Here is a 72,089-nt window from a genome sequence, read left to right as displayed (position 1 = left end):
AATACTATTGAGCACCTACCATGTGCCAGGTACTAATCTAGGAATAGAGATGTGCCAGTAAGAAAACTCCCAAATCTTGCTGAAATTGCAGTATTTTCCTCTTGTCTTCAGTTATTTCCTTCTCTCCCCCATCTCCTCGCCTCCCTGCTTCCCCTTCCTCTGTCATTGCTGCATTGTCCAACTGGCCCAAACCTAGTTCAGCTCAAGCATAGTCTTCTCTTCTCTTCCTCTTCTTCCTGTAGCCACTTCACCTTTTCCATATTTCTTCTTTCTTTTTCCCTTTCTTTTTTACCACCTCTTGTTTACACTAGTTTTTAAATTCCTCAAACCAGAACAATCATATTATTCCGTGTATCTCAAGCATATTGCACAGTGAATTTTGACTTATGTGTCTTTAATATATGAAAGACTTTGTATATGTTGATAACCTATGAGGACAAAAATGTGAATTGATATTCCAATAATTACAGCTAGGTATCAGTTTTTGTTTGGTAATTATTTCTCAAAAAGTAAGAAATTTCAGGGGCACTTGAGCAGCTCATTCAGTTCAGTGTCCGACTCTTGGTTTTGGCTCAGATCATGATCTCACAGTTCATGAGTTTGAGCCCTGCTTCATGCTCTGTGCTGACAATAGGAAATACATTTTATTTCACTTGCCACATTCAGTAAATTGGTAATGATTTTCCAGAGTACCAACTTGAGAAGAACCTCAGCTGTGCCCAGCCTCAAAGGGAAGGATTATCATGACTCATTATCTCAGCCTGCTGTGAGCTCCTGAGAAGGGATATTACCATTTCTATCTCCCTTCCCCACCCCTCATTCTCCCTCTTTCTCTCTCTCTCTTTTCCTCTCTCCCTTTCTCTGCTTTCCTCCCCCTCTTCCTTTTCCTCTTTCTTACTCATTTACTTTTTAGGATTTGTATTATTATTATTACAGTAGTAAAAAAGAAAAAAACCCACAATGTTTAGATGATGCAGATTTCCTAATTTCAACGAATTCAACTGAGAAAAAAAATTTTTCCTGGTAGAAAGTTTTAAAAGAAATTTGTATTGTACATTTTTCTTTAATAGATGTAAAATAATGCAGCCACAATTAACTGTAATTTTCTAGAATACACGGACATTTTCACCAATTGACTTTCCTTGGTCTTCTTTTCTCTTATATATTTTCCCTTGGCTTTATTTCAGTAGCTGCCCCTCCCACCCCACAGCCATGCTCTAAACTTTATCATCACTAAAAGCATCTATATCCACCAATTTTGAGCTCTGAGAATCTCAGGCCACAGCCTCCCATCCCTCCACCTCTCTCGCTTTTACATTTTTCTAAACTGCTGGTTTGAGTTCTTCTCTTTTCCAAAAGTCTGCCACTCTCTACTGACTTTATTTCCTTCCTAGTCCACCTAGAAACTGTAACTTCACACTCTGGTCCTTGTCCTCACATTATCTTTGCACATCCTCTCCATTAAAAATGAATGAGCACTGAGTAAATATATTCCAGTGAGTTGAAAGCAATTTCATTCTTACCCTTTCTTTTTCATTTCACATATAACATGATACCAAAGAAACAATCAATGGCAAAAGACAAGTAGATATAAAATGTTTGTAGATTAAAGAAAAAGAAAAATTATGTACAGTTTTAATGAAATCTTGCATGGCATTAATTAACACTACCAACACTCTGTTTTTATTATCATAGATCAGGTCTTCATAAACATGGAGTGTTTTTCGTATTCAACAGTGCCCCAGAATCTATCTTTTTTTTATCTTAATATTTGTCTATCAATATTTCTCAATCTGTTGTCAAGACGATGAAAGATACAGCACAGGTTGATGACTCAGTGTAGCTGATAACATTCATTTGAACTCTAAATATGATAGTTTAGAAACAGATATGATACTCAATCTACAACTTCCCAAGTGCTAGACATTTAACTTCAGTTTTGTAAAATTGAACTAAAATTTCTAAAATTTCATGATCAAGCCCTCATTTTGTTGGTCATGAAAACTTGAGTTCAGGCAAGAATTTCTCCCCACTCTCCTTTTCTTTTAGACCATAATGACAGCCTCACATAATGTAGCAGTCACTGGGGAGGGGTTGGGAATTCCTACCATTGGATCTTTTATGTTGTCCATCATTGAATATCATTTCACCCAGTTCTAAGTGCCGCTTTACACAGTATTTCTCTAGTGCCACATTCTCCTCTGTTGAAAAATGCAAGATCTTTTCAGGATTCTCTCTCTTTGTTGTCCTACCTTCTTAGATAACAAAAGAAAAATATAGTGTTCCCAATCCACTTGGGAGCTGAAGGAAAGAGTGAAGTTGTATAAAGCTCTTCATTACCTTCATGTTAATCTTGCCTACAGTATTATACATTCCATGGCTATTTGCAGCACATTGGAACTTGAATGACTTCTATGACAAGATTTCTCAACCCTTGCCCTATTGACACTTTGGCTAGATAATTCTTTGTGGTCTTTTGTCCTGTAAGGAGACAGTATCCCTGGCCTGTACCCACTAGAATCTTCCCACCCCATCCACCATTACTACTATGGGTCGTTACAATTAGAAAGTCTCCAGTCATTGGCAGTCACCCCAGTTGGGAACCACTGCATTCTAAGTATGTATTTGACTCACCTGCCTCCATTTATTTTCTGCTGCTCCTGACTGGTTCAGTAACAGAAATCTCTGCAACCTCATCAACAACCTGGGTTCTTCTCTGCAAATTAAGAGTACAAATCTTCTCTCATCCTTGACCCACAAATTTATCCTTTACCCCACTCTGTATTTGGCTTGATAGAACCTGAAGTTCACAGGAAGTAGACCCTCACATCCGATACATGTACTCTTATCTAACTTTTCAATTCAGTTTCTTCTTTCCTTCTCTTTTCCTCCCCCTCCCTTCCCTTCCTCCTTTTCCCCTCACATTCTTTTCTCTTTCTTTCTCTTTCTTCCATCCTATTCCATTCCCTTTCCTTCTTTCTTTGTCCTCTCTCTTCTTTTTATATATCAAATCATGTTCTCAATGTTTCACTTTATGTGTTCACATTGGGTTTGAATATCAAAGGTCAAGAATTTTCCTCTTCTGTTTCCCCAGGAGAAATGAACACTATGGTTCAAACTGCCCAATAATGGACAGAAGTAAAGAAGCATAGAATTTCAGTGAAGGAAGTACCCTTAATATCTCAAAATGTAATACCTCTACTGCCTTATGCAGCTTAATTGCCAGCAGGTCTGACATAGTTCAAGTTCTGATTTTATTTAAAATCTGAGAAACACCTGAGTACACAGAGATCAATTTCAACGCATGCATATAGCATGGTATTACATGGCAATTGAAAGTGGGGGTTACTGGCCTGAAAATCACTTCTATCATTCTGGGAGTAATCATACTGCTTTCCCATGGACATTTGTCAGTGTTCCTTAACTATGTTGCCAGGGAGATACCTAAAAATGAACATTAAAAAAATGTTAATCCAAAATTCGTATGTGTATGTACATACATATAATGGTATCAATTCCCTTATTTCTCTAGTTTGAGAAACACATATACATATGTTATTTTGTTTACCCTGCTGAATAACAAACCACCTCAAAACTTAATAGCTGCATACAAGAACCACCTTTTTATCCCTCATGGTTTTGTAGGGTGATCGGATTTGGCCCATGTAATTTTGTGATGGAAGTGATGTCAGTTGAGCTGAGCTGTATCTATCTGGAAGATCAACAGGACTAGGCCATCCAAAATGTTCACTCATATGGCTCCTATGGCTGTTGGCTTGAAGCCCATCTAGAGCTGTTGAAAATAGTGCTTTGGTTATTCTCCATGTGGCCTCTTCATTTGGCTTGGGCTACTCAGAACATGGAGACTAGTTTTGGAGAGATTACAGGAAGTAGAAGCTGCCAGTCCTTTTGAGGCCTGGACTTGGGAGTTCCAGAACATTACTTTCATTGCTTTTATTAATCAAATCCATTCAAGGATTCTAAGAGAGGATGAATTTCTGGGGCATCTTTGAAGACTGGCAACTATGTATTTTAATTGCACCTGTGTTGAAGAGTGGTGGTATTTGTGAAAAATTAAGCTCTGTAACAGTTTATTTTTTATTTTTTATTATTTTTTAACATTTTTTAAACAAATGCATATTTTTTAAAAAGTCATGCAGCATTGCTTAAGTATGAAATTCTTCACATTCATGCCTATTTATGACAATGTAAATATTTGGAGTTAGATATGATGACATGATTTCTGATTACAAGTTAAGATTTGTAATGTTTCTTATACTCTGGGGGATACTGATTCATTTATAATGAAAGGATGGTCTCCGTCTGCTTTCCTCTAATTCAAAATATATTTGGGTTGTTTTCACCTCTAAGGTATCATAAATAAATTCTCAGACATTGCTGTTGGGAGTGTAATTTTACCAAACCACCCAGGAAAAATGGTTGGCAATATCTACCATCGCTAAACATACTAATGTCCTATTACCCAGAATTCCACTCCTGGATACACCCAACAGAAGTGGGATAATTTTTTTTTCACCTTCATAATTTTAAACCATTCAAAAACAAGTCAAAGTGTAACTTTTTGTTTATGAGCTATGGACTTAAGGTAATCTTAGTTAAAAAAAATCTAAAAATGTTTTTAGAAAGGGTGTATCAAATGCTTGTATCATTTTATGTTCTGTTCTTCTCTTTGGGAGATTAATACTTTTTTGTGTGTTACATATAATATAGCTCTGCTTTATATTAAAAGGGAAAAATAGAGATTTAGTCATGACAATGTCAATAACTGAAGGTAATTGTAATTGTAAGTTACTTGCAAGCTCACAAATTAGCCTTCTACAGTTTCACGGATGCTGGCAGAGGTCAAAGACTCCTGGGTCAGAGACAAAGAGAGTTTATTACTAATGGCACAATGAGCATCCTGAGTTTTATGTTTGCATTTGTTCCCCTTGACCTCCAAGTCCCATGTATGACTTGAAGGGGGCCCAGGTGGATGTTGTGCATACAGTAGGTTTACATCATACCCGAATAACCCTGACCTTAGGAAACCCAAATCTTAAAATGGATTTGAAGAAAAACTGCCTAATCTTGGCTCCAGGAGAGACATCCAGGAGATGTCATCATCTTTAGTATTCTGCACAGTCAACAACCTTGCCATCTACTCCAAAGTGGGATTATATAAACAACCCTAAAAGAAAAGCCCAAACAATGGCTGTCAGTGCCTCCGCTGGCCAGATATACAGAAACAAAAGAGACCCATGGGAAATTATGTACCAACAGATAGAAGATTAATTATTTACCTTTTCTCTGTGCTAAAATTATTGAAAAGCTTGATTAATAACTATTTTTACATAGTTATAGCTCCATTTTATAAGACCCTATAGAAAAATTTGTTGTCAATTCATTTTTACTAAATTTTATTGGATTATTTATTTATGGGGTAAACCCATCGATTAATAACCTTTAAAGTTATATGCAGCATTGACAGGGTACTTTTGAAGTATATGGAAGTAGTATCCTGAAATGAGCTGTGCTAATCACAGAAAAATATTGAATATAATTTCAGGCTCATAAACAAGAGCATAAATATTTTTATTAGTTTGACTTGGAGTATTCTGGAATGTATTAAAACAGGTGGAAAACCACTAAATATGGAATCAGTTTTATATACCCTCTCTACCACTAAAGAAGTGGTTTTGCCTTAGGCATATTAGTTTTCTACTCCTTATATTTTATTTTGCAAAACAGAAAGACCAAGGTAGAATAAGGATCCTATATATAGGCTTTGGAGTACGTTGCCAAGGATAGAATCTGATTTAGTCACAACTGCTTACAATTTGGTTTGGATAAGCTTCTTAGCCTCATTTTTGCATTATTTTTAATCTTGTTAAAATCTCACAATGTCTCTAAAAAATATATCCTTAATAAGTATCAGTTTGCTGTTATTTGAAATGTGTATTACAGATCTGCAAGATTTACTGTATGTTTTAAATGAGTTAAAGTATGGGAAAGATGGAAAGTATTTTAGATTACAGAGTAAATGTGTAATACAAGTGGATCAATTTATCTTTCTGAATTAACAGCTAATCAGAACTATATAACTAATAAAATAAAAGTAAATAACCAAGTATAATCTATTTTGGTGATTTTCATATTGTCATACTGTCTTGTATATTTGGACAATCTTAAACTAGAAGAGCGAGTGGTATGAATTCACAGCTAGCAATCTCCATTCTAAAAAATCTGAACCAACTCATAAAGCATTTATTTTATTTTTTTTTTTTTTAATTTTTTTTTTTTCAACGTTTATTTATTTTTGGGACAGAGGGAGACAGAGCATGAACGGGGGAGGGGCAGAGAGAGAGGGAGACACAGAATCGGAAACAGGCTCCAGGCTCTGAGCCATCAGCCCAGAGCCTGACGCGGGGCTCGAACCCACAGACCGCGAGATCGTGACCTGGCTGAAGTCGGACGCTTAACCGACTGCGCCACCCAGGCGCCCCTCATAAAGCATTTAAAATGAATTTCAAGAAATCATTATACAATATTAGTGTATAATTTATGTATTTAAAATTGAAAATGACATGTAATTACGGTGTTATATTGCTCTAGTTTAGTCTGAAATGCTTCAGTATAGAGTCCAATGTGAATGTAAAGTGCTGGCTTTAATCTACCTATCTCAGGGAGGCAATTTAAGACACCCAGAAACACACACTCTAAGAATTGTTACTTGTTACTTAAACAATTGCGATTCAGAATGCAGGCTTTTATTTAGTTTCCGCTCCTTTCTGGAAAAAGGTTAGTGAGAGTGAGGGAGAGGGGATGATAGAAGAGAAGCAGAGTCAGGACTGCGGAAGGGACCGCCTTACCTCTTCTCTTTTGCTTTGTTTTAATTAATACTTTAGGAAGCTAGGACTGGGGCAGTAACAGCAGCCTAGCACAATGCAGGGAAATGGGATAGGAAATGAATTTAGGAAGGGGAGAATCACCGGGCTCAGCCAAAAAGATCCTAAGAGAGGGAAGCGGAAGGTTTTGTCGTACAGCATCCAAGGTCCAAGTGCCTAAGATTGAAGATCCTTATTTATCAAAAAGAAAAAAAGCTGAAGCAAGTCCCACAGCTTTGAGAGAATGATCTGTGGAAGAAGAAAATTTGCCCTCTTTCCATCAATCCTTTTATAAACTTTTTTTCCCCTTCCAGTGAAGTAAAAAGCAAAACAGAAAGAATGAAAACCACAAAGGTGTCACGGCAGCATGAAGAGGATGATGGCATAGACTTTCCACTAGACTGTTCCTTGCCAGGCTGATGCGAGAGCAGATGGGGGACCCTTATCAGACAACTCTTTTAGTCTCCTGGGATTGGCTGCGGGAGCACTAACCCAGAATTTATCCCTAAAAGCAAGAAAAATACTTTACTGTATCCACACATCTTCCTGTGCTAGAGGGTGGTAATTGGTTTATCAAAAATTCACTGTGTTCTTCTCTGACATGCTAAATAAGGATATTAAAGTTTCAAATCAGTTCACAATTTTCTGCCTAAGGGCTGACATTGATGAAGCTAGCTAGCTCTGTGGAATTAGCAATGGTATCAACAACTTCGTGCTTGTTCTTAGAATCACTGTCTTCCTATCTAGCTAGATGCAACTGATCCCGAGGGTTCCACTGTCTCCTAAGCTGCTTCCATGAGCATCAAGTTTAGCTCATCCCTCAGTAATCTGCCACCTCACTAAGACTGGTAAAAGTAACTGTCTTGTAAAATATGCCTTTCCTAGTTTGCCAACCGTTCACTAATGTGAAACAAAACACAGGTAACCAGCTAGCAAGATTATAACTATTTCCCTCTCTTGTGGCTTCAGAAGACCGACACTCGGAAATTGGGCAGTGCTAACACAGAGTGTTTTTTAATTTAACTTAATTTAATTTAAAATTTAATTTAATTTAATTTTTTTTTAAATTTTTTAAGCTTTTCCCCTACCTCCCTGGATCTGAACCATAATTTTATTGGATTGCAACTTCTTAGCGGATGTTGTGCACAAAAAGCCTGAAGAGATGAAAATTTAGGCAAATCTTACAACTTAATCTTTTTTCAAGCAAAATGATAGTCAACATTATTATCATGATCGCTGGGTTGACAGCAAGACTGTATCAGCATAAGAAGTATTAGAGGGGTGCCCGGGTGACTCTGTCGGTTAAGTGCTTGACTTCGGCTCAGGTAATGATCTCACTGAATTGGAGCCCTGCATAGGGTTCTGTGTTGACAGCTCAGAGCCTGGAGCCTGCTTCAGATTCTGAGTCTCCCTCTCTTTCTTTCTCTCCCCTGCTCACGCTCTTTGTCTCTCCCTTAAAAATAAAGATTTTTTAAAAAATTAGTGTTAGAAATACTTCAACTTTGCTGTTCTCCATATATGAATTGGCTCTAAAAATTGCTCAAGAACATTTGCCCTCATATAAACAAAAATATAACAATCTTTAGCCTTTGCTTTTTTTTTTTTTCTTTTTTTTTCTTTTGGCCTCTAATGGATAATTCTGTAATGAGATTTCAACTAAAAGTTAGCTGGCTTTTGCTACTAAAATACCCTTGGCCTATGCCTTGAGTCATGTGCTGAGGAGTGCCTGCCACTTTGCTGAGCTCACAAGAATACATTGTGTGGCAGTTTTTGCCTGCTTGCTGGTGCAGAATTTATTCTGAGGTTTGCTCTCATCTGGTACTCCACTTAGAGAGATTGTGGGGGAGGCGAATTAGAGCCCTCATGTCTAATTTCTGAAGCCTATGAATATGTCTCCAAATCAATATTGTAAGTGGCCAGATTGACTTAGTTTAGTTCACAAAAGCTGAGAGTCATGAAGAAAAGATAACGTACTGACGGACCTAATTGACTGTCTGTCTGACAATGCACCTCTCAACAATGGAGAATACTTTATTGAATTAACCATATTGCAAGAATTTGACTTGATGCTTCTAAACACGAGAACATTTTTCTTCTTTTCTTTGTTTCCCCAAAAGTGGAAATTACAAATGATTCTCAAGAAGAAGAATCCTATTATCTATTTTCACATAGAGTGGTATTATAATCCAGACAGAATTATAATCTAGTCATTTGTACCGAGGAAAAAAAAACATCCAGGAGACTATGATATGAATGATGACATCAGTATCTTCTCTACACAGAAGAGAGCTCCCTGGTCAGAAAAATTATAATCAAAGGCTAAAAATAGAGATAGAACAACAGAAGTTAATGGGCTAAACCAATACAGGCAATGTTTATACCATAACCCAAATAAGAGCCAAAGAATTCATATTTTCAGTTCAGGGTACCTGTCTTAAAAATACGTGAATGAGCACATGAAATCTGTGGAAATTGGATAACCCTTTTCTATGAGACCATGTAACCAACTTCTGGCATAATATTCCCCTAAACAGGGTCAGTATCAATGATTAGATTTTTGATAATTATAGTCACTCTGAAGTACAATAATCACTTCAAATTATAATCCCAGATAGTCGTTCCATACAGCCTGATTGGTATACTAGGAATTTGTAAATGTCTAAGGGAGGCACTTGGGCTATATTGTTGTTTTATTCCCATCATTTGCTTAAAACTGAATAAATACGTTTGATCAGTTTAAGTTTTAAAAACTAGTTTAGTTGTAGTTTTCATGGTCTCTGGGTTCTGTTCTACACAACTAATAGCAATAGTGCACGAGTGGTCAATTTATATCTTTCTGATTCAGGCTTGGTTTCTTCACTCTTGTTTTTCAGTCTATCTTCTTTTCTTCGTATGGTTTCCCCAGTAACCATTTGAAGATAAAGTAGGAATGTACTAATTGGCATGAAATATCATATAATTTATGGGATACAAAGGAGGAAGAAGATACATATTGACATTATTTCCCTTTCTGTGATTCTTCTGGAAACAATGACAGTAGAATTGAACTATTCTTATAATTTTCATGTATGGCTTATTTTAAATACTTTTACCATTTGGGTCATTTAGTAAATATATATTTTCACAAACCAGTTCCAGAATGATTTGACCATGTCTGGAGCTATAAAATCAGGGAAGTGCTCTCATTTTGATTCTCTTAGAATGCCACACACAGCTCAGAGTTTACCACTGTCTTGCTTCCATCCTCATGCTGCCAAGAATGTGTTTAATGTTTTATTAAAGTGTAGGATTCTTCTGATTGTTAAACCTGCATTACAGTAGAGTCTCAGACCAAAATTTCCTGACAGGCCTCCTACAGAGTATGTCACAAATGATGGCAGACACAGTAATGTTCATAGCAATATGGCAGCTGCCAGAGGGAAGCAAATGATAAGCTCTAAAAATGCCAATTTTAACTTAAAAAGAAATCTATAATTCTCACAAGGTAAGAACTCTGCCTCGCCACAGAATTTTCAGAACAATATGCTGAGGAATATGGATTCATGTGCCCTTGAAACTGACTCTGAACAAGTCTGTTTTAGAAACAAAGATCATTTAAAACTCTCTTTTGTTTTGGCCTCTAAGTTCTAATCAGACAGAAAGTGGCACATTTTGGAGAAGTGGTTTGCTTTTGAGCCAATTACCAATATCAATCCTGTGGGGAACTGACCTTTGCAAAGAAATTTTCAAACAACTGATAAAGGTGTCTCAATGGTAATCCCCTGCCAGACAGAACCTTAGTAGAGTACAGGATGTTTAGAATTTTCATGTCTCACATAAAAGAATATCATAATGCAATGGATGACTCTGTCAACTGGAGTTCATTAATTCTGATCACAACTCTATTTTAAAATCCTTAAAGCCCAAAGTGACTACAAAAAATGTAACCAGTTTCGTAGATAAATCTCCCCATGTTTCATGAAGTATAAAGTATTTTGCCCAAATGTTTTAAATTGTGTATCTTTTCTATGTGCCTATCATTTTAATGAATGTTTCATATTTGCCATTTTGTAGTCTTTCAAAGGGACTATACAAACCAGTTTTTAAACATATATGTATGTGCATTTTCTTTAGAAAATGTTCTTAGATATAATTAGGTTTGCTAATGGATCTGCAATGGCCAAAATTGAATAAACACTCCAGGAAAATATTCCTTTTGTACTTAAATACAATTGGTATTTCTGCTGTTGATATTCAATAAAAGCCCTTCCTTCTGATTTTATTTTTATATAATAGTATAATGCAATCATGCTTAACAATATAGTGCCTGGAATCTGATTGTCTGGCTTTGAACTCTGTTTCATCACTTACATCTGTGCAACTTGGACAGAATTACTCACATTTTCAGATCCACAGTTTTCTCATCCATAAGCTGAAGGTAATAGTGCTATGTCTTTATATGTGATATTTTTGAGGATTAGACGAAGTGATGTGTGTAAAGAATTTAGCTCAATTCCTGGCATATAGCAGACGTTGACTATTTAAAGAGTCTGGGGATGAAATTTTACTGAAATATATGCTAGAATTGTAAAATGAAAAAATTAGATTTATCATATTTCTATTACTGTCATTTTTTTCCCTTTAGCATTCTATCTTTGTAAGTTTCCAGTGACCTTTACCACTAAGGTATCTACCACTCATCCCCATAACACCACTGGGGACTTCACCAACACCCAGAATTGCATTGTTATGTAGTCATAAATTCAGCCACTTTACTGCCTGACTTCACCTTAAATTCTTTCCAGCCACCTCACTCATTTATTCCACTGTAACTGCTCCTCAAACTCATAGGACAATCAGCCTTTCTACTCCTTCTCTACATTTCTTTTTTCTTTTTCTTTTTTTCTTTTTTTTTTCATTTCTGACTGTCAACTTTATTGCACTTCTGTTTTACATGTGAGCATAAACCATAAGCAACTTATATTGGACTTTCTTTTTTAAAAAAATTTTTTTAAGTTTATTGATTTATTTTGAGAGAGAGACAGAGAGAGTGAACAGGGGAGGGGAAGAGAGAGAGGGAGGGAGAGAATCCCAAGCAGACTGTGTTGTCAGCATAGAGCCCGGTGCGGGACTGGAACTCACAAACCATGAGATCATGACCTGAGCTGAAACCAAGAACTGGATGCTTAACCAACTGAGCCACTCAGGTGCCCTATGATGAACTTTTTAAATGCCACTATAGAAAAATGAATAAACAAACAACAATTTGCAAATGGGTCAAAAAGTTAATGAAAACTGCCAGAAAGAACATTTTATTAAAACTATTTTATTTGTTTAAATGTTTAGATTTTATTATTCTTTTTATTTTTAGAGAGAGAACACATGAATGGAGGAGAGGGATAGAAGGAGAGAGAGAGAATCTTAAGCAGACTCCAAGCTCAGCTGGACCCTGAGATCATGATCTGAGCCAAAATCAAGAGTTCGACGCTCAACCAACTGAGCCACCCAGGTGGCCCCTAAATACTGTTTTAAAAATTTTGTTTAATATTAGACTACTCACACAACTTCATTTCTTTTTTGTTGTTCTTCTTTAAATGAGACATTGCGGGGTGCCTGGGTGGCTCAGTCAGCTAAGTGTCCAACTTTTGGTTTCGGCTCGGGTCCTGATCTCATCATGGTTGTGAGTTTGAGCCCTGCATCTGGCTCTGCACTGATGGTGTGGAGCCTGCTTGGGATTCTCTCTCCTCTTTCTACCCCTCCTTGGCTCACTCTCTCTGTCTCTCTCTCTCAAAATAAATAAATATTTAAGAACATTTTTTTAACTGAGACCTTGTGTTTTAACTGCTTTGTTTTCTTTTATTCCAGTTTTATTTTAGAATGATTACTGGTTGAATGGAATAATTAATTCATGCACGAGTGCATTTGGGATGCAGGGTAGTAATTTGGACCACCTAAACAGTGATCAAGTTTCATAGAAACCTGATATTTTTCATTTTCTCATTAAAAAAAAAAATTAGTGTTTATTTACTTTTGAGAGAGAGACAGAGAGAGAGAGAACATGAGGGGGAGGGGAAGAAAGAGAGACACACACAGAATCCAAAGCAGGCTGCAGGCTCTGAGTTGTCAGCACAGAGCCCAATGTGGGACTCGAACTCACCAACTGTGAGATCATGACCTGAGCCAAATTCGGACACTCAATCGACTGAACCACCCAGGTGCATCATTGTTTTGTCATTTTCGAGAATATATTCTAGGATATCTGAGCTTTAATATTTATAACAAAGAAAACCTGGGCAAAGATCTATCTATCTATATCTACATCTATCCTCTGTTTTGAGGTCTATTTGATCTTACGCTCATAAAGTAGTCTAAGATTAGTATATAACTTTCATGTATAATTAAGCCCTCCCCAGCTTCTTTGTTGAAAGGTGTAAACTGAGTAATTCTGTGAATTTGAGTCCATATGTTATCTTTATCTCATAATTATTTCTACTGATTTTCTCATAACTATGTGTCTGCTTCATCTTAAAAAAAAATTTAAGCATCAACAGGGGGAAAAAAAAGGCTTTCCCCAAACCAAATAATCCTCCAGTGTAGGGTATTGATGGGAAACAGGTTGTGGAATCAATACAACCGGCAGCACAATAAACGTATTATACAACCAATCTGGTCATTTGGACATCTGAAACATACCTGACATAAATTATTGAGAGATATACTTGGTGGCACTATGTTCTGATTTCCCCTGGTATTGCTAAGATGAAGGGTGCTTACTTTGGATTTCACACTTTTTGTGTCATCTGTCCATTCTGAAACATTTCCTCTGTGTGTCTAAACTCCTTTAAGTATTTCTCACTTATCTTTTATTACTGATTACTGACTGCAGACTTTAGTTTTATTTCTTCGTATTCGAGATTTTCAAAATTATTATTTTTGTTTCTGTATTCATTGTAGACAACTATGAAAACGTCTCAGTGACAAAGACTTTTGAACAATTCATGTTCTATAGGCAATTATTTTCTCATTTGATTTTTTTTAATGTTTATTTATTTTGAGAGAGATGATGATGATGATGAGTGGGGGAGGGGCAGAGAGAGAGAGAGAGAGAGAGAGAAAGAGGGAGAGAGAGAGAACCCCAAGCAGGCTCCACACTGTCAGCGCAGAGCCTGCTGTGGAGCTCAAACTCAAGAACTGTGAGATCATGACCTGAGCCAAAATCAAGGGTCAGACACTTAATTGACAGAGTCACCCAGGAGCCCCATTTTTTCATCTGTTTAATGTGTCATGGAATAATTACATTATCTAAAGGTAGCAATATTAAATCATGACAGTTTTAGTTAATTAGATTTTATAATATTTACGTATTAAAGATCCCTCTTCAAAAATCTTAGTGCAAAAATACAAAGAAAAGCATAGGTATCAGTACAAGTTATGTAAATAAAATGTCTAAATATTCAATGCAATTATAAATACTTCAAATGTCTCCTAATATATTTGCTTATAATTCTTTTCCTGCCATCAGTGCATTAATTTTCAAATTTCTGTCCCATTGGCTAAAACAAGGCTTTCCCTGTAGCACGGATTTGCAGTCTAATATGGAATATCATGCAGCTCTAAACATTGCATGTTGTATTCAGTTTTTTTTTTTTAAACCACATACTTTCTTTGTGATACATGAATGTAATGCCTTTGCAGTACCTCCCAGAAGCTTCAGTCTACTTTTTTTGGTTTGTTTTTTTAAATAATTTTTGTATTTAAAATCCATTTTTCAAGACAAAATAGATAACATTTTTCATGTGGTCAGAAACCAATAAAATTAAAATGAGGGAATATTGGCATAATGGTAGTGCACTCAATTTGAATTTGAATTCAACTGAGAATAATACTGTACTCATTCTGGGTGAGTCATGACTGTTCTTTGTGTCTAGTAAAAAACAAAAAATCAAAGCATAAAATAGTGTTGTCTTTTACTCTCATCACCTGTAAACTGATCCTTGATTTTCAAGTTCTGTAAGTTACAATTGGTTACAAAGATTAATATTATCACTTCATATTAACAGTGATGTAAATGAAACGTGTTTTCTCATCCTAACCTACCACACCCACCTTTGTACAAGACTGATGTCTATATAATTGACCATTCTTGCCAGTACTTTATTTTCCTTTCCTTTCCAATCAATGTCGTAAAATTGTCTTGTATGGCTTGGTGTTGCTTTTCTTGTTGAAATCCAGCATTTCTTTTTTTTCCTAAGAAATCAATTTAACGCTAAGACTTTTCCTGTGGAATTGGTGATTTGGGAAAAATGTCTCTGAGAAGAATAAAAAGAAAAGCAGGGAAGAGTTTCGATGAAACAAAATGTTGAAGGAGTAATAGGCAAACCATAAAGTCAAAGCTTATTTTCCCTGGAATGACCCCTTTCCCTTTCCATCAATGTGAACATGTTTTGGCTTTAAACAACACAATCCTAATGAGAACCAGAGAAGAAAAATGTAAGTTCAAAAAATCAAACCAATGGAAGTTTAGGAATTAAATTAAATGTTAGGGATGAGCAGAATCTTTGAAAAACCTGGTTCTTTCCCTATCGAATATCTGTTTCTCTCTTCACGTGCCTTTCATTCTTTCAGAATGACAGCCTGTTTGCATTTGTAAATAAAGCTCTCAGAAGCCTTTTGATGAATACTTGTCAGCCTTGTCATTGAAGGAAACACAGTATTATTATCTTTAATCTCAAATTTAGTATTCTTACTAAAGAGGGTCAGATTTGGCTAGATGTCCATCCTGGAACTAAGCAGTTGTGACCTAAGTGTAGTGTGGGTCACAAGTGTGTCTGGAGACCAACCATGTGGCCAGGAAAGCAGTGAAAAAGGAAAAAAAATACATTAAAATTTCCATGAGCATGAAATTGTTGAAGTGAGGGGATGTCTATAAATCAGAAAGGAAGGTAGAGTACTAAGCATTAAGTTGTTTAAGGTCTAGCATGACAAACACTTTGTTCGTCAGATTTTTCAAACCTCACTAATTGCTGCTTGCTTCCTTATGCACAATAGAACTTCATTCATAGTCATTTTATGCCTTTACAGAAATTTTCATGAAGCCTTATGTGATCTTAAGTCTCCCCACCGTGTGAGCTACTCAAGTTTGTACCATGTTTTATTTACCAGTGATTATAATAGTTCAGGCACATTCTAGCTGCACACTACACATTTTTAATAAATGAATGAACTATCCCATACAGTTTGATAGAAGTACAATTTATGCATCCTTATTTGTTTCTTTCCCCTTCTCTATCCTGCCAAACTATCGTATTGTTTTAAGTCAAATTTTTTCATAACAATTATCTACACATACTATTATATTCATCTGCATTATTTTCTTCAGTACACTGCCCACTCTCCTAAATTATCTAATTTGTATTCACATTCTTGGTGAATATCTGTTTCTCCTATTAAAGGAATGAAGTCCTTATGATATTGGGGCCTGGTCTTACTTAATACCTAAAACAGTATCACATACGTGGCAGGTGTTTTCAATATGATAAATAACACATAAGAAATCCAGTATAAATCCTAGCCTTTGGAGATTAAAAAGTATAAAAAGCCTGGCAATTAGGGAAATGAAATTTATTGTGAGGACTGAAATGTATATAAAACTATTTCTTAGTAGTGTAACCTAGAAAACTTTGATATAACTGACATTTGAATGAGCCTGAGAAAATGGATTGGATTTGTTGTTTAGGTGGAACTAAGGGTGAAAGAGAATGCCAAACAGAAGCATCAGCATGACTGTGTGGCAGAAGTGAGGCCAGAAGGCACAAGTATTTAAAAAATTTAACAAGGAAGTAGGATACTAGCAGGTGGACACCTGAAAATGAGATTGGAAATCGTTTGAGGCAAAACCTTGGAGAATTTTGAATTACAAGGAAGGAAACTGCATTTCTTTTTGAAATGCTGAAGAAGCATTGGTGATTTTTGATCAGATAACAATGAAATCATTAGAGACTTGCCAGAAGACAATTGTTAGAAACAAGATGAAAGGTTATAAAAGTGTAAACTATGAGAGAAGGAATGGAAACAAATATGTGGTAATGTGTGAAAATATTGTGAAGGAAAGATAAAATACTATTGGCAATACACTGTATTGACAACAAGTAAGGCAGACACACAGGTTTTGAGTCCGGGTCACTCGGTAGATCTGGGTATCATGAGCAGAAATAAGGAAAGTATGAAACTAAGGAAGTTTGAGAGGAAAGATACATCATATTTTGTAGGAAGTCATAGGATATCTGGAGCTACCCAGAAGCAGGAACTGAAAATTCAGGACCGAAAACACACAAGTCAAAGCTAGAAACACAGATTTGACAATCATGCCAAACAGAGGTGAAAGTGAATTCAGATCTGGTGAGATGGTTCAGATTAAATTTATGGAGAAAGATGACAAGAAGACTTAAAACAGATCCATGGGGAATTTCTACTTATTGGTATTCTTTGTAGAGTAATAGATAGTAAGGTAAGGTAAATGTATTTGTAATAAATAAGGTGTTATAATCAGAAAATGATTATTATAAAATAACCCAAATGTCACATAGCAGTAGATGTCAGATTTGACTTTATATTTTCTTCCAAAACAACTTGCCTTTATAAAAAAATTTACAAAATTTTTTTATCGACATAAATTCTTTATTCAGCAATGACAACCAGATAACTCACTTGTGGGTCCTCTGTACTAGGTTTGGCAATTGTCTCCCCCCAGTCCTCCACCTCCCATGATTAAAATAACCTGCTGAGCTGATTGCCAGGCTTCCAAAGGAAGATGCTGGAAATGGATATTTGAATACAATTTAATACACACTTGGAGTTTTTCTTAATTTTTGATGGAAAATTCGTTCATTTATTCATTTAGCAAGTAAGTAATGATTATCTATCATGTGCTTTTTCTCATTGTTGTAGTTTATTTGCTTACCAAACTAGACTCCTACCACTTAGAGGAAATACACACAGTTTATTCTAAAACACTAGGATTTCTTAAAGGTTAATAGTGTCATTCTTAAAGAGAACTAGCCAACTGTAGATTGGGGAAATTTTTGAAAGTGTTTTGAGGGTACAAATGCTGGATAATTTAGCATAAGATTGTGGCACTAATGTGAGAAAATTGCAAGGAAGCTTTAGAGGAAGAAATTTCTATTTCCTTACTTACTCAAAATATTTATCCCCAAAATATGTGGAAATGAATGAATACTTACAGAAATAGAAATTGAAATGTTTATGGTAGGGAATAAAGATAACACTCAACCTTATTTGCATGCAATCATATTTGTATTTAAAAGCATTTTATGCCTGTCCTTTCCTGCCTCCTCCCTGTGTCTTTTGATAGTCACAAGCTTTAAATTTTCAGTTTTAAACTTTTCATTTAAAATATTATTTTATTGCTATGAGTTGCTTTCAGAATAATGCAGTAAATTATTTTATTATATATAGTACTTTCAATTGTGTGAAAGAGTTGCAAGAAATTCGTAAAAAAAAAATTACCAATATTTACCAAGAGTGTGCCATATTAGTAATTTGATTAACAGTTTAAATTAGTTATAAGTTCCTGTTAAGGAAGGTGAATTTTTATTATACCACCGCTCCCTCAACTTCAACTCCCTGCATATTGCTATGTATAGTTATCTGAGTATTTTTTGTTTAAAACAACAACTTTGTGTTTTTTTTTTTTTATATTGACTATACACTTACATTATTTCTGCAACAATATTAAAGCACACTTAGGGTTTTTTTGATATAAAACTTACTGATTTTTCTGGCATTCGTGATTGCCTTGTGTTTTGAATTGTTTGGCTTTCTTTGTATCTTAATTTAATTGCTTCCATATGCTCCATTAGATATACTAGATACCTACCAATGTATTTTTAAAGTGTCTGAACATATTAGATAATCAAAGGTTTTTCTTCCTCTCAGAAGCTCCCTTCTTCCTGAAGGGAAGCTTCCTGGCTATTCTCATAGCTGATGGCGCAGTTATCATTCTAATATTTTTCTTACTTAATTCTATATCATCCTTTGTCTCTTGTCAGCATTTCCTGTTCCCTAGACTTTACATTTTATAGTAGCTTCATATCGAAGGGAGAATGGAAAATAAATATGTATTGTGAATGTTTGCATTACTGAAAATATCTTCTTTTCTTACTCTTAAACTTTACTGATACTTTTTTGGGTAAATAATTTTAAACAAAATTATTTTCCTTCAGAAATTTTAGTCCTATTGTGAAAGAGAAATCTGATATAATTTGCATTTGTTTCCTGATTTGCAATATGACTTCTCTCTGGTGTTCCTCATATTCCTATGTTCTAGGCTTCATAATTAGGTGCCTTAGATAGATATGTATTATGTATCATTTCATGCATTGTGTTGGGCATTTGGGTACACAGTAGGATAGACTTTTCTCTGTGGAGACTTCTTCACTTGGCAATTTTAAAATGTTATCTTTTATAACAATTTACGTGTTTATTTATTATTTGTTCTTACTTTGTTAAACTGTCAAATAAGAGCTTCTGAATTGATTCTGTAAATTATTTTAGCTTGTCTTTTTTCCATTTTGTTCTATTTTTTGTTTGTTCTTTTAGATTTTTTATACATTATCGTCTGATCCTGTTGTTGAATAATTTTGTATGCTATTAAAGTTTTAACTTCCAAGACCTCATTATTTTTTAGTGATTGTTCATTTTTTTTATGTATTCCTATCATTACTTTAAAAATGCTGTATTTGCCTCACTTTATCCTGGATGTACACTGTACATATATTCCTTATGCATGAAGTTTGTTTCATCTGGGTTAGAACCCCTCCCCTCTTTTCCATGATTATGTTTTCTGTTGAAGACTTCTTTTTTAATGGTTTGCATTTATTCGTGGTCCATTCATCATTAACAGTGAGACATTAATGAGGCATTGACAGGTCTGCATGTCTGAGTAGAGAAAATTGACATGTGAACTACACTGTAATAGGAGAAGATAGTAATAATCTAGCTTTTTATTATGGACTCTAAATGTTAGTGTTTTGAATATATTGCTGTGAGACTTTTAGTTTCCTTCAGCAAATAGTCCTTCAATCCCTATCTAAGAGATGTATGCCTGGCTGCAGGCATTTTTGAGACAAAGCAAGACAAAGGCTAAAGTTGGTCTTGCTCTAAAGAGTGCAGACTTCTGTCTTTTCCTCTGGTTTTCATTCTGTGGTGTGTTCTCTTCCTCTCTCTTTTGAGCCATATTTGTTATTCATTATTTGGAGTCCCTCTGGATCCTCCTTGATGGTGGAGTGGAATGCTGAGGGCAGTGACTTTACTGAGAAGAAAAAGAAATAGGATTTGGGCCTTCCCACTAGTCTGTATATAAGACTTATTCTCACCTCAGTACGTTTACAAGTTCTGGTCCCACTATATAGGAAACTCCTTTAAATATTCACATGGTTGGCTTCCTCCCCTATTTCATTTCCATGTTCAGATGTTAGCCTTTCTATGAGAACTTCCCTTAACCACCACATTGAAAATTCACTTTGCCCTCCAACTCTCTACCTTCCCTATACATATTCTCCAGCTTATTTTCCTGAAAAAAATTACTTTTAACTTCTTGAAAATTTGTTTATTCTATTTTTTCTTTTAGGATCTAATTTCGAGGAGCATAAAGATTAACTGCTATAGGGAAACAGCTAGAGGGACCACATGAACACAGTCTGAAACACAGAAGTTAGTCCACAAATAATTATGAAACAAAACTATTTTCTTTATATTTTAATAATCTTTATAGTTTTCCACATAGACTATTGTGTTGTCTGTGAATAAATACAGTTTTATTACTTCTTTTCCAAATGGTATGTCTTTGATTTGTTTGTTTACCTGCCTTATTGCACTGCCTAGAACTTCCTGTATCATGTTGAATAAGAGTGGTGGTTAGAGTGGATACTCTTAATCCTGAAATTAGGGAAAAGCTATTCAGTATATAATATTAAAATATGTTAGCTGTAGGGTTTTTTTCAGAAGCTCTTTATTGCTCCAAGGAAACTCATGGCCATTCTTAGTTTGCTTAGGCTTTTGGTCATGAATGATAAATAGTGACAAAATTCATGATTTTTTAAATCTAGTGAAATTATGATTTTTTTTTCTTTATCTGTTGGTATTTTGATTGACTTTGGGTATTATTGATCCAGCCTTTATGATTGAAATGAACACCACTTTCCAGTGCTGTATTTTGTTTATATATGTTGCTAGATTATATTTGCTTATATTTTCTTGAGAATTTTGTCAATTATAAATAACTGTCTATACATCTTTTTTTTAAATGCCTTTTTCTCATTTTAAATCAAAATGATTTTGGCCTTATAAAATGAGTTAGGAATTATTTCCTTCTCAAATATTTTCTTGAATGGGTTTAACTGGTCTTCTTTCTTTGTTAAATGTATGATTTAATTTATCAGTGAAGTCACTTAGCTTGGATTTTTTGTTTGCTTGTTTTGGAAGGTGGGGATGTTATTAAATACAAATCAGTATCACTAATAGATGTAAGATTATTCTGCATATATTTTTATTTGGTAAGCTTGGTTTGAGGTTTTTAAAGAAATTTTCCCATTTCATTTATTTTTACCTAATTTATAGCTATAAATTTTTAATATATAATTATCATTTTAATATCTGTCATTGTAATGTCCTCCCTCCATTTCCCAAGCCCCTAATACATATCTTATCTTTACTTGATCAATTTCACTATAAGGTATCCATTTTATTAATTTATTTTGCTTATAATGTCATTGATTTTTGTTTTTAGTGATTTTATTTTCTATTTGCTTTAGTTTCAATTTGCTCTTTATTCTAGTTTGTTTAGATGGAAGTTTAGTTCATTGATTTCAGAGTCTTTTCAAATATATGCATTAATACTATAAAAGCTGCATTTCCCACATTTTTGTTATATATTTTGTTTGTTTGTTTGTTTGTTTATATTCAAGTTAGCATACAATATAGTGTCGGTTTCAGGAGTAGAACCCAGTGATTCATCCCTTCCATTCAATGCCCAGTGCTCATCCCAACAAGTGTTCTCCTTAATGCCCATTACCTTTTTAGCCTATCCCCCTGCCACCTCCCCTCCAGCAATCCTGTTTGTTCTTTGTATTTAAGAGTCTCTTGTGGTTTGCCTTCCTCTCTGTTTTTATCTTATTTTGCCTTCCCTTCCCCTATGTTAATCTGTTTTGTTTCTTAAATTCCTCATATGAGTGAAATCATATGATATTTCCCTTTCTCTGACTGACATATTTGGCTTAGCATACTACACTCTAGTTCCATCCATGTAGTTACAAATGGCAAGATTTCATTTTTTTTTTGATTGCTGAGTAATATTCCGTTGTAGATATATACCACATTCTTCTTTATTCATTCATCAGTCAATGGACATTTGGGCTCTTCCCATACTTTGGCTATTGTTGATAGTGCTGATATAAACATTGGAGTGCATGTGCCCCTTTGAATCAGCATTTTTGTATCCTTTGGATAGATAACCTAATAGTGAAATGGCTGGGCCATAGAGTAATTCTACTTTTTTTTATTTTTTGAAGAACTTCCATAGAGTGGCTCCACCAGTTTTAATTCACACCAACAGTTCAAAGATGTACCCCTTTCTCTGCATCCTTGTTAACATCTGTTATTTCCTATGTTCCTTTTTGATTTGTTTAATATTCTTTGGCTGAATACCCAGTAGGAATTACTGGATCATATGGTAATTCTATTTTTAAGTTTTTGAGGGACCTCCATTCTGTTTTCCATTGTGGCTGCACCGGTTTGCATTCCCACCGACAGTGCAGTTCACCATATCCACTCCAACGCTTGTTTCTTGTATTATGGATCTTAGCCATTCTTACAGGTGTGAAGTAATATCTCATTGCAGTTTTGACCTTCATTTCCCTGACTATTATTTAATGTTGAGCATCTTTTCTTGTGTCTGTCAGCTATCTGTATGTCTTCTGTGTCTTCTGCATATTTTTAACTTGGATTGTTTGTTGGTTTTTTAGTGTTAAGTTGCATAAAATCTTATATATTGGATACTAACCCTTTATTGGATGTGTCATTTGCAAATATCTTCTCCCATTTAGTGGCTTTGCATTGAGTTTTGTTGATTGTTCCCTTTGCTGTGAAGAAGTTTTTATTTTGATGTAGTCCCAATAGTTCATTTTTGTTTTTGTTTCCCTTGCCTCAGGAGACATATCTACAAATATGTTGCTATGGCTGATGTCAGAGAGATTAATGCCTGCACTGTCTTTAATGTTTTATGGTTTCAAGTATCACATTTAAGTTCTTAATTCACATTAAGTTTATTTTTGTGTGTGATGTAAGAAACTGGTCTAGTTTCATTCTTTTGCATGTAACTGTCCAGTTTTCCCAGCACCATTTGTTGAAAAAACTGTTTTTCCCATTGCATATTCTTGCCTTCTTTGTTGAAGATTATTGGCTATATAGGCTGTTGTTTCCCCATCCCCCGGGGTTTTCTATTCTGTTCCATTGATCTATGTGTCCATTTTTGTGTCAGTGCCATACTGTTTTGATTATCATAACTTTGTAGTATATCTTGAAATCTGGGATTGTGATACCTCCAATTTTGTTATTCTTTTTCATGATTGTTTTGTCTATTTAGGGTATTTTGTGGTTCCATACAAATTTTAGGATTGTTTGTTCTACTTCTGTGAATAATGCTGTTTGTATTTTGATAGGGATTGCATTGAATCTGTAGATTGCTTTGGGTAGTATGGCTATTTTAACAATATTAGTTTCTAACCCATTAAGTATGGAATATCTTTCCATTAGTCTGTGATGTCTTCAATTTCTTTTATCAGTGTTTTATAGTTTTCAGAGGTCTTTCACTGCCTTGGTTAAGTTTATTCCTATGTATTTTATTATTTGTGGTGTAATTGTAAATGTTATTGTTTTATTAGTTTCTTTTTCTTCTCCTTTATTTTAAATTTTTTTAAAATGTTTATTCATTTTTGAAAGACAGAGAGAGACAGAGCACAGCAGGGGTGGGGTGGTAAGAAAGGGGGACACAGAATCTGAAGCAGGCTCCAGGCTCTGAGCTGTCAGCACCAGGGCCCAATGTGGGGCTTGAACTCATGAACCGTGAGATCATGACCTGAGCTGAAGTCGGACGCTCAACCAACTAAGCCACCCAGGCGCCCCTCTTCTCCTTTATTTTAGTGTATAGAATGCAACTGATTTCTGTATATTGGTTCTTATCCCACAATATTACTGAATTTATTTGTCAGTTCTAGTAGATTTTTGGTAGAGTCCTTAGGGTTTTCTATATATAGCATCAGATCATCCGCAAATAGTGAAAGTTTTACTTCTTCCTTACCAATTTATATGCCTTTTATTTCTTTTGTTGTCTGATTGCTGTGGGTGGGACTTCTAGTACTGTCAAGTAAAAGTGGTCAGAGTGGGCATTCTTGTCTTTTTCCTGATCTTAGGAGAAAAAAATGTCTCAATTTTTCCCCATTGAATATGATGTTAGCTGTAAGTTTTTTTATATGGCCCTTATTATGTTGAGGTATGTTCCCTCCAAACCTGCTTTGTTGAGGGTTTTTATCATGAAAGGATGTTGTACTTTGTCAAATTCTTTTTCTGCATTTATTGAAATGATCATATGGTTTTTATCCTTTCTTTTGTTGATGTAATCTATCATATTGATTGATTTGTGAATATTGAATTACCATTGTATCCCAGGAATATATGCCACTTGATCGTGGAGAATGATTTTTTTTAAATGTGTTATTGAATTTGATTTGCTAATATTTTGTTGAAGAATTTTGTATCTATGTTCATTGGAGATATTGGCTTGTAGTTCTCTTTTTTTTGTGATCTCTTTTTCTGGTTTTGGTATCAGGGTAATGCTGGCTTCATAGAATGAATTTGGAAGTTTTCCTTCCTCTACTATTTTTTGGAGTACATTGAAAAACATAGGTAGTAACACACCTTTAAATGTTTGGTAGAGGGGCGCCTGGGTGGCGCAGTCGGTTAAGCGTCCGACTTCAGCCAGGTCACGATCTCCCGGTCCGTGAGTTCGAGCCCCGCGTCGGGCTCTGGGCTGATGGCTCAGAGCCTGGAGCCTGTTTCCGATTCTGTGTCTCCCTCTCTCTCTGCCCCTCCCCATTCATGCTCTGTCTCTCTCTGTCCCAAAAATAAATAAACGTTGAAAAAAAAAAATTAAAAAAAAAAATAAATAAATGTTTGGTAGAATTAAGGGCACCTGGGTGGCTCAGTCAGTTGAGCATCCGACTTGGGCTCAGGTCACGATCTTGTGGTTAGTGGGTTCCAGCCCCAAGTTGGGCTCTGTGCTAACAGCTCAGAGCCTTGAGCCTTCTTCGGATCCTGTGTTTCCTTCTTTCTCTGCCCCTCTCTCACACGTGCTCTGTCTCTCTCTGTCTCTCAAAAATGAATAAACATTAAGAAAAATGTAGAATTCACTGTGAAGCTGTCTGATCCTGGACTTTTGTTTGTTGAGAGTTTTTTGAGTACAGATTCAATTTCATGGCTGAAATTCAGTCTGTTCAAATTTTCTTTTTCTTCCTGCTTCAGTTTTGGTAGGTTATATATTTCTAGGAATTAATCTGGTTCTTCTAGGTTGTCCAATTTTTTGACATGTAGTTTTTCATAACATTCTCTTATAATCCTTTGTATTTCTGTGGTGTCAATTGATATTTCTCTTCTCTTCTTCCATTTCTGATTTTGTTCATTTGAGTCCCCTCCCTCTGTGTTTCTCTGTCTCTCTGTCTCTTTCTCACTCCACTCATTTTGCAAGTCCGGGTGAATATCTTTATGATCATTACTTTAAAGTCCCTTTCAGGCATATTACCTATCTCTCTTTTGCTTAACTTTCTTGCTATAATTTTGTCCTTTTCTTTCATTTGGTACATATTTCCCTTTCTCTTCATTTTGTCTAAACCCCTGTGTCTGTTTCTATGTGTTAGGAAAATTACTGTGTCTTCACCTCTTGAAAGTAGTGACCTTATGAAGAGATTGTGTAGTGCCCTGCAGTGTAATGTCTCCTGTCCCTTAGAACCTAGTGCTTCAGGGGCATTTCCTATTTGTGTTACATGTGTACTACTATTGTCTAAGCCACTTTTGCCTTTGCCAGAGTTGTGGTAGCAACTTTATTGTTTCCTTTATTGTTTCCTGAAGCTTTCATTGGTGGGTGTGGCCTACAGTTAGACCAGATGTCTCCCCACAGCCCACTGTGGTGTGCAGTTGAGTGGTGTATGTGGTTATCATTCCCACTCCTCAGGGCAGAAGTCATTCTGGAGTCGTGTTGGTCCTTTTTGGGGATGCTTGCATGATTTCAGATTTGTGCTACCACTTTGGATGGGTTCTGACCAAGGGCCTATTGGAGAGGATAGCAGGTCCACAGGAGTGGGTGTTAGCACTCTGGTGTTAGCAAGGTTTGTGCAGGTCTCCTGTGGGAGGCCACCTGGAGCCCAGCCTGCCTGGAGGGAGCATATCAACAGGAGAACTTGGGTGCAGGGTACGCTGTTAGCAATTTAGATAATGAGTATTGGCTCTGTTCTGGTTTCTGCAGGTGTCCATGTGTCTAAGCTAGGGGGACAAGGAGGGAAGTGACACTCACTAGCTCTTTTGTCCTTGGAGAAGTTTCCCAAGATCCCTACCCCTCTGGTGCAAGCTCTGAGATTAGTAAACATATCTTCCTCCTGTATACTCCAGGTGGTTTTCACACTGCTGCTTCTATGCTATATCTCTTCAGGACTCTTTGTCCTGTTATCTCTTTAAGGGTGGGGAGTCAGTTTCTTATTGCCCTCCTAGCTCTCCCAGAGCCATGCCCACTGACTTTTAAGGTTCTAAGTGTTAAGCCCCACTGATTGTAAGACCTTGTGACGTTATGTCCATCTAATTTTCAAAGCCAAATGTTATGGAGATTTGTCTTCCCCATGCATGTCCCCTTGCCTGGGTGCCTATTGTGAGTGTCTTGTTTATTTTCCCTCTCCATGTCCATGACATTCCTCCCCTTCACGGATAGTCCTGTGGGTCTTTTTAGTTTCCAACCACATCTCCATCCTTCCTACCATCTCAATGTGGCCCCATCTCTACATTAGCTATGGAAATTCTGTTTTGGTCAGTCTTTGGGTCATTCTCTGGGTTATGTATATTGATGTAGGTGTTATGTAGTTGTATCCATGGAACAAGGTAAGCTTGAGGTCCTCCTACTCTTCCATCTTTCCCTGAAGTAGCATTCCACACATTTTGAAATATATTTTTTCATTTTCATTTAATTCAAAATATTTTATAATTTCATTTTGGTTTCCTATTGACCCATCGGTTATTGGGAATTGTGTTTTATTTCCAAATGTTTGTGAGATATCTTTGCACAATTCATTTCTAGTTAAGCACGATCTTGGTCAGAAAGTTATGTAGTGTCTCTCTTTTCCTGGTAATATTTATTCTGTTACTTATTTAAAAAAATAATGTTTATTTATTTTTTGAGAAAGAGAGAGAGAGGGAGAGAGAGAGAAAGTATGAGCAGGGGAGGGGCAGAGAGAGAGGGAGACACAGAATCTGAAGCAGGCTCCAGGCTCCTAGGTGTCAGCACAAAGCCCACACGGGGCTTGAACCCATGAGCCATGAGATCATGACCTGAGCCAAAATTGGATGCTTAACCAACTGAGCCACCCAGGAGCCCCATCTCTTTTCTTGGAAATATTTAAAAAAATTTTTTTAAGTTTATTACTTATTTTGAGAGAGAGAGAGAGAGAGAAAGAGAGAGAGAGAATGTAAGCGGAAAAGGGGTAGAGAGAGAGAGGGACAGAGAGAATTCCACGCAGGCTTTCTGTGAGCACAAAGCCTGATATGGGACTTGATCTCACAGACTATGAGATCATGACCTGAGCTGAAACCAAGAGTCAGACACTTAACTGACTGAGCCACCCAGGTGCCCTTCCTGGTAATATTTATAAAATGCTTCATATGATATGACCACTCCAGATTAATTTTGATTAATATTTATATGCTATATGTTTTCCCAAGTTTTTCTTTTATAGGTACATATATGTATATACATATAAACATGTATGCATGCATATGTATCTTTATGTTAACATGAAGTTTGTTTAGAAAAGACTTAGTTGGGTCTAGGTTTTTCATCCAACTTAGTAATTTCTTTTAATTGGTTTTAGACCATTTGTATGCAATTAAATTATTAGTATATTTGAATTAAAGCTTACTATCTTGTTAGTTGTATTCTATTGGTGTTATCTACTATTGGTTTCTTCTATTTTTCTTTTGCTTTTTTCTGCCTTTATTTAAATTGAATTATTCTTTCATTTTTCTCTCCACTCTTGGCTTCTTTTTTGTACTTTCTTTTATTTGTTTGTTTTCAGTTGTTAACCTTTGTTTTCATTTTTCATTTTTCTCTCCACTCTTGGCTTCTTTTTTATATTTTCTTTTATTTGTTTGTTTTTAGTTGTTAACCTATGTTTAAAATGTATATCCTTAGTTAATCATGGTATACATTTAAATACTGTTATTTCACTTCATGTGTAGTGTAAGAACCTTACAGTGGTACATTTCCAATCCCTGCCTGTGATCATTAATGATATTGTTGTCATAAGTGTTACTTTTGCATAAGCTATAAATATATAATATATTTCTGATTTTTTTTTTTGCCTTAGGCTAAGGTAATCTCTGTTGTGCTTTGATTTAAACCCAGAATCTGTTATATTTGGGGTCCCTAGGGTTCAGGGATGTGATTTTCTGCCTCTTCTCTAGTGATAGAAAACCTCTCATGGTCTGAGCCTAGGATAGTAGTTCTTACCTTTGTCTAGTTGTATAGAAGATATTTTTTATTCCCTTCTCGTAGCTTCTATGGGTCCTTACCTATACCCTGAGAGTGACAAGGTTTTCTGTCTTACCGTCAGTAGAAAGGTACCTTCTGTCTTATCTTTCCACAGAGGAGTTGGGGTGATAGATCCAAATGGAGTTTCTGCCATTCCCACTGCAGAATGTCCCCCTTCCTCAAGCCTGCAACATTGAGAAAGCTTTAATTGGTTTCTTGTTCTGCAAAAATCTTTCTTGTGAGCATATACTAAGGTCCATACAGAAAAACCTTTGACTGGTACAAGTTCCACTTCCCTCTGAAATTCCCACTAATTTCATACTGCTATACTAGCTCTCATTACACTTTTAGAAATTTGTTTTAAAAAGTTTAGCTTCTATAGTGCCCTTATCTTGATTCCATGCTCTGCCCCAGGTAAGCCAGTGTATGTGTCTGAGTTTCTCTTTGGTGGGGTTTGTATGCCATTGTATTTCATGCTTTTGATTGCCTTGTGATTTCAGATTTTTGATGAGGTTAAAGCAATTACGACTTTGAGAATTTTTCTTTGAGCTTTTTCTTGTTATTAGAGTGGGGGTGATGTTCTTTCCAGATTTCTTCATCTTAAGCAGAAGCTAGAAATAACCTTTTTTTTAACTTAATTTTTTCTGGATTTATTATAAATTCCTTTTGTTCAATAAGCTTTGCTTGGCTGAGAAGGCAATCACTGTTTAGTGGTGTATATTATGCTCACCATGTAAAAATCTCAACAACTCACATCAAATTACAACTATGGAAGAGTTCTTTTAAAACATTAATTTGATGTCACTATATAAGGATATTGTATGTAATGTTTATAAACTAGTCTATAATATAAACTAGTCTATAATGTCTCTCCATAACTTATTCTGTGAAGGAATCCTTTATTTGTGTTAAGTAACTGCTTTACAAAAATTATATATAAACTGCAAATATATAAGACACAAAGAGGATATTCAATCCCCAATAGACTATAAAACAATATAGGTTTGTTCATTCAAATATTCAACAAATGTATGTTTACTGTCTGACAGGTACCAAACACTAAGGAATATGGGAGATTCACAGTGAAGAATAAAATACACATTTGTTATCTGTATGTTTTTTAAATAAACAAGGAGTATCAAAATGCATTACATAATATAGAGAAAAAGACAAAGTGACAGAAAAGGATTACAATAGGAGGAAACAAGGGAGTGGAGGATGCTTTATACTTGGGTTTAGGGAAGTTGTCTTCAAATAAGAAATACCTACCCTGTGTTCCTAAAGATGTTCAAAAGAATAAAAAAGATAAGAAATGATATTTTATAGAGAAAACAGAATGTGAGATGACCCTTAAGATAGAGAAGAGCACTGTGTTTTTGAGGATGTGGAACAAGGTCACTGTAGCTGATACTGAAGGAGCCATGAGGCTAGTATGAGAATTTGAGGCTGCAGAGATGGGCAGGCAGGGCCATATCCTTGGGGTTTTGGAGGCTACGGTGAAAATGTAGCTTTTATTCTATGTGCAATGGGAAGCTGTCTTCTCATTTCAGTCAATGGCAGTTGTATTTTTCCAGTTGTAGGGTCGCTTATATGTTTTGTTAAATTGCGTATTCTGAGTGCCAAAAATGGTACACAAGAAGCTTAATAAATGTTTACAGATCAAAAACAAGAATTTAAAATGTTGCTTTTCTACTATGAATTTTATCCAAATCCATTCATTTCTTCCTTTCCTTTCCTTTCCTTTCCTTTCCTTTCCTTTCCCTTTCCCTTTCCCTTTCCGTTTCCCTTTCCGTTTCCCTTTTCCTTCCTTCCTTCCTTCCTTCCTTCCTTCCTTCCTTCCTTCCTTCACATGTTCCTTACTTAATGCATTCGGACAGCTATCTAGTTGTTATTTGTTTTGACCATCCTATTCATTTTTTTTTAAGACTACATATACATCTTTGTTTGAAGGAGTTAAGTTTCAGGTAGATATACATATATTTAGATTCCAAACTTATCATGTAGCTTTGGGCAATTTGCATAAAATGTCTGAGCCTTAGTTTCTTTATCTATAAAATAGGAAATAATCTTAATCAGAGAAATTTAATGATGAATTAATAAGAAAATACGTGTGAAGTTGCTAGTACCAAGAAAATATTCAATAAATGGAATGTATTATCATTATTAATTAACAGCATTTTTATTATGTTGTGATATAATTGTCCATGATTAACATTGAAATATGCCTTTTCCCAAATGATTTCTCAAATATTAGCCATTAAATTCATTTCTTTAACTTATAAAAAAATGTTAGAAACCTCATCAAAATCTTAAGCCTGTGTGGAGAATGTTGCATAAATTATGTTGAATACATCTGGAAGTAGTTAAGAATGCTGTTAAAACCAGGGGGTTGTGATTTTGTAAAATCAAGAAAAGTATCTAATATAATGTGTAAAAGTATTATTTGCTTAGCTAAAGAATTGCAGGGAAATTTAATATTAAAACATATTCTCTTTGATTTCTTTTCCTTTTTACTCCACAGGGATCTTTTCTTAATTAAAATAACATAATCCAAATTATTGTAGGAATTACATTACAGCTCATTTATATCATTTTGTCAAATTCATTCCGGTCACCAAGCTGTCTTTCACTTTACATGACTATATAATTATTATCTAACCACAATTCAAATGGAGAAGTTTTAAAACTTGCTCTTCGAGATCTCAGTTACTATAGGCAATTGTGAATTTAATTGTCACAGGGCATTTTCTTTAACTGTTAGCCAATTGTGTTCACTTAATTTGTACACAAAAGATTGGCAGTCTTTTTTTTTTTTTTTTTTTTTTTTTTTTTGAGAGACAGAGCATGAGTGGGGCGGGGCGCAGACAGAGGGAGACACAGAATCCAAAGCAGGCTCAAGGCTCTGAGCTGTCAACATGGAGCCTGACACCAGGCTTGAACTCAAGAACCATGAGATCATAACCCAAGCCAAAGTCAGAGTGTGCCAAAAAAGACTGGCAGTCTTGATCCTTGATTGTTTATGAAATCTCAGGAACCTTTCTGGTTCTAAAAGTACCTTTTTCATGGATATGTTCTTTTCACAAAAGCCATTCTCATTAAATATAACCTGTTTGCAGGGATGAATTCACTCACTATGTCTCCCACTGGAGGAATAGTTTTGGTGCGACACAAAACACAAGTGGCAGAAATGTGGATGTATGGTTAAAAAGTTTCAAAGGAGATAGAGGTGAGTTAAGAAATTGAGGGAATTACATCTCCAAGAAAAACACATAAGTCAAGGTGCCCTCATTGCATCTCTAACTAGATAGATATCAATTTTTTTCTCCATCTTCTATTAGGAATGAGAAGTCTGGGCTTGTTGACCTTGACTACCTAAGGGAACTTAAGCTGAAGTTTCTTCAAGTTCAGATTTCTTATTTATGCTATACTTTTTTCCGATTCATAAAGTTAATTTTAAGTGATGATTATTGATCATATTAAGGGCTTTTTAGTATTCCAGTATTCTACTACACTACTAGTTTAGGGGGCTAAAATGTTTGTTGTTATGGTTGTGATATTGGTTCAGATCCTGCAGAAGAGATTTCTTCAATCTGCTCTTTTACCAATCCTTCCTCCTTTCACTTCTGCCTTTCCCTCTACCCCCCACCCCCACCCCACATTGCTGAGACTCTCATCTCAGACTTCTCATTTGCACATTACCACTAAGCTTTACTAATTTTGTTGCCCCATTTTAACTCTCTTCCTTCAATGAAGAAGATTTTTTGTTATTGTTGTTGCTACTTTGGAAGGGGAATTGCTGAGCAGATCTGTTGGTCAGAGCAGAGAAACACCCCTGAATAAATTGTCTAAAAATCTCCACAGAGGGGAAGCTAAATTTGGCGGAATAAGCATTTAAGCCAAATGGGTCCAGTTGTTCTAAGGACCAAAGGACAAAGTGGCTTGAAGCCAAAAGAAATAGCAGAGTTATTAGTGGTTAGTAATTTATATTAAAGCTTTAAGATATGTTAAATATATATCATAAATCAATTTCAAGTTTTGCATAATATGAACAATGAGTTTATATTTTTATTTCAACCATATTAAACATAGTTTCATGGTTTTTCCTATTAATTGTGAGTTCTTTTCAAATGAAATGCTGGCATTTATAACAATGTTTCAGTATTACACATAATATATGCCAAATTATTCATGTTGTCATTTCATTACATATTACTGTCTTTTTATTAGATATATATAAAGTTGTCTTATTAGTTTCAAACTGTAGTGTCTCGTATAGATGTAACGTTTACCTTCTACTCAGAAGTCTGGTTTTCTGGTGTCCTTCATGAATGCAGATATTTACATTATTTCGGACTGAAGTTCAAAAGTGTGCTTCTTTTAGGAATACCTGAACTTTAAATAAGGTTATTTCCAAAGGTCAAGTCTAATTATCTATACTAGTGACATCTTACAAATTGTATTAGATGTGATTGGTCAGGAATTTTCAATGAGTAGAAACCTTCCAATTTTACATTGTTTCATTTTGTAGGAAATAGCTGCTACCATGCTTATACTTAAAAATGATCTTATATTTTATTTAATGAGTTAATGATCTATTATCAAAGATCATTATTGATAATCAATTATTATGATTAATTTTACTTCAGTAGACACATATTGCTTGCTTTTGTAGGGCCTCTTTTAATATACTCATAAAATCAAAAGCACACATTGTTAGGATTCGTTAAAGCTAATCAAATCCCAACAAATGGTATTTATTCTAAAAGGATAGTTTTCAAATGGGGAGCATTTGTTCTTTGTTTTTGTTTTTAAGTAGCTAAAATGCTACCTTCTCCACCCTTCCAATCCATTTACCATCCCCATGGATGATTTCTTCAAATTCATGGAAAGCTATTTCCCATTAAAGAAGCTAATGGAAAGATCCACATTGACTTTACTAGAATACAACTTTCTGTTTGCCTGTGCTGTAGAATGAAAATGTACAACTGCTTTTAAAAAATGAACTTGAAACCTACAGAGGTTTATACACAGATACTTGGTGAATTGGCCTCGGGATAAAAGACTGAAAATGTTTTTAGGGAATTCTTTCCCAGAATAGTTACTTAAACGTTTACTTTCATCCGAGGTGCAGCTGGTCATAACAAAGGCAATTGCAGCCAAGCCTCTGGGGCTCCCCGTGTCTGTCGTCACAACTTGCACCCTGCTGAATGAAATATCAATGCACTGAACCATGTCAAGGCAATGAGCATAATGATAGGGACTCAGTGGTATAAATGAGGTTAATAACTTGTGAGAAAGCAGAGCTTTGCTTCTAGATCCCTCACATCTTCTCTGCATAGTGTAGCTCTTTAGAAATATTGCCTGTCCGTGGACAGCTAATGGCTCTCGTCATAAAGCTAATACACTGTGCTTCAGCAGTCTTGGAACTCATTTCTGAAGTCACACTAATCTGCTTTTCCTCTGCTATGTTTTGTTTTTGCTCCTGAAAGGTTTTCTTATTCCCCAAGACTTCAAGCTGTGCCTAAAGCTTTTCTGCTTCTTCTTATGCCATTTCTAATCAGGGGTGACACTTTTGTTTTCAGAGACTTTTGTGTGTGTGTGTGTGTGTGTGTGTGTGTGTGTGTGTGTGTGATTTCAATTTTTTAATACACTAAGAAGCATTTTGTGAAGGAAATAAAGAGAATTTTGAAAATCCCAGTCCTGCTTTACTACCACTGCTGGTCATCTACAGGCACCCTTCCTTCTCTTCTCCCTCACCCATTTGCTACCTCTCTGTGTCTCAGTGGAAGCTTGCTGTCTGTTGCCCTTGCTTGCTCCTTGTACTCTGTCTTTTTTTACAAACCATTTTGAGGATATTGAGTCTCATCATAAACTAAGAAAACCATTTACATTATTATTAATTATTTATTTATTATTATTAGTATTATTATTTGCCAGGGACATAAGGGCAACTGGATCCATTTGATTGTTTTCTATACCAATATGTCCTTGTAAGTGATTTCGATGATTCCTTTAGCACATTCTTTGGCTTTTTCCCCCTCTACTCCTACATTCTGAAGATCTGCAAGCACATAGGGAATGAAACCATCCCAGCAGGTGTGAAGTCATAGCTCATTGTGGTTTTGATTTGCATTTTCCTGATGATGTACCTGTTGACCTTTTGTATATCTTCTTTGAAGAAATGTTATGTGTTTATAAAGTCCTTAGCCCATTTTTAAATTAAGGTTTTTTTTGGTTGTTGTTGTTTTTGTTTTTTTCCCTCTGACTTATAGGAGTTTAGTGTATTTTTGGATATTAACCACTTATTAGATATATGGTTTGCATTTTTTTCTCCCATTCTATAAGTTACCTTTTCACTCTCTTGATTGTTTCCTTTGCCATGCAAAGGTTTTTAGTTTGATATAGTTTCACTTTCTATTTTTGCTTTTGTTGCTTTATGTTTTTGGTGTCATACCAAAGAAATAATTGCCAAAACCAATGTCATACATGTTTCCCCTGTATTTTCTTTTAGGAATTTTACAGTTTCAGGTCTTACATTTAAGTCTTTAATGCATTTTGAATTGATTTTTGTGTTTGGTAAGATAAGAGTCTATTTCATTCTTTTATATGTGGATATGCAATTTCCTCAGCATCATTTATTGAGGCTATCCTTACTCCATTGGGTATTCTTGGTATCCTTCTAAAAGATCAATTGACAGTATATACCTGCATTTATTTCTAGGCTTTTTACTGTGTTCCATTGATTTATATATCTGTTTCATGCCAGTATCATACCATCTTAATTACTGTAGTTTTGTAAAATATTTTGATTCAGGAATTCTAATGCCTTCAGCTTTGTTTTTCTTTCTCAAGATTACTTTGGCTATTTGAGGTCTTTTGTTGTTCCATATGGATTTTAGGAGTTTTTTGTTTGTTTGTTTCTTTGTTTTCTGTATAAAGTGCCCCTGGATTTTGACACTGATTGTGCTGCATATGTACATATAGTATACCCGTACTACTTTGGGTAGTATGGATGGACATTTTAACAGTATCAATTCTAACAATTAATTAACAAAGGATGTCTTTGTGTCTTTAATTTCCGTAATCAATGTCTTATAGTTTTCAGTTTACATTTATTTCACCTCCTTGGTTAAGTTTATTCCTAAGTATTTTACTCTTTTTGATGCTATTAAGGATGGAACTGTTTCATGAATTTCCTTTTTAGATAGTTCATTGTTAGTGTATGAATTCATCTGATTTCTGTATGGTTATATGTTGATTGTATATCCTGCCACTTTATTAATTTTATCCATTTTAATAGGTTGTGTGTGTGTGAGTGTGTGTGCATGCAGTCTTTAGAGTTTTCTGCATATAAGGTCATGTCATCTGCAAACAGAGATAATTTACTTCTTCCTTTTTTATGTGTCTGCCCTTTATTTCTTTCACTTGCCTAATTCCTCTGTGTAAGAAATCAAGATCTCAAAGAGATATCTGCACTCCCATGTTCATGGCAGCATTATTCATAATAGCCAAGACATGCAAACAATATAAATGTCCATGATAAATAAAGAAAATGTGGTATATATGGAAAATGGAATATTATTGTCTTAAAAAAGGAAAAAAAATCCTGTCCTATGGGATAACGTGACTGAATCTGGTGGACATCGTGCTAAGTGAATTAAACCAGTCACAGGAAGGCAAATACTGAATTATTCTATTTGTATGAGACATCTAAAATAGTCAAACTCACAGAAACGGAGTAGAATGGTGATTACCCTCTCCTGCAGGAAGAGGAAAATGGGAGAGCCTAATTCAATGGATACAAAGATTCAGTTATAAGTTCTAGGGATCTTCTGTACAACTTAGTGCCTATACTTGAAAGTACTGTAATTGTGTACTTAATTTTTTTAAGAGGATACATCTCATGTTAAGTGTTTTTACGACAATAAAAGAAAAAGAAAGAAACTTGCCACCGTATATCTAGTCCCCTAAGGACCACCTTGCTTTCTTGCCAGTTTTACAAGTTAATCTGAACATTAAAAATTTGGGGGATGTGTGGGGTACAGCACTTCCTAGAGAATTATGAATTTTAATAATATTTAATGACAATGCCATTGATATCTAGTCCCATAATATAGAAGTAAGAACTCCTGACCTGGCAAGGAAGACACATTGAGGCAGAAAAAACTTATCATACTTCTCATTGAACACTGCATTAATTGCCTGTTTCCTTGACTACATGAAGTGCCCAGCACTGACTTCTAGCAACACCTTGAAAATGAGTATTAAGGAAATTAATTGATTAATCTGTGATGTTTCTTTCCCAAAAGAACTTTGAGATATGTGGCTCAATTTATAAACCCAGAGATCAGGCATTCAGGAAATATCTACCATCTTATACTTTCATGTTCTCTTTAACTTTTATAATTCAGGAACATCAACATGTTTCTCATTCCTCTTTCTTATTTTTCCTATCTGTGTCTCTTATGGAGATTTAAAAATGAAAAAAAAAGAAAAAAAAAACACATTCTGGTTCAATTTGCTAGATACTAGACTGATTACACATTTTCCTCCTTCTTCCAAATCTATAGAGAATCCCTGTGTAAATTCAGTCCATTCCTAACTATACTTTGAGATTCACTTTGAATCAAGAAATTCCCCAAACAGATTTTTTCATCCTCTTTGTTTCATTTTCATTTTATATCCTAGGATTGTACAGTACTTGTTATATTGCATTGTTTTTATTAATGTAATTGAGATTATATAACAATGCAATGTTTGATAAGAATTTACTTGGCATCCCTCACAATGTCCAGTTTGGAGGGCAATATGCAGTCTGAAATTGCCCAATCCCACAGATGTTTCCAGACTAGTTGGGACAGGAGAAAGCTCTAATCACAAGATAATGCATTAAACTATATATAACAGAATAGTCCAAGCTACCAAACTCAACATGCTGTTGATAATTTCTATGGAAACACGTCTGTCATTGCAGAAATGATGAAGAGCAGGGAAATGTATGAGTTCTTAAAATATTGGGAGATTTAAAAAAATTCTCTTCAGAAGGTGTCATGCCATGCATAGATTATCTGGAGAGAAATAAGTCAACATCCCTCATATGATGGACTTCACTAGGAAGCAAGGATAACAGACTGACAAACAGAAAACACTTTCTCCTAGTAAGTGCAGTAGTAAACATAAACACTGCAGGCTGGGAACAGAGGGGAAAGAAAATCAGCTTTCCTGGTGTTAGCAGGTCAGAACATCCTCAGGAAGATAATTGCATCATGGACAGACAGCAGCTTGCACAAAAGCACAGAGGTGAAATATGAAGTTTCCTTTGAGCTGCAAGCAAATTCCCATAACTGGAGTATGAGGGCAAGACTAGTATCACAAGAGATAAATCTGGAAATGTGGAAGAAGAGAACAGTACGCAGAGAATAAATATGCTGTTAGCTCCACGTTGTATCAATTCAAGACCTTGCACATAAGGGCAGGTCAATTAGGAGACTCCTTACATCACTGACACTCACAGAAAGAAATCTTGTTGGTAACTTTGTGATCACTTTCATAAACTATGGAAATAACCCATGCATTTACCCAACATGAGCTATCAGAAAACACTGTGTCTTTACCTCCTAAGTATGTCAAAATCTGTACTTTCCTACTACTTCCCCTGATTAATATGGGAATAAGGATGGTGTAAGAAGGAAATAAAACCACACGTAAGGATCTGGACACTTCGTCTTGTGATTTCATCAATGTGATGCATTTTCTTGAGTGTTGAGACTTTTAGTGGATAATGAACATTTAGAAGAAATCTCTTACATCAGGGCAGTATATTACAAAAAAATGCTGTGGCTTGAGTTAATGCTCAAACAGTTGTTAATTTGTTACATAATTGTGGACAGTGTCAGAAAAATTACTTATTCATATTTTGGATTACTGATTAAAACCCTAATAGGATTTTTGCTAGAAACCAAAATACTTCCTTTTGCACTTTTTCATATTTCAAATTTCTCAGAGTTGGTTATATTTGTAAATTAAAGTCTTTGTATTAGTAACTTATTACCAAATACAAGTTTTGTAGGATGCATTATGAAGTGTACAATGTTACTGGTTATACATTTAGAAAAAACAAATACAGAACTCATATCAATTTCATTTGGTCAGCAGATGGCAGTGTTTCTGAATTGGTAAGCACAACTTCCGGTTACCTATCAAATTTGAAGTTTTGGTTTTGAAATATAAATTTCTTTCTTTCTTTTTTTGAAATACATATTTCTTATACTGTATCAGAATTCTAATACTGTAAAGTTATATTGGGAAACGTGTTAATATTTTTGGAAAGATTAAACACACTGAATCTGGAAGCACTTTCCTTGTGATTTGATCCACACTTGTATCATGTAATATTTTCTTTCCCTTTCTGTCCCTTTCTTCCTTTCCTCCTTCTTTACCTACCTTCCTTCCTTCCTTCCTTCCTTCCTTTCTATTTTCCTTTATTCCTTCTTCTTCACTTTCTCATTCCGTGTGTATGTGTGTGTGTGTGTGTGGGTGTGTGTGTGTGTATGTGTTCTTTCATTCTTTCTCCTTTCGTATTTAAAACCATTCTTTAAAAAAATTTATTTGGCAAGTTAAAAATGAATATGAGTGAAAAGCATTTAACTAAAGCTGAGTCTTGCAAAAGAGAGGGGTCTTAGTAGAAGCCACCTGTAGAAGTGTATACTGAAAAATATTTTTACTCTGATAATAATGCTTCTAAAATTACACTAATTGATTTACTGTTTATTGATTTGTTTTAATAGTCCAAAAAATCTTATTTTTAGTGTGTAAAAAAAAGACTATTTTTAAAATTTGCATGGTAATTTTAACTATTTTGTTAGATAAAGCATCATTTAAGGCTTTGAAGAAGTTTGGATTTATCTGTGTTTTCTTTTTTGTTGTTGTTGAGAACAGGGGAGGGGCAGAGAGAGGGAGTGAGAGAGATAAGAAAGAGAGAAAGAGAGAGAGAGAGAGAGAGAATCTCAAGCAGGCTCCACACTGTCAGCACAGAACCTGACATGGGGCTCAAACTAACAAATTGTAAGATCATGACCTGAGCTCAAACCAAGAGTCAGTTGCTTAACCTACTCAGTTACCCAGGCACCCCTTATCTGTGTTTCCAAGAGTTCGGGAATAGGTTTACAGAGCATGCGAAGAAATTTTGAGCTGTTTTGAAAGGCATTTGTTGCTCTGAGACCAAATTATATTTTTTGTATGTCTAAAAGAAAATTTATTTTAAAGGAACTTTTTAAACTTAGGATTCTGTAGGACTTGCTTTACAGCAAAAACTTCCTGTACTATTGAATAGTTGAATTATGTCATAGGTATTTCATTGCTAATGGTTAAATATTGGATAATGTTTGAAGCAAGAAAAATGGTGAACTCTTTATTAAATAAAGGCTCTATTTATTTTCGTTCTGAAAGCTTACTCTTCTCTCTAAGGAAAGGAGCATATCTTAATTAAGACCATTAACAGCTATTGATCAATTAAATTTCCTTGGGATTTTTAAAGTATACTTAACTTTTAGCACTTGTGTGCTTCTTATTAAGAAGCTAAATTCAATGAACATGTTTTCTTAAATAGAATGTAGCAGGTTATAAATCTTCATTGTCTTTTACACAGAAGTTGTTGCCAGAATTAGAGATTTCCTATCACCTACAAACAAGGCATCCAACCATGAAAGCTTCCGTTATGTTTGAGAGAAAGTAACATCGTTTCTGGGTCAAGTTTTTGCCTGCTGTATCTTCAATATTCTTCTGAGTACACCTTCTCTGAAGTTCCCAAGGAGGCCCCTGAAGACATGTCTAGGCATGTTCTAAGTTTGTGGGGAATTCTCACCCTAGAAGTTTAGAGAAAACCTGAGCAAACCAGAAATACCTGGGAACAAAGACACAGAGTCCTATAAAATTTAAAATTGAAGCCAAGCTTATTAGCATTTTTTTTGTTCAAATTTAAACTCCAAAATGCAATATGTTTCTAATTTAAATGTGTGCCATAAAGATACCTAACACTTGTTGAACATTGACTGTCTATCAGGAACTCCAAGCACTAAATGTACTCTCATTATCTTTATGGTATAGCTGGGGAAATTTAGAAAACTCATACAGTCAGACATTGGTGTATTTTCAGGAAACAAGGACACATTGATTGGAAGTCTTAAAAAAAATCCAACTAATCAGCCAACACAGGACATACAAGGAGATAGGATAGAATGATTAAAGATGGATTATAGAGAGGTACCTCTAAGGCCCTGTAGATGGATATTGGTGGTGAGAGAGTACAGAGACTCTTGGGTGGCACAAATAGTAGGAGGTAATTCAGATCTAAACAGTAGTAGTAAGAAAATTGAGAATAAAATGTGGATACAGAGGGTATCTAAAGCTGAACTTGACGTAATTCATTTATTTTGTGTTGAGAACAAAAGAAAATGGAATCTCATTTACCTCTCTAATAAACCCTCTGACATTCTTTTCTGTTTACTTTCACTTCTACTCAAAGGGTAGTCAAGAAAGTCAATAAATAAAAATATATTGACACGCAGCTGCTTTTAGCACTTGAAATATTTAATGTGAATTTTTTTCCTAAGAGAGAGCTATAATTAAACATGTATCGCTAATTTAATTTGAAAAGGATAACATTATTTACCTCTGTCATGTCTCTCTAGAGGTACAAAATCAAAATTCACAAGGGAAGGCATTGGAAGAATAAAGCAAGCACATTTTTTTTCTCTGACTCTGAGGGAAAAAATGAGAAAGATAATGTTAATGCTTTGGGAATAAGAGATAATTCACATTGAAGTAATAACAATAAGTAATTTTAAAAAATAAGACTGACATGGGGCACCTAGGTGACTCAGTTGGTTAAGTGATTGACTTTGGCTCAGGTCATGATCTCATGGCTTTGAGTACTTGCCCTGCCTTGGGTTCTGAATTGACAGCTCAGAGCCTGGAGCCTGCTTCAGATTCTGTCTCCCCACCTCTCTCTCTCTCTGCCCTCCCCTGCTAACACTCTGTCTTTCTCTCTCTCTCTCTCAGAAACTGAATAAACATTAAAAATTTTTTTAAAACTAAATAAAAATAAAAATAAGACTGCCATGAATAAAATAAGGAAAAAGATAAAGAGCATGCCATACAGACAATATATATCAATATCAAAAGTAAGCAAAAAAAGAAATTGCATGATGAACATATATCATATGGTCTATCTATATCTATCCATTATTTTTATTAAAGTATAGTTGACATACCATGTTACATAGTTTTAGGTATACATAATAGTGATTGTCAAGTCTATACATTATTCTATGCTCTCTACAAGTGTAGCTACCATCTGTCTCCATACATCATTATTGCAATGCCATTAACTATATTCCCTATGCTGTGCCTTTTATCCCCATGACTTATTCATTCCATAACTGGAAGCCTATAACTCCTATGCCCCTTCACTCATTTTGCCCATCCCTCTATCAATCATCAGTTTTTTCTTTGCATTTATGGGTCTTTTTCTGCTTTCTGTTTGTTTATTCATTTGTTTTTGTTGATGTTGTTTTTTGTTTTTTTGTTTTTTGTTTTCAGATTCCACATACATGTGAAATCAAATGCCATTTGTCCTTCCATATCAGACTTATTTCACTTAGCATAATAGCCTCTAGGTCTGTCCATGTTGCTTCAAATGGCAAGATCTCATTCTTTTTTACAGCTGGGTAATATATATATACATATATATATATATATATATATATATACACACACATACACACATATATACATATATATACACACACATATATATACACATATATTTGTATATGTATATGTATATGTATATGTACATATCTCACCTCTAATTTGCCCATTCATTTGTCAACGGACACTTGGGTTGCTTCCATAATTTGGCTATTGTAAATAATGTTGCAATAAACAGAGGGATACTTATATCTTTTCAAATTAGTGCTTTCATTTTCTTTGGACAAATACCCAGTAGTGAAAGTATTGAATTGTATGGTAGTTCTATTTTTAATTTTTTGAAGGACCTCCATACTATTTTCAGAATGGCTACATCAATTTGCATTCTCACCACCTGTGCACAAGGGTTCTTTTTCTCCACATCCCCACCAACACTTGTTCTATCTCATGTTTTTGAGTGTACCAATTCCAACAGGCATGAGGTGATATCTCATTGTAGTTGTGATTTACATTTCCTTGATGATTTGTGATGTTGAGCATTTTTTCATGTATCTGTTGGCCATCTGTATGTCTTCTTTGGAGAATGTCTATTCAGGTCCTTTGACCAGTTTTTAATTGGGTAATTTGGGGTTTTTTGGTGTTGAGCTGTATTAGTTCTTTACATATTTTTGGATATTATCAAATTTATCATTTGTGAATATCTTCTCTCCTTCCCATAGTTTAGTCTCAGCAGTTTCCTTTTGCTTTTGATTCTCTTGCCTGAACAAACATATCTAGATAAATGTTACTAAGACTCATGTCAAGGAAATAACTGCCTATTTTCTTCTCGGATTTTTATGGTTTTATGTCTCACATAACTCTTTAATCCATTTTGAGTTTATTTTTGTACATAGTGTAAGAAAGTTGTCCAGTTTCATTCTTTTGCATGTAGCTTCCCAGTTTTCTCAGTGCCATTTATTGAAGAGATTGTCTTTCTCCATTGCATATTCTTGCCTCCTTTGTCATAGATTAATTTTCCATATAAGTGTGGGCTTATTTCTGGGCTCTTTCTTCTGTTCCGTTGATCTAGGTGTCTGTTTTGGGGCAAATACTGTATTGTTTTGATTACTATGGCTTTGTAGTATATCTTGAAATCTGGGATTGTGATACCTCCAGCTTCGTTGTTCTTTCTCAAGATTGCTTTGGCTATTCAGGGTCTTTTGTGGCTCGACATAAATTTTACTATTATTTGCTCTAGTTCTGTGACAAATGTTGCATGACATTTTTGTTACTGATAAAGAGACAGATTTAAATTCAGAACAGCCTTACTATGGTCTATTTTGTTCCCAGGCTCATCCTTCTCTTTAACTTGGTGTCCTATCAGTCTCTTATACGATAGCTTCATTCAACCGTATCAGACAGTTCAGTTAAAGTGGAGATTTTGGACAAGAGACCCAGGGAATGAAACAGATTTCTTTCTGTGCTGAATAAGGAATTTCCTGCAAGGAAATTTGATTTTATAAGAAGGTGGAGCAGTGCTATTGCAATATATATTTTCCACGTGCAATCAAAGGGAAATATAGGCAGGTATAACAAAAGATGATATGCTGAATTCTTATTCAGTATACCAAATACTTTACAGATACAAATACAAATACAAATTCAGTGTACCAAATACTTTACTTTTCTTCTTTCCATGGCCTTATAATTATCCATTGTACAGGTGAGAAAATTGGGGATGAGAGAAGTAACATGCACAAGATCAAATTCCACTCTCCATTCAGACTCTACATTTACACTTTACTGTCACCTTGGATATTTCACTCCTAATACATGCAAATTAAAATACTAATCTTTTGTGTTTAATGTTTAGTATGTATTTTCTAAAGGCAATATTTTCCTGATTAAAAACAGTTATGACATCATGAAAATATCTAAAGGTATGCCTGCACAATTCAGGGTGATTACAAAGGGAAAACAGTGGAAACATTAGCATTGTAGAAGACAGCTCATTCTCTACCTGCATCTGTGTTTTGCATGTGTGTAGTCTTTTTTAAAATAGTGTTGCATGTTTTTGAAAAAATTAAAATGCAAATAAATTCCCAGATGGTCATTGGTATTTTCAAGTCTCTAGATATTCATTATACTTTGAATGGTAGAAAGATAATTAGTTTTGAAAGTATAAGTGGCAGGCTGAAAATTAGTATGATGTATATATTATACTACATATTATATTATAGGCCAAGTGAGAATAACTGCCCAACTGCTTTGTGACTGATCTGGCTGTATTTTGATGGATAGATAAGGACTGCATATATGCAGACTAAAAAATAATTTAAGATTTAGATGATTTTTCAAAACATTTTTCTTGAAAATTGAAAATTTTACTTAAAAATACAGAAATTTTATTTTAGAAATAATGTAAATGGCTTTTTGTATAATTATATTTTTGAATAACTTTCAAATGGCATACAAATTGCAGAAGAGTTGCACTTACAAAAATGTTGCAATGGAACATACATATACTCGTCACCCAGATTACCTGAATATTTTTCCCCGTTTATTTAATCATCACTTTTTTACTCACTGAATATAAATGTCAAGAATTACGAAGGGTCTGGGGTACCTGGGTGACTTAGTCAGTTAAGCTTCCAACTTTGGCTCAGTTCATGATCTCACGATTTGATTCGTGGGTTCGAGCCCTGCATGGGGCTCTGTGTTGACAGCTCCGAGCCTGGAGCCTGCTTCAGATTCTGTTGTCTCCTTCTTTCTAGGCCCCTCCCCCACTCGCACTCTGTCCCTCTCCAGCTACATTCTCATAGACTCTGGCAGATATCAAGAGACTTGGGTCAGAGACTATTATTATTCATCAAAACCTTGTTACTCAAGACATAGCAGGCAGCATTAGCGTCATGTCCCCCATTGGTTCTTTTTGCTCAGTACAATGGAGATGATGAGAAGGAGGGTGAGGAGAAGGCAGGTTGAGATGGATGATACGCACACAGTGGGTCTTTATTATGACTGAGTAATTGCAAACTTTGAAACATATTCATCTTTTAAGAAGAGTGCAACTATACTGTCCAACCTTTACAGTAGGGAGACACATTAACTTTGCTATCCTCGTCATAAAACAGACCTCTCTTCCCAGCAGAAGGAGACATTAGCTCTTTTTCAGAACTATTTGCCACACAAACATCCTGACAAAGATGTGATAGGGTAAAATCTTTCTCAAGATACATAGAAATGCAAAGACCCATGGAGAATTACCTATGACCCCCTATTATCATTCTTTCTTTTTGAACCATGGAAAATAGTTCCAAACATGATACCCCATCAATCTTTAATACTACAGTGCATACTTTACATAAAGAAGACATTCTCCTACATAACCAGAGTACAACCATGCAAATCTGGAAATCAAATGAATCCTACAAGTTATTTACATATTCCATTCAAATTTTGCTAGTAGTCCAACAGTGTGACTTTTTCCTTTCCAAATCTAATCTAAGATCACATAATGCACTTTCATGTCTGTTCATTCTTCTTCAATCTGTAACATTTCCTTAGTCTTACACTGTCTTTCACGACCAAGACTCTTTTAAGGGATTTCCATCTGGAGGATTTCCCTTAATCTGGTTCTGTGCAATTTTTCTTCATATATAGTACCAGTTCATGACTTTTTGGGAAGAATACTGTACAATGATGCTTTGGCTTTCAGTGCATGACATCATGGGAACAGGACATCTCATCCTCCACTGAAGCTATACCTCTCTGATCAGCTGGCTAAGTTGAAAAATTCTCCACAAATTTTCTCTTCTGAAAAGTCATGCTTTTTCCATGTGTAAATTCTAAATATTTGGGGGTAAATTACTGTGAATCTGCCTTAGTAGTCTATCATAAAACTTCTGCCCACCAGCTTTATAACATTGGTACTCTCTGCCTGAATCAATATCCACTATAATGGCTATTTTCTTTTTCTGTTTTTAATGATTTTATTTATTTTTGAGAGACAGAGACTGAGCATGAGTAGGGTAGGGGCAGAGAGAGAGAGAGAGAGAGAGAGACAGAATCTGAAGCAGGCTCCAGGCTCTGAGCTGTCTGCACAGAACCTGACTCAGGGCTCGAACCCATGAACTGCAAGATCATGACCTGAGCTGATGTCAGACGCTTAACTGACTGAGCCACCCACACACCCCGAGGCTATTTTCTATTTCTCTCATTCTTCCTATATGTATTTTGACTATAGCATAAGGCTGAGGTTTCTATTTACTTATATCTGTATGAAGTTATGAATTATAATTTTATCAAATGGGATGTGAGCCATTACTATTGACACATTTTATGCACAAATCTCCCTAGATTTAGTAAGTAGGAACATGAAACTTACTTATGTCTTCTTTTGATGTCTCCATACATCTTTGTGGACTTTAATTTTTGTCATGAACATGTATTCTAGTTTCATCTTCTACTTTCCCTGCTTGAAATCAGCCATTCAGCCATTTTTTTGAAGAGCTTTGATTCTTTTTAGTTGATGTTATTTAGGGACCAAGATCTATGCACTTAGTGTCCATGTTGCTATAGAGATATCCTAGACTCCAGGCCCTCTAGATGACAAAGCTAACTACATATTTTTTATACGTATATTCATGTATTTATTCCTATGTGTAAATCTGTAGAGATCTACTGACAACAATACAATCAAATCCAATCCAACACCTTGTCCCTTTTTACATTTGTAAATCCTTTCTTTAATAGATCCTGGCTCCTAATATTTCAGTATATTTATTTAGTTGCTCATTGCCCCTACATGCACCAATTTCCGGTCTGTTTCACAGCCTCAACCACTGGTCATGTTGCTGTCTCTTTCACTCCACTGCCTGCCACCATTAACTCGTTGGCACTCCAATTTTTCAGCCTCACTAGGTCCTTGGCTGCAAATTCTCCTCCTTCATACTGTGTACGTGGCCTTTTCCCAGGAAGAGAGGGGCAATAAAAAGATAAATTTGCGGGGCGCCTGGGTGGCGCAGTCGGTTGAGCGTCCGACTTCAGCCAGGTCACGATCTCGCGGTCCGTGAGTTCGAGCCCCGCGTCGGGCTCTGGGCTGATGGCTCAGAGCCTGGAGACTGTTTCCGATTCTGTGTCTCCCTCTCTCTCTGCCCCTCCCCCGTTCATGCTCTGTCTCTCTCTGTCCCAAAAATAAATAAACGTTGAAAAAAAAAATAAAAAAAAAAAAAAAGATAAATTTGCTTTTAATTGTGATTTAAATAACCTTTAGTTTTTACATTTGACTAGGTTAAGTTTTGTATTTAGACAAATGACATTTTGCAAAATAACCTAGAATCATTAAAATTGGTGGGGGGAGATATCATGCTACCTTATTTGCCTGGAATTATTTTAATATCATTGTATGCACATTATAGTATTAAAATATCACTTTTTTTAAACTATGGCTGATGCCCCACAATTTTAGTCTTCCAGTTTTGTTACGTTAGAGATGACATTCTACTAAATCAATGAAATGCTGTTCAGTATAGTCCCAGTGGTATGGAGTTTCTGAGAAAAAGCAGAAACCAGTGACTTATCAGAAATAGTGTCTTTGAACCATGACAGGCCATCATATTCCTTCAGCAGAACTGGGACAGTTGGGTCCCAAGAGTTGTAGATAAAACTCTGAGTAACTTAGATGCTGTAAAAAAAAGGAAATGTTGGAAGTGCCTTGCTATCTCTTCAGGATTCCAATATGATTTTCTAAGATATGTGAGTGAAAAAGGAAGACTGAATCAATTCTAAAATGAATGTGAATCTTTTATCAAACCTAATTCAACATGAATTGAAGTCTTAAAAAAAGAAGGTATTCATAGAACACTGATATTTAAAAGTGTTAATAGAGCACTAGTGAAATCCTTTGTGATTCAAATAATCTCTGGGAACATTTCCTATATTTAATGCCATCCTCACATATTCTCTTTCATAGTTCTCTAGTATTTGTTTATATAAATTAATACATAACAAAAGAGACAGGGATACAAGCTAAATGTTATTCTGTATATAATGACCCTTAATATTTTTCATGGGAATTTCATTCATCTGTCCATCTTTGATTCATTCCGTGTAATAAAATTATACCAACTACTGATGCTTACCATTAATTGTTTTGATTATAGTTTACTCCAACAAATCAACCCTTGGCCATTTCCTGTTGAAGACTGAGTCCCTCTGTTTGATCAAAACAACACACATACAGGAAACAAAACAAAACAAAACAAAATGTGCATAAATTAAAAATTGTAGAGAATGTTTCTGAACCAACACATGTTTAGGGACATATGCTGATCTTAAAGTAAAATTATACTGATAAATATTGGGTATTCAAAAAATGTTAGCTATTATTTCATGACGTGGATTCTGAAAATATGTTTTTGAGAGAGGAGATGTTCATTTTTTCTACTACCTAGTAGATCTAGGCTATATACTAATCTGACCAGGCAAATAACATATAACTTCCTTCTGTCAGTCAAGACCATATTAGAAACCAAGATTCTTGTGTATATGTCAAGGCTAAAGTTCATTGAAGAAGTTCATGCAAAAAAAAAAAAAAAAGGCACTTTTCATATACTTAAGTAAATACTTTTACTTTTTCCATTCTTTTTTTTTTAATTTTTTTTTCAACGTTTATTTATTTTTGGGACAGAGAGAGACAGAGCATGAACGGGGGAGGGGCAGAGAGACAGGGAGACACAGAATCAGAAACAGGCTCCAGGCTCTGAGCCATCAGCCCAGAGCCTGACGCGGAGCTCGAACTCAGGGACCGTGAGATCGTGACCTGGCTGAAGTCGGACGCTTAACCCACTGCGCCACCCAGGCGCCCCACTTTTTCCATTCTTTTAGTGAGCTGCCATTTAAATAAAAATAAAAATGATAATATAAATAAGTTTTATCTTTTTAGATATTAATCCTGGAAAATACTCAAAAGTAGCATAATTAATCTGGCAGATCAAATAACTAAAGGCCATAGTTGCTGCTGGACATTTTAACCCAAGTGTTTGCCATTAATGTGGGCACTCTAAATCTGGGACTTTAGTAATTCAGTTCAGAATCCTCCCCTACCTTGCTTGTTGTCATTTTCTCTTAGCTCCTCTTCATTGAATATTTTGGCCATGTGGCTCATTCCACCCTACCCTTATTGTTTGTTTGTTTGTTTGTTTTTGTTTTTTAGCTTAACCTGTTTTGCCATTGTCTCCTTTGTTTTTAATTTATTTATCTCGTATATACCCAAAGACTTTGTCATTTTTCAAATGACCTATCTGGGAAAATGTTTCATTACTTTATACACATCTGACTTTAGTCCTTCTTGTATCCATGTTTTTATTTTGTTTTGTTTTGTTTTTTCTATATGTGTGGTTTTTAGTCAAACAGAGGGACTCAGTCTTCACAGGAAGCAGCCTCTGGTTGATTTATCTGAGTAAAATATAACCAAACAATCAATGGTAAACATCAATAGTTGATATAATTTTATTGCACAGAAAGATTCAAAGCTTGATAGATGAAGAAAATTCTCTTGAAAAGTATTCAGGGTCATTATATACAGAATAATAATTAGCTTGTATCCCTGTCTCTTTTGGTTATGTATTGATATGTAAACAAATACTAGAGACCATAAAATAGAAATTGTGAGCATGGCATTAAATATAGGACGTATCACCAGAGAAATTATGAAACATGTTTTGGATTTCTTAAATGCCAGGCAAATAAGGCAAATATTCTTCTAAATGGAAACTTGAGAACTGGCTAAGGAATCCCTGGGGTGAGTTAGGAAGTCAGTCCATTTCTAGATTCTGCAGTACTATAAAAACGATGCTGGTGAAGTTGGTCTCGCAGGCTGAAAAGTTCTTTCAATCATACAACCACCACCAGCACAGAATTGAGCTGAGTTATTACAGTCAAATTGCCTTTGTGGCAGTATGTACTGCGTAGAAACCAACTGTACAGAGCCTGAAATCTTGGCTACATACTGTAATGATTTTTTTCATCAGTATTACTGTCGCTTTTGCTTTCCCTGAGAAAAAAAGAGTTTCTGCTTTCCTATGGTTTAGAAAACTTGGTCTACTACTAACACAGAATGAGATAAAAAAACAACATGAGACTACTTAACAAATAATTTAAAAAACCCTTCATTTCATATTAATTAATTGTATGTGACTATTCTTAGAATTCAAACTTAAGTGATAGATTAGAATGGAGTTATGGAACTGATCTTTATTTAAGGAGATTAGTCATATGCAAGTGAAAAATAGCCTCTCTGAGATGAACATATGTGTAAATAAAAAACTCCACTGTTTGCCTTTACGTAATTATTCCAGGATTTCTATAAAAATTATTCAAATTAGGGGTGCCTGGTGGCTCAGTTGGTTGAGTGCCTGACTCTTGATTTAGGCTCACATCATGATCCCAGGGTCATGGGGTCAAGCCCCACAGTGGGTTCTTCACTGAGCATGGAGACTGCTTAAACTTCTCTTTCACTTTGTCTCTGCCCCTCTCGCCCACTTGCACTCTCTCTCTAAATTTTTTTTTAATTGTCCAAATTAAAATAATGCAATATTTCAAGGACACTTTGAATGTTAATTTCAATAAATTAATGTGTTTTTTTTTCTCAAATATAGTAAGGTTATACAGTGATTGCCATTCTTGTGATGTATTGGTATTACTGTGTACTCATTCATTTCCAAATTTTGAAAGGAACTAAACTAGTTTGGTTCTTAGCACTGCAGATGTTTAAAATGGCAACTATGAAGTCATATGGGGTGGGTTTATATACTCTCTGTTTGACCTGTCATTGAAAGCAAGTATTTAACCCTCTTGTCCAAATAACCTAATATTTTTGAACCCAAATATCTTGAGCTCTCTGTCAAATTTTACAAGGTTAAATAACTTAAGGTCTGTAGTATATTAAACACATTTAAAATGACCAAGGGGCACCTGGGTGGCTCAGTCGATTGAGCATCTAACTTCGGCTCAGGACATGATCTCATGTTTTGTGAGTTCAAGTTCCACATCAGGCTCTGTGCTGACAGCTCAGAGCCTGGAGCTTGCTTTTGATTCTCATTCTCTCTCTCTCTCTCTCTCTCTCTCTCTCTCTGCTCCTCCCCCGCTCACTCTCTGTCTCTCTTTCAAAAATAAACATTAAAAAAAGTTAAAATGATTAATAACTGGGGGTTCTTATAAATGTCATCACCACCATCATCATCATATATAAGTATCCTTTTTAACTATTCTGAAAGAGGAGCATGATTATCTTGGTAAAAAAAAAATGTTTACAAACTTATTTTTACCAGAATTAGTTAAATTCTAATGCTAACATATTTATTAATCTAAATCCATTTTGCATTGTCAAATATATATGCGATTCATCTTTATTTCCTGACCTAAGATGCTCTGGAGTAACCACGTTCATCAATAAAAAGCTATTATACATGACAAGAATGGTGGGTGGAAAGTCTGAAAATAGTTTGTATAATTTTGTTTGCATCCATCAAGATGAAAGTGGAAAACAGCAAAACACATTTTATTACCTGATAAGCACCATGAAGTGTTTAACACTAGTGTATATAAAAGTCATATTTTATTAGCACAGGTTACCAGAAGGGAGCAACATTTACAGTATAGCCAGAATTTGTAAGTGTGTGGTCCCTCTTTGGGCACAAATCCATAATCTCATTTTAAAGCCCTTAGTGATTGGGGCGCCTGGGTGGCTCAGTTGGTTAAGCGTCCGACTTCAGCTCAGGTCACCATCTCGCGCTCTGTGAGTTCAAGCCCTGAGTCAGGCTCTGGGCTGATGGCTCAGAGCCTGGAGCCTGCTTCCGATTCTGTGTCTCCCTCTCTCTCTGCCACTCCCACATTCATGCTCTGTGTCTCTCTGTCTCAAAAATAAATAAAAAAAAATGCTACTGAGGATTCAACTCAGTTTTTTAAAAAAATAAATAAATAAACCCCTTAGTGACTATGGAAAACCTATACTGCATTTGCTTATATTTGGTGTAAGGGCATTTATCAATGCAGAAAATACATATGGAAAATCAACTATATATCAAACAAATGATTAGATTATGGGTACCCATAAGAAAGTATACACGTTCCCTGATTTCCAAAAGCTCACAAGCTAAGAAGAAAAATTTCTATCAGAATAACTATATTGGCTATAGCTAGATGACATGCATATCTATTCAATGTGATTCTATTCACTGACCAAAAAAAAAAATACTGCCTCTGTTTATGTGTCTGAGTAAATCTATTGGGTGCTGTGGGTGTTGGCAGTGTTTTAGAAAGGACATTTATTTTGATATGATTTTGCAGAGGCTGAATATGGAGAAATGACCAGCAATGAAAGTGGAAAATTCTTTAATTCCAAACTTGGCTGTTTGGGCTTTGTATTTTAGTTATGTAGAGTGATACAAAGATTTCTGAAAATTCATTCATTCTTGTATTTATGTATAATTATTCATTCAAAAATTATTTCCTGAATACTTAATAAGTTCCAGGCACTGTCTAAATGCTAAAAATATAATATCAAGCAAACATGCACACATTTGCTTCTCTCATAGAGTTTACAATCCAATGGAGGAATCAGATATGAATTAAATAATCTTATGAACATATATATAGATATATAAAATATAATTCATATAAATTCATATAAAATTCATATAAATTCATATAAAATAGAATTTAAGAACAGATAAGTACTCTGATAGAAAGGAAGACAGTGCTGTGATAGCATACATCAGAATAAATAAATGGTGGAAGAAGTCAGGGAAGGTTTCTTAAGGAAATGAGCATTAAATTTAGATCTTAAGAGGAAGGAGCTTAAGATGGGTGGAAACATTGTTGGTGGCAGAATAATGTTTCTTATGTAGTTGGATGGTACGCAACTGGCTTGAGAAATTGAAGATTTGAAGCCACACTGGTGTGGCTGGAGCACATTGCATGATGAAAAGAAGCAGTGTGGCATACAAATATTAAGTCCTTGTAATTAATATCAAATATGTGTTTTTCCCTCAAGAGAAATTATTATCAAAGAACTTAATAAAGAATTATATAAATAGTGAAGGAGAGAACCATGCTTTACTTTACTTTGTGATTTCTAATGGCAAAGACTTCATGGTGCCATAACTCCCAAGGGACAGAATATTATGAAATGATCAGATATAGAAGGACATAGAATGATATTGTAGAATAATAATTCTGATAGTAATGTAGACAATGTTAGGATCTGGAAAACAGGGAGCTAGGAAAGGACGATACTCCTAATGATAAGGGTGTTTGTTTTCTTTTTTTTTTTTTCCTTTTTAGTCTTTTTAAAGATGTAAATTATATTTAGTTGGAGTGTAATTAACATACAGTGTTAATATTAGGTATATAATATTATTTTTGTAGCAGGCATACAATATACTGATTCAACAATTCTATATATTACTCAGTGCTCATTATGGTAAGTTTATTTAAAAAAATTTTTTTAATGTTTTATTTATTTTTAAGACAGAGAGAGACAGAGCATGAGTGGGGATGGGGCAGAGAGAGAGGGAGACACAGAATCTGAAGCAGGCTCCAGGCTCTGAGCTGTCAGCACAGAGCCCAATGCAGGGCTTGAACTCACGAACTGTGAGATCATGACCTGAGCCACCTGGGCGCCCCTAACTTTAGATCACCTCATCTGTGTCATCCATCCCCCTGACCACCTCCCCTCTGACAACCACAAGTTTGTTCTCTGTGTTTAAGAATTTGTTCCTTTGGAGGCACCTGGGTGGCTCAGTCGGTTAAGCATCTGACTTCAGCTCACGTCATGATCTCCTGGTTTGTGAGTTCAAGCCCCACATCAGGCTCTGCGCTGACAGCTCGGAGCCTGAAGATTGCTTTGGATTCTGTGTCTCCTTCTCTCTCTAACCCTCCCCTGACTCGTGCTTTGTCTCTCTTTCTCTCTCTCAAAAATAAATAATGAACATTAAAAAAAATAATTTGTCTCCTTTTGTTTTGTTTCTTAAATTCTACCTATGAATGAAATCATATGGTATTTGTCTTTCTCTATCTGATGTATTCACTTAGCATTATATCCTCTAGGTTTATCCATATTGTTGCAAATGGCAAGATTGCATTCTTTATATATATATACACATACACACACCACCTCTTCTTTATGCATTCATCTATTTTATTTATTTATTTATTTATTTATTTATTGAGAGAGAGAGAGAGACAGGGCATGAGTGGGAGATGGGCAGAGAGAGAGAGGAAGACACAGAATCTGAAGCAGGCACCAGGCCCTGAGCTGTCAGCACAGAGCTCAACACAGGGCTTGAACCCACAAACGTTGAGATCATGACCTGAGCCGAAGTCTGATGCTTAACCAACTGAGCCACCCAGGAACCCCTATTTTATTTATTTATATTTTAACTCCAGTGTAGTTAACATACAATGTGAATTTAATTTCAGAAGCAAAATACAGTGATTCAACAATTTCCTCTATTACTCACTGCTCCTCAAGATAAGTGTATTCTTAATCCTCATAATCCATTTTACCCATCCTCTAACCCATATCCCCTCTGGTGACCATTTGTTTGGTCTCCATAGTTGAGTCTGTTTTTTAGTTTATTCTCCCCTCCCCCCACATTGTTCATTTGTTTTGTTTCTTAGATTCCACAATACATGAAATCATATGATATTTGCCTTTCTCTAATTGGCTTATTTCACTTAACATTATACTCTCCAGATCCATCTATGTCCTTGCAAATGGCAATATTTCATTCCTTTTAATGGCTGACTAATATTCCATTGTGTATATATACACCACATCTTCATTATCTATTCACATCATTGGATCATTTGGACTGCTTCCATAATTTGGCTATTATAAATAATCCTGCAATAAACATAGGGGTGCATATATCCTTTCAAATTAGTGTTTTTATAGTCTTTGGGTAATTACTCAGAAGTGTGATGACTGCATCAAAGGGTAGTTCTAATTTTAATTTTTTGAGGAACTTCCAAATTGTCTTCCACAGTGGCTACACCAGTTCACGTTCCTGCCAACAGTGCATGAAGGTTCCTTTTTCTCCATAGCCTTGCCAACACTTGTTTCTTGTATTTTTGATTTTAGCCATTCTGACAGGTGTGTGGTGTTATCTCATTATAGTTTTGATTTGCATTTTTCTATTGATGGGTGGTGTTAAGCATATTATTTATGTTTACTTATTTATTTTGAGGGGGGGAGTACATGGGGGAGGGGCAGGGAGAGAGGGAGTGAGGTAGAATCCCAAGCAATCAGTTCAGAGCCCAATGTGGGGCTTGAACTCACACTGTAAGATAATGACCTGAGCCAAAGTCAGACACTCATCTGACTGAACCACCCAGGTGCCTCAATATTTTCATGTCTGTTGGCCATCTGTATGTCTTCTTTGGAGAAATGTCTGTTCGTGTCTTTAATTGGAATATTTAGTTTTTGGGTTTTTTTGGAGTTCTTTTGTGGGTTTTTTTGGTGTGTGTGTGTGTGTGTGTGTGTGTGTGTGTGTTTGTTGTTGTTTTTTGGGGGGGTGAGTTGTGTAAGTTCTTTAAATATTTTGGTTATTTGACATATCATTTACAATTACCTACAGATATCTTATCCCATTGTCATTTTGTTTTGTTGGTGGTTTCCTTCACTGTGAAAAAGCTTTTTATTTTGGTTTATCTCAGTTTATTTTTGCTTTTGTTTTCCTTGCCTGAAAGGACATATCTAGAAAGATGTGTCTGTGGACAATGGGAAAAAAACTACTGCTTGTTTTCTTCTAGGAGTTTTATTTATAGTTTGATGTCACATTCAGGTCTTTAGTCCATTTTGAGTTTATTTTTGTATATGGTGTAAGAAAGTGGTCCAGTTTCGTTCTTTTGCATGTAACTGTACAGGATTCCCAGTACAATTTGCTGAGGAGACTGTCTTTTCCCCATTGTATATTCTCAACTCTTTATCATAGATTAATTGTCAAAATAAGTGTGGGTTTATTTCTGGGATCTCTATTATGTTCTGTTGATCCATGTATCTGTTTTCATGCCAGTGCTATACTGTTTTGATAATATAGCTTTGTAGTATAACTTGAAATCTGGAATTGTGATACTTTCAGTTTTGTTTTTCTTCCTCAAGATTGCTTGGCTTTTGGGGTCTTTTGTGGTTTCATACAAGTTTTAGTGTTATTTGTTGTAGCTCTTTGAAAAACACTGCTGGTATTTTGATAGGGATTACATTAAAACTGTTGGTTGCTTTGGCTAGTATAAACATTTTGACAATATTGGTTATACCAATCTATGTGCTTAGAATATTTTCCAGTTGTTTATGTCTTTTTCAGTTTCTTCCATCAATGTTTTATTGTTTTTGGAGTACAGGTCTTTCATCTTCTTGCTTAGGTCTATTCTTAGGTATTTTATTATTTTTGGCAAAAATGTAAATGGTATTGTTTTCTAAATTTCCTTTCTGCTACTTCACTATTAGTGTATAGAAATGCAATAGATTTCTGAGTATTAATTTTGCATTCTGTAATTTTACTGAATTCATTAATCAGTTCCAATAGTTTTTGATAGAGTCTTTAGAGTTTTCTGCAGATAGTATCATTTCATCTGCAAATAGTAAAAGTTTTACTTCTTCTGTAGCAACACCTTTTATTTTTTATTTTTTTCTTATCTTACTGCTGTGGCTAAGGCTTCCAGTACTATATCAAATAGAAGTGGTGAGAGTAGACATCCTTATCTTTTTCCTGATCTTAGAGAAAAAGCTTTTAGCTTTTCACCAGTAAATGTGATGTTAAGTGTGGGGTTTTTTTATATGGCCTTTACTATGTTGAGATATGTTCCCTTTATACCTACTTGTTGAGAGTTTTTATCATGAATGGATGGTGGACTTTGTTACATGCTCTTTCTGCATCTATTGAGATGATCATATAGATGCATCATATTAACAAGAGAAAAATAAAAATAATTTAGTCGTCTCATAGATGTTTCAGTTTTCTTTACTTTATAATAAATTACATACAAATTTAATGGCTTAAATTGGAAGTTTTCCAGGCAGAGGTATTATGCTATAGGTCAAAACTTGTGTCTACAAGACGAAATGAAGAGTGTTTAAAGTGGAATAAATTAAGATAAAATAGAATTTGTTATTGTGTTTAATTGCTCTAAAAATTCTGACAGCTTAAAGCAATAAAAGTAAAAAATAAATGATGATCATATAGATGCATCATATTAACAAGAGAAAAATAAAAATAATTTAGTCGTCTCATAGATGTTTCAGTTTTCTTTACTTTATAATAAATTACATACAAATTTAATGGCTTAAATTGGAAGTTTTCCAGGCAGAGGTATTATGCTATAGGTCAAAACTTGTGTCTACAAGACGAAATGAAGAGTGTTTAAAGTGGAATAAATTAAGATAAAATAGAATTTGTTATTGTGTTTAATTGCTCTAAAAATTCTGACAGCTTAAAGCAATAAAAGTAAAAAATAAATGTATGTTTGTAGTGTACATCAAAGCGAAATGTTTGACAATAGTGGTACAAGGGAGGGAGGGGGAATTAGAAATATACTTTTTCTAAGTTTCTTACACTATTTGAGAAGCAGTTTATTACTTAATGATGGAGTCAACCTGTTTTAAAGGTACATTATAAATCCCATAGAAGTAATTTTAAATGTTAATAAGATTAACCACTCATTTCTTCTAATACATCCTGCCACAGCACTTTCTTCCTTTTCTTCAGGGCACTTATCTCTTTTTAAATTATATATTTATATTATACATTTATAAGATTCTTTAATTCATATCCAGTTCCTCCATTGGATTGCAAATATGACGGCAACAAGTGTGTGCATGTTTGTTTAAACATTTTGTTCCCAGCATTTAGATAGTGCCTGGAACTTATTAAGTATTCAGGAAATCGTTTTTGAATGAATAACTATGAATGAATGAATGAATGAATTAATTAATTAGACGTAAGTGGTAAGTCAAAAGAACATAAAATGGAATAAAAAAAAGTGCTCTATTAATTCAAAGAAGGCAGAAAACTGTTTAAAAAGAAACAACAAATGGTTGATATAAATCTATTCATGTTAACAATACTTTAAAAGTAAAGCAGACACCCTGGCAAAAAGTTTGGTGCTTCTTCAAAAAGTTAAACATAGAATCACTATATGACCAAGCAATTCCACTTCTGGGTATATAGTCTCAATTATTTAAAACAGGGATTGAAACAGATACTGGTATGCCAATGTTCATAACAGCATTACTCACAATAACAAAAAGATGGAAACAACCTAAGTATCCATCAACAGATTAATAGATAAAATCCAGTGTGTATATATGTGCACACACACACACACACACATACACACACACACTATGGAATATTAGTTATAGAAAGAATGAAGCTATATAATAGATGTTATAATGGATAAACCTTAAAAATATGCTAAGTGAAATAAGCCATGCACAAGAAGATAACTATTGTATGATTAAATGAAATACGTTATGTGAAATATCTAGAATTGGCAAATTTATGGAGACAGAAAATAGAGTAGGGGTTGTAAGAGACTGGGGGAGAGGGGAAGTTATTACTTAACAAATGGATACAGAGTTCCTGTTTGGGTGATGAAAAAGTTTTGTAAATAGTGATAATAGTTACACAACATTGTGAATGTAATTATGATTCTGATACCAATTTCAATGTGTGAGTTTTTTCCCCACACCAAGAAATTCTCTGATACCATAAATGTGTCTTTCAATTCAACTCAATTCTGAAACTATCTACCTGGGGATAGTGTTATATCCTACAAGTTAAGGGCTCAGTTCTACTAAACATTCCCCCACCGCTGCCCAACTTCAAACACCAATTGAAAGTCCACTTTGTTTCTTGTGCTTCTAACCAACTGGTTATAGAACAGAGGTTCCCATGACCCCCCCTCTTTGGGTTTGATTAATTTGCCACAGCAGCTCACAGAAACATTTTACTTATTAGATTACTATTTTATTTTGAAAGGACTTAGGAACAGAGATATAGAAGAGAAGCATAGGGCAAGATATGGAGAAAGGGTGAGAAGATTTCATGCCCTCAAGGTATGCCACTCTGCCCAAATCTCCACATGTTCACCAACTGGGAAACTCTCTGAACCCTATCCTTTTGGGTTTTCATGGAGGCTTCATTGCATAGATATGACTGATTACATCACTGATCACTGGTAATTGAACTCACTCTCTAGCCCCTCTCTTTTCTCCGGATGCTGGGGGGAGGCAAGGTACTAGAAGTTCTAACCGTATAATCACATTGTTTGCTCCTCTGGCAACCAGTCTTAATCCTTAAATTACCTAGGGAAGAGTCACCTCATTGACATAATTAAAGACATCTTTATTTCTCTCACCACTTAAAAAATTTCAAGGGTTTTAGGAGCTCTGTGCCATGAAGGGAGAAAAAGACTAAATATGTATTTCTTATAAATCACAATATCACAGTGATTAGTGCAACTAAATCATATACTTAAAATAGATAAAACGCTATATTTCATCTTACATATACATTCTTATGACAAAATTTTCTAAATAAGAAGGCAGAAATTTCAAATTGGAAAAAAAAAACACCTAATTTTATGCTGTCTACATGAAACCCACTTCATATGTAATGATGTGGATAGATAAAAAGTAAAATGGAGAAACCAGTAATGAATGAACTAAAATATATGTAAACAAAGTAAAAAGTCAACCAAGATGTTGGGGATCCTGGGATAGAATCCAACTCTACTACAAACGTATGTTACAATCTCAATATGGGGGGTAAAGGAAAAGCAGGTGGTTGTAAGGTCGAATTCATTTTTTTTTTTTTTTACATTTTATTTATTTTTGATAGACAGAGAGACACAGAGCACAAGTGGGGGAGGAGCAGAGAGAGAGGGAGACACAGAATCTGAAGCAGGCTCCAGGCTCTGAGCTGTCAGCACAAAGCCCGACGCGGGGCTTGAACTCACGTACCATGAGATCATGACCTGAGCCGAAGTCGGACGCTTAACCGACTGAGCAACCCAGGCGCCCCTCATTTTTGACATTATACTACTTAACCACTTTCAAGCCCTACGTTTCTGTCTTCCCCTCTTGTCCTATATCCACATCAACTTATTAAGCCCACAACTTCTCTTTCTTAACACCAGTGGAAAGTTCAAACCATGTAAGCTTCAGCTTATAGTCATATGGGAACTCTCAATCTGGCCCCACCACTTAAATGTACATACACATACACACAGACACACAGTTGTCCCTCCTTTCTCTCAGCGGTTTTGAACCTACTTGGATATTAACCCCATTCTTCCCAAAAAGCCTCATTATGAGAATAATAAATCTCTTCATACCCTCTTGGTGCATATGAGGTGTTATCAATCAACATTGGAACCATTTGTGGCTAGGATAGGGTATCTATCTGCCTCCGAAGGGTGAATACAATATCACTGATTTATAAGAATTTGGAAAATGATATGTTTCTACTGGATTCTATAAGGCTATTGACAAAATAAAATGTGCATAAACACTGAAATATAAAGTGTAAACTTCCCCCACCCCACCATGCACCCAAACACATACACAGGGATACATATCAGAAATTATGAAACCATTTTACTTGTATAACAGGATTGAACAAATTAAATATATGAAAGTCAAGTTATTCAATCTCTGAATACCAGTTTGAAAATTAGTTAAAATTTTTCATATAAAAACATGTGTAGGCTAAAATGAACTCTTCTATGCAATTATAATTGTAGGTATCAGTATAAACTCATTTTGATGTGTATCTTTGTGTATATTTTTTTTTCAGATAGAAGCTAAAAATATCTATCATCTATCTATTTATATCATCTTTCATAACAAAAAGCACATCAAGTGTCTATATGCACATCAGGTTTCTATATGCCAAAAAGGAGCCAAGGCTCCTTGGAGAAATGGCTGATTCTAGAACTCTAGCACAGAAAATAAAAAAATCAGTCTGGAGTATCTTATTATTCTATCAATTGAGAAGATGCTTAAAAACAAAACACGAGGGACATGACAAAGGGACATGGGAGCCAACCTGAAAGAATTCCCCATAATTAAATCTGGAATAATCTGAGGAATAGTAGCAGTAGTAAAGTAGTAGTAGTAATGGATTATTACCTAAGTATTTAAATAACTATCCATGCATCCATACTGACACAAATGATTGACACAATTTAAAAGTGAGGAAAAAGGGATGCGTTATTCCTACTCAAGAATTTCAAATAAAAGATAAATAGCTCCTCTTCTAGGAGGGAGAGCTTAATTCTCTTCCCCTTGAGTATGAACTAGACTTAGTAGTTTTCTTTCAAAGAATAGAATATAAAATGGAAAATATGGTAACCTTATTTATTTTATTATTTATTATTAATTAATTAATTTACTTATGTATTTTTTACATTTATTTATTTTTGAGAGACAGAGAGACAGCACAAGTAGGGAGGGACAGAAAGAGAAGGAGACAGAATCTAAAGCAGCCTCCAGGCTCTGAGCTGTGAGCACAGAGCCGGATGCAGTGCTGGAACTCACAAACTGTGAGATCATGACCTTAGCCAAAGTCGGACGCTTAACTGACTGAGCCACCCAGGAGCCCCAAAAGTGGTAACTTTAAGTTGGAGAAAATTGTCAGATTTTCAATCAATATTAACATCACCAATGTTTTTGTCATATAATAATTCACTTCTTCCCATATATTCTTTATCTGTATGGTATCCCAAAACTTAATAACCCCAGTATAATCATGAGAAAGCATCAAACAAATGTGAATTGAATGACTTTAATTTTTTTTTTTAATTTTTTTTTCAACGTTTATTTATTTTTGGGACAGAGAGAGACAGAGCATGAACGGGGGAGGGGCAGAGAGAGAGGGAGACACAGAATCGGAAACAGGCTCCAGGCTCTGAGCCATCAGCCCAGAGCCTGACGCGGGGCTCGAACTCACGGACCGCGAGATCGTGACCTGGCTGAAGTCGGACGTTTAACCGACTGCGCCACCCAGGCGCCCCGAATTGAATGACTTTTAAAAAAATTTCTGACCAAATCTCTTCAGAAGTGTCAAGGACATGAAAAACAAGAAAATACTAAAAAATTGTCACAGAAAGGAGTAGACTAAGGAGACATAATGGCTAAATTCAATGTTGTATCCTGGATTGTATCTTTGAACAGAAAAAAAGAAAAAAACAACCTTAATAGAAAAAGTGGTAAAATCAGAATAAATTTGTAGTTTAGTTAATAGCATTAAACTAGTATCAATTTATACTTTTGATAAATATACTATGATTATATAAGATATTAACAGTACAGTCAAGCTGAAGATTATATGAAAACTCTGACCTGTCTTTGAAACTTTTCTATTAATCTAAATTATTCCAAAATAAAAGTGTGTTAGAAAAACCTTGGCACATAAATAGGACAGTGAGCTTACAATGTATGCAGTAACACATCACCACCTACACAATATTCTTACCAAAAGTCTTATCTCACACATAGGAGAATAACAATTACTTCTAATAATAAAGTAAAGGTACACTTGACGCATTCTACTAGACAACAGTTATGGGTTTGAAAACAAATAAAATCCAATACCATGAGTGATGCTATTGAATTTGAAGAAGGTGGGGGGTAATTAGTTTCCTAGGGATGCTCTAACAAATTACCATAAGTGGTTTGAAACAATGCAGTTTGTCCTCTCACAATCATGTAGGCCAGAAGTCCAAAATCAAGGTGTCATCAGAGCCCTGCTTCCTGTGTAGGCTATAGGGGAGAATCTTTCCTCACCACCTACAACATCTGTTGGTTCCAGCTATCCATTTGTTGTGTTGGAATCACTCGAGGCTATGTCTTCACATAGCCTTCTACCTCGTGTCTCTTCATCTCTGATAAGGATTTAGGTTTTATGGCCCACCTGGATAATTCAAGATTATCTCTTCTCTAAATCCTTAATTTAATTACATTTGAAAATACCTTTCTTTTCCCCAAATAAGGGCATATTCATAGGTTCTGGGACATAACATATCTTTTTGGAACCACCACTTGTCCTATTATAGGGGGGAACTAAAGACATTACATACTTAGGAGACATGGCAGTTAAATGCCCTGAGTGACACTTGGTTGGATTATGGAGGAGAAAAGTTAAAGTGACATTAAAGTGTCACTTAAAGTGACAAACAGTTGGAAACATTTTATATGGACTGTACCTATTAAATATCATTTATTTTACTAATATTATATTTGTTGGATATGATAATGATATATTCATTATACGGATGAATGCATTGTTCTTAGTGGTTACGTGTGAATATATTTTAATTTGAAATGATTGCAACTTACTTTCAAATAGCAAATAATTATTATGGAGGGGTGTGTGTATATAAAACAAAGGTGTTAAGTAATGAGAGAGAGAATAATGAGAGAATACAGCAAAATGTTAACAATTTGGTAAGTCCAATTAAAGAATATAATCACTTTTATTTTATTCCTCTTTCAATTTTTGTAGGTTAAAATTATTTTTAAATGAAGCATTAACAAAACAAAACAATAATACATTGGTGATTTTCTACCTGTTTTTTATCTTAGGGAAGAGAACTGTGACTCAAGATTTAGAGGCAAATACTTCTTCCTCCACTAAAACTTATGTAGTTAACAGTCTACCTGTAAAAGCTGACACTTTTACTCTGTGAAATATATACTGTTTAAAATTATGTGAGATACATTTTTATCAAGCATATAGTATTTTGATGGTGACTGATGAATTATGTGGGAAGATTTACATATCTAAGCAAATAACAGAATTTTAAGTGCAAAATATTAAGGTTTAGGTATTCACAGACAATCATAAAAAGATATAGAATTAATCAATAAATGTTCATCTCCTTTTGGTTTTGCCAATAATATGTTAGACTTATTCATCTAAAATATTTTAGAATCCAGAAAATTACTAAATAAGGCTCATTTCCCAAAGTAGAAAAATAAATGGCTCCTGAGAAACCCTGATATATAGATCAGTGTTATTCACTCCCTAGATGTTTATAGCTGTTGTCTCCTCTATTGGACACGAAACTACTTATGCAGTGAACAGTTAGAGGATTGTTATTTATGTTGCTTGACGGTGTCATTTTTTCACATTCAAGAAATTTGCTGAATAATATTTCAATGCATGATTGAAGGTGCACTGACATGGGAAAATAAGGCAGTTATTGCCAACTGAAGTGGTGAATATGGTGTGTGTGTGTGTGTGTGTGTGTGTGTGTGTTAAAGCATGAGTATGGAGATCCTCATTTTGGAGAGCCATCTGCAAATTTCCTTCAGCTACTTCTCATGCAGGGATTGCATCCATTGTCCTTCCACCATAAAGCAAAACAACACCTTAGTTTTTGAGTTCCCAGTTGGGCTAGCCAAAGATTTAGCAGAGCTTTTTTTTTGCAGCTCAGCTTCTCCTTCTGCTCAATCTCACTCCCCCAACATTGCAAAACACACTGGTATCGGTTCCAAGGCATTTTTAGCAAACATCTTATATGTTGAACTATGTTTCAGAGTCAGCTGGTTGGAGAACCCAGATGTACAACAGTCAGATGTATTTTTCTTAATCTGAAATAATTGAGTCTCTACACCCACACAGAAGTTCTTTCAGTGTTTTTAAATATGTTTTTAAATAAATGATTGGGCTATCAATTTTAATTTTAAGGTTGTCTTAAACCCTAAATTGTATTATTTTAAACTACCTCATATGTGGCAACAGTTTATCTTTTCAAGATATAGAGTTTTTGCAGAATCAGCTTCCCAATGCCAGATTTGGTATCACTTTATAGTGATCATCATATCTAGGCAATGAAAGCTTTTGCACACAACCAAAAGGGAGTAACAAGATTTGGACTTACTTTTCCAATGAAAAAACCACAAAACAAAGGGGAAAAACAGAGAAAATTAAGAATCAGTGGTTTTTAAGACATCAGACTTCAGACATTGAAAGACAAATGGTTCCTGAAAGATAAGAAACAACAAAGGTAGCCTTACCATTGCTTCAATTTACTGCTTTGAAGACGTGTCCAGGCTGCAATTCAGGAGAAGAGGAACCCAGGTGGAACCAGGAAGGCTCTTAAAAAAGAAAAAAAAAAAGAAATTCATATGAATATCTCTGGAAATGCAAAATCATTAGTTCACTAAATACAACATCATTTTCTGTAAACATTTCCAGCCAACTAGAAATAGAGGGGAAATTCCTCAGCCTGGTAAGTGTATTTAGGAAAAATCTATAGCTTATAGCACACTTAATCATGGAATTCTGAAGTATACCCCCATCTCCACCAAGATCATGAATAATACAAGTGTATCAGTACTCACCAGTTCTACTCAACATTCCACTAGAGGTTCTATTCAGTAAGTAAGAAAAAAAGAAAGAAAACCCATTCAGATTATTAGAAAGGAAGAAGTGAAACTATTATTATTTGCCAACCACACGGTCACCTATATAAAATATCCAATGGTACCTACAAAAAGCTCCTAGAATTAATAAATTTAACAAAGAAATTTAGTAAAGCTTCCAGGATGGAATACCAATATTTAAAAAATTGATTTCTATATGCTAGCAATAAACAATCAGAATATGAAATTTTAAAAATACCCTTTACAATGTTAAGAAATATGAAGGACTTAAGAATAAATTTGATAAAATATATAAAAGACCTTTATACAGACAAATTATTCTTAAGCTATTTTGTAAAAAGTAGCAAACTGATTCTAAAATTCATACAGCTATTCAAAGGTGTTAGAATACCCAAAACAACTTTGAAAAATAAGAATAAATTTAGAATGTTTATACTTTCTGACTTCCACACTTATTATAAACCTATTCTAATCAAGACAATGTGGTAGTGATATAAAAATAGTCAAATAAATCAATGAAATAGAATAGCAAGCCAAAATACACCCACACAGATATGAATAGCTGAATTTTGACCAAAGTATAAAGGCAATTTCAACAAATAATGCTGAAACAGTTGCATATCCATATGCCAAAAATAAACTGCAAGCCTCTCACAATATATGCTGACATTAGCTAAAATGGTTTTTAACTAAACGTAAGAGCTATACTATAAAATTTCTAGAAGAAAATATTGGGAAAAAAACTTTTTTTTTTTTACCATGGTGTAGGCAAATATCTAAGATAGAGCACTAGAAGTACACTCCATAAAAGAACACGTTGATAAATCAAACTTTATCAAAATTAAAATTTTCTGCCATTCCAAAGACCCTGATAAGAACATGAAAACACAAGTCATAGACTGGGAGGAAGTATTTGTAAACTAACAATATGATAAAACACTTATATTATATTCAGAAATTTAAATAACTATAGAAACTTAAGAAGAAAACAAAACAACCCACTAAAAATGGCAATAGATTTTAAAAGATCTATTTGCTGTCAAGAGAGAGTTACTTGAGTCCACACAATGCTATATGCAATACCATGACAGGGAATAAGGTATTCTTTAAGTCCACAGTTAATAATTTTGCAGAAGCATTGCATTCAGGACAAGCAAACTCTTATCCAGAGTCTCTACTGCAGTCAGGACAAAATTCTGACCCTTTCATGATAGAATCAGTCTAATATGATCAACCTGCCACAAGGTTACTGGCTGCTCACTCCAAACAATAGGACCACATTGGAGGCTCGGGGTTGGTCTCTGCTGTTAACAGATTGGACATTTGTTCATGACTATAGCCAAGTCAGGCTTGGTGAGCGAAGGTCCATATTGCTGACCCCATGCATAACCTCAATTCCTGCCACTATTGCCACTTTATTTGTGAGCCTATTGGACAATGACAGAAGGGAAGGAGGTTGACTGGTATCCACAGAACAGATCATCCTATCCATTTGATTATTAAAATCCTCCTCTGCTGAGTTCTTTTTAGTGAGCAGTCACATGGACACAAATATCTTCATGTTTTTGAGAAGACCATCTATGTACTTCTTTCCCAAGTTTTCTTGTCTCCCAATATTTTATTATATTGCCATCCATATACCTGACCATCCAGGCAAACCATTGGTCACAGCCCTTGAATTAGTATGTAATTGCATACCTGGCCATGTCTTTTCAAGAAAAGTGCACTACTAAGTGAACTGAGTTCTTCCCACCAGGAATATTTCCCTTTACCCCAGTCCTTGAAGGATATCCCTGAGAAGGGACTATGGTGTTGTAGCTATCCACTTTTGGTTAATGCCTGCATAGTTTGTAGAACCATCTGCAAACCAAACTTCCTCTGTCAAATAATCCGAGGAGACTCCCCATGAGACTATAGGTGCAGGTTTGGAGAGAGAAGCTAATGTACCAAAAGTGGAGACCTTGGGCATTTGGGCGACTTCATGTAACTCACTTGTGCCTTCAGGTCTCGTTCAAGTCCAATCACAAATTTACCACTTCATTTGATGAGGGAATACTGCTATGTGTGCCCAACATTTTGGAGTGGTGAGTCAGGCAACACCCAGTTCATGATAGATAGATCAGGTTGCTTGATAACTTGGTGATCCATGGTTAAGTATTCACTCTCTACTAACGTCTAGTTGTAGGCCAAAAGCTGTTTTTCAAAAGGAGACAAGTTATCTGCAAGATGTAAGGGCTTTTCTCCAAAATCCAAAGGGTTTCTGCAGCAGTTCTCCCACATGGGCTGCCCTAAAGTTGGGGAATTAAAAAGTAGAACAAAGAGAGAAAATAATCCCAATAGAAGTCAATATTTCTATGTTTCTTCTAGCCTTTTATTCATGCATATTTTGATCTGCTTACATTGTTATTCTTATTTTTCAGCTTTATTGAGGTATAATTAACACATAAAATTGTGCATATATTTAAGCGTGCAATATATGTATATTTTGTGAAATGATTAGCACAATCAGGTTAATTTATACATCTATCACTTGAGATTGTGTGTATGTGTCCTGAAAATGCTGAAGGTTTTCTCTCTTAACAAACTTAAAATACACAAAAATAATATTAACTATAGTCATCATGCTGTGCATTAGATCCCCAGAATGTATTCATCTGATAACTGAAGGCTTATACCCTCTGACTAGCATCTCTCCATCCCCCACAGCCCCTGGTAACCACTTTACTACTCTTGTTTCTATGAGATCAACATTTTTTTAGAGTCCACATATAAGTGAGATCATACAGTACCTGTCTTTCTCTATCTGGCTAATTTAATTTAGCATAATGCCCTCTAGATTCATCCATATTGTTACAATTGGCAGGATTTCCTTCTTCCTTATGACTTAATAAAATTCTGTTGAATATAAATACCACATCTTAATCTGTTAATCCACTAACAAACACTTAGGTTGTTTCCATATCTTGGCTATAGTGAAAATGCTGCAATGAACATGGGAGTACAAATATCTCCTAGCTATACTGCTTTCCTTTCCTTCAGATATACAGTCAGAAGTGAGATTGTTTAATCATATGGTAGTTTTATTTTTCATTGCTTGAGGAAACTTCATGCTCTTTTAATAATGATTGTACCAAGTTACATTCCCACCAATTTTGAACAAAAGTTCTCTTTTCTCCACATCCTCCGTGCTGCTTGTTATCAGTTGTATTTTTGGTAAAACCTATACTAACAAGTGTGAGGTGATACTTTATCTTGATTTTTATTTGCATTTCTCTGTTCCTTAGTGATGTTGAGCACATTTTCATGTACCTGTTGACCATTCAAATATCTTCTTTGGAAAAATGTCTATTCAGTTTCTCTGCCCACTTTTAATTGGGTTATTTCTTTCTTTCTTTTTTTTTTTTTTTTTTTTTTTTTTTTTTTTGTTGATGTTGAGTTGTGTGACTTTTTAAAATCTTTTGGATATTAACACCTTCTCTGATATATGGCTTGTGAATATTTTCTCCTATTCCATAAGATACCTTTTCATTTTCCTGCTTGCTTCCTTTGCTGTGCAGGAGCTTTTTAGTTTGATGTAGTTCCATTTGTTTATTTTTGCTTTTCTTATGTTTGCTTTGGGTGTCATATCCTAAAAAATCATTGCCAAGATCAATGTCAAGAAGTTTTATCCCTATGTTTTCTCCTAGGAGTTTTATGGTTTAAGGTCTCAAATGTAAGTCTTTAGTCCATTTTGAATTAAATTTTGTGAATGATGTACATTAGGGGTCCACTTTCATTCTTTTGTATATGAATATTCAATTTTCCCAATTTTGTTTATTGAAGAGACTCTTTTTCTCCTATTGTGTGTTCTTTGCTCCCTTGTCAAATATTAGTTGACAATATATGCAAGAACTTATATGTAGGCTCTAAGTTTGTTCCATTGCTTTCTGTGTCTGTTTTTATGCCAGTTCTGTACTGTGGTGATCATTATAGCTTTGAGATATAGTTTGAAATCAGGAAGTGTAATGCCTCCAGGTTTTTCTTTTTTCTTAAGATTGCTTTGTCTATTTGAGGTCTCTTTTGGGATCATATGACTTTTAGCATCATATTTTATATTCCTTTGAAAAATGCCATAGTATTGTGATATGGATTGCATTGAATCTGTAGGTTACATTAGGCAATACATTGCACTGAATTTGCAGATTGCTTTAGGATATATATATATATATATATATACACACACACACAATATTATTTCTTCCAATTCATGAACACAGGATCTCTTTTCATTTATTTGTGTCTGCCTCAATTTCTTTCATTAATGTCTTATAGTTTTCACTGTAAAGGTGACTTGCCTTCTTGATTACATTTATTCTAAAATATTTTATTGTTGCTGATGCCCTTGAAAGTGGAATTGTGTTTCTTCTTTCTTTCTGATACTTCATTGTTAGTATATAGAAATGTACTTGATTTTTTGCATATTGATTTTGTATCCTGAGATTTTACTGAATTCATTTATTGGTTCTAACACATGGAGTATTTAAGGTGTTCTATATATAAAATCATGTCAACAGCAGAGACAATTTTGCTTTTCCCTTTCTGATTTGAATACATTTTCTTTCTTTTTCTTGCCTATTCTTCTTCTGGACTTCCAGTAGTATGTTGACAGAAATGATAAGAGTAGGGAATCTTGTTTGTTTGCTTGTCTATTTGTTTGTTTGCTTTTTAGGCAACCTTGCTTTGCTCTTGATTTTAGAGATAGAGCTTTCGACTTTTCACCTTTAAGTGTGATGTTAGCTGTAGGCTTGTCATATATGACCTATATTATGTTGAGATAAGTTCATTCAAAACCCACATTATTGAGTTTTATCATAAATAAATATTGAATTTTATCAAATATTTTTTGTGCATCCATTGAGATGATCGTGTGATTTTTCTCCTTCATTTTTTAATGGGTGTATCACATTGATTGATTTGTGAATGTTAAATCATTTTTGCATCCCTGAATAAATCCCCTTTGATCAAGGTGTATGATCTTTCTAATGTATTGTTGAATTTGGTTTGCTAATATTTTTGAGGATTTTAATCTATGTTCATCAAGAATATCAGCTTGTAATTTTCTTTTCTTGTGGCATTCTTATTTGGTTTTGGTATTGAGGTAATGCTGGCCTTGTAAAATAAATTAGAAAATATTCCTTCCTTGTCTATTCTTTGGTAGAGTTTGAGAAGGATTGGTATTAATTCTTCTTTCCCTTTCATTTATGAGAGACAGTTTTGCCCAATAAAGTATTTTTATTGTTTGACAAAGTTGGGGTGGGTGGATATCCTCTCAATCCTACAAAGCCAGGCAGGTACCTGACAGCCTCCTCTTTACTTACCATAGGGCATTGCTGCATGCTTAAACTTGCAGGCTTTCTCCCAGAGTGGGGTCAGTTTTCCATGCACACTCATTAGCCAATTGCAGAAGCTCACACTCACTGTCCTGAGGAACATGCACCGGGAGACAGCTGTGTTATGGAAGCAGGTAAGAGTCACACAGCATTGGAGGTGCCCATACTATAGCTGTGGGAATCCACGGGCAAGGCATACCAGTGCTTCCTGGTCTAGCTTCTGATGGAATCCATCACACAATTTGTAGGATATGAGTCCATTCAATGCCTTCAGGAGCCATAGTCCCCAGCTCTCCCTCCCCGCAGCAGTAATGCAGCACACTTTAGTGCTCTGGACAGGATGACAAAGAATTGGGCCTCTTTGGCAGCATCCTGTATGCACAGCCAGAGAAACCACGTGTTCAACTGCATGCTCTTATTCTCCACTGTGGGAGAAATTGCCAGCCAAGCATGTCTCTCTCGGCACTGAGCTTTGCTGCCTTGGTGGAAAGGTGACATGGGTAAAATAAAATCATTATTTTACCTAGCATGTCTGTCCCAGACTTTTCTTGGCTCCAGGGGTGTGTTGGAACTTCTGTACTGGACTTCCAGGCTTCTGCAAAGGGATTCTCATCCATAGATGATTATCAAAATTTGTGTTATTTTGGCGGGGGCTGGGGCAGAAATTGGTGAAAAACTCTAATTTTGCCATTTTGTTGCTGTCACTCCCTGTTTACATTTTAAAATCATGGTATTTATGAGTCGCTGCATATTGCTTTACATTTAGTTTTTAATTATTTTTTATTTCATTTTTTTAAATCTTTATTTTTGAGAGAGAGAGAGAGAGAATGAGTGGGAGAGGAACAGAGAAA

The sequence above is a fragment of the Leopardus geoffroyi genome, chromosome B1 (assembly GCF_018350155.1).
Source record: "Leopardus geoffroyi isolate Oge1 chromosome B1, O.geoffroyi_Oge1_pat1.0, whole genome shotgun sequence".
In the NCBI taxonomy this organism is placed as follows: Eukaryota; Metazoa; Chordata; class Mammalia; order Carnivora; family Felidae; genus Leopardus; species Leopardus geoffroyi.
This window is presented reverse-complemented; position numbering follows the sequence as displayed.